The sequence below is a fragment of the Hetaerina americana genome, unplaced genomic scaffold, assembly GCF_022747635.1.
Source record: "Hetaerina americana unplaced genomic scaffold, ioHetAmer1.1.p SCAF_5, whole genome shotgun sequence".
Classification (NCBI taxonomy): Eukaryota; Metazoa; Arthropoda; class Insecta; order Odonata; family Calopterygidae; genus Hetaerina; species Hetaerina americana.
In genome coordinates, this window is record NW_027287095.1 from 66773182 (window position 1) to 66825778 (window position 52597).

The 52597-nt window shown below is 37.9% G+C and overlaps 2 protein-coding genes and 2 long non-coding RNA genes across 5 annotated transcripts; 1 reads left to right on the forward strand and 3 right to left on the reverse strand.

Annotated features, from left to right (window-relative positions):
• The first annotated feature begins 1205 nt into the window (after positions 1 to 1205).
• LOC139693598 (uncharacterized) lies at positions 1206 to 28788 on the forward strand. The gene is made up of 3 exons (XR_011702062.1): positions 1206 to 1303; positions 1374 to 1458; positions 28675 to 28788. It is a non-coding gene; the product is annotated as an uncharacterized lncRNA (long non-coding RNA).
• Positions 12388 to 40408, reverse strand: LOC139693597 (BTB/POZ domain-containing protein 1-like). 2 transcript variants are annotated; one of them, XM_071591820.1, is made up of 9 exons: positions 39682 to 40408; positions 39358 to 39505; positions 38877 to 39185; positions 36072 to 36187; positions 31415 to 31649; positions 29663 to 29872; positions 28596 to 28924; positions 13881 to 14115; positions 12388 to 13748 (listed from the first exon to the last, which is right to left on the reverse strand). In XM_071591820.1, exons 3-9 carry the CDS (start codon positions 39174 to 39176, stop codon positions 13590 to 13592), a joined length of 1584 nt encoding a protein of 527 aa, XP_071447921.1. In that variant the 5' UTR covers positions 39177 to 39185; positions 39358 to 39505; positions 39682 to 40408; the 3' UTR covers positions 12388 to 13589. The 2 variants fall into 2 exon arrangements, with proteins under 2 accessions (XP_071447921.1, XP_071447922.1); XM_071591821.1 differs by having other exon boundaries at positions 39281 to 39505.
• Positions 40409 to 44607: 4199 nt separating this feature from the next.
• On the reverse strand, positions 44608 to 46101 carry LOC139693895 (uncharacterized). The gene is made up of 2 exons (XR_011702077.1): positions 45843 to 46101; positions 44608 to 45687 (listed from the first exon to the last, which is right to left on the reverse strand). It is a non-coding gene; the product is annotated as an uncharacterized lncRNA (long non-coding RNA).
• Positions 46102 to 49391: 3290 nt separating this feature from the next.
• On the reverse strand, positions 49392 to 51763 carry Tcs1 (Threonyl-carbamoyl synthesis 1). Its single transcript, XM_071592216.1, has 2 exons — positions 51242 to 51763; positions 49392 to 50633 (listed from the first exon to the last, which is right to left on the reverse strand). The coding sequence occupies exons 1-2, from the start codon at positions 51449 to 51451 to the stop codon at positions 50106 to 50108; spliced, it is 738 nt and encodes a 245-aa protein (XP_071448317.1). The 5' UTR covers positions 51452 to 51763; the 3' UTR covers positions 49392 to 50105.
• Positions 51764 to 52597: the final 834 nt, after the last annotated feature.

Sequence of the window (52597 nt, forward strand, 5' to 3'; positions counted from 1 at the left end):
TGGAGGGGAATTGGAGGATATAAACAACATATGAGGATTAATTCTGAATACCAAGGCGGTTAGAATTATTGCGACGTAGGAGGTTATAATTATTGCGAGGTAGTGCGCCCCTTCCTTCACTTGTATGTTAAAGTTTTATTAAAATTCCAGAAATGTATATTTTGAAATTCTTGCTTGGAAATGAAACATTTTTCCTTCATGAAATGCACCTGGTTTGTTTCCAGTTGAGTCAAAAAGAGACTAATATATATGTCTTACAGTGGTACGATATATGATTATCTGCCCGTATTTGTACATGCCAATTGCCACTTCATGATTCGATGTGCTCTGAATCCCATAATTGCAATAAACAACAATTAAATTTACGATCAATTTTAAGGCTTGAATTCACAGTTTTATTCAAATTCTTAAACCGTCAGGTAACCCTAGCACATTCTCGCTCGATACAGAAGAGAAAAAAGTTTATCACTGCTTTATAATTAAAGGTCTCATGGGTATGAGGAGTGGTTATTAGGGATGCAACAGTAATGAATAGTGTTTGATAAGCAAACAGATGGAATAAAGCTGGGCTTAATTATGAATGGAAATACTTTTACAAGTCTTGCGCAAACAAAATATTTCTCAGAATTAAACATCAAGTCATATCAGGAAAACATTGACGATTATTCAAAGGTGACACATTTAAAGAACGTTTTTGGCATTTCTGTTGCTGCTCTGTCGTAGCAAATAGGAATTTTTAAAAGCTGGTTATACTCAAATAAAACTTAATTAACTCATTATTTATTTATTTTTAATATAAATACCAATGAATTTCAGGCCGGCCGCTGAATCCGTCGCAATTTCCCATTTTTACTCTTAACCATACCCGCCGTTTCATGATCTCTCGCCGTCTCAGTTTATTTACCTAATTGTCAGCCCCTTCCTGCACTTTCTCCGAGCACGCTTCAGTGTGAGCCCTCAACTCACTCAGAATGGTGACCTCAGTTGCCGGGGTGGATCTATTAGAAATTTTGAAAGGTGTTAAATTGTCACCTGTGAATCCTTAGGAACATCGGAACGATCGAATCCAACCCGACCCTCAAGAAAGACTCCCTTACCCGAGAGAATGGATTGGGGAGGGGCGGGGACGTAGGCCCGTATCGCCCGCCACCTCTCGCCTGACGAGTGAAACACTCACTCAGTCGGTTAATGTGATTCAGGTGAGATGGTGAGAGCAGGAGGGCTGGATTCACCTTACGAAACACGTGAAAGATAGGTGCAGGTGTCTTCAATAGTCCGAGACCTGGACCTAGAACGACTGGGGGTAAAATTTGAGCGATGTGTAGGAGAGCTGAAATCTTATTCTCTCTGATTTTGGTTCTTCCTTTTCACAGGTTTTACTCGAAAGAGACGAACATAACTTCACAAGTGATTTGAAGTTCGGAGGAATTGGTTTGGAGATGACTCCATGGGACATCCGTGAGTAAATTGTACTCTTTACTAATTGTCCGACTGTATCATAAGTTATTATCCAAAATTTTGCCCTTGGATCTGAGTAGAGGCGGACTCAGCCATACATGCTGTTATATTTCCCAATACTCAAACTAGCAATTTCACCTCGTCGATTCCTCTCTCCCCCTTCCCTCTCGCAAGGTAAAGTGCTGGTCACTTGTTTGCAAGTAAATCTTGTCATTCAGCAATTGTAATTGTAGCAGATTTATCCCTCGAGATGCATTTATCCTACAATCCCAGAATACTTTGAAGCTGATCTATCAATCAGAGAGATTGTTGGCAATATTTGTAAGTGCTCTCTAAAATTCTAATTATTTTGTGTGTGGTATGGGTTAAACTCAAATAATGTTAGTATGATCTAATCTGAGTTGAAGAATGCCCAAAGAATTATCAGGCTAACACGTATTAGGCTCTCCATATTGACAATTTAAGAGTAGAATTTTACTTTTATCTATCAAATGAGAGAAAGTAGAATTTTGTAAAGAACCAAAAAAACGGCAATATGCTGTATTTCGAATATATCTCCCTTAAATGATCAGAAACCTAGCCCTTATTCCGGATCCCGTTCAACCCCATGCTTTGAAAGTGCTACCTTTACTCTCGGTGGTGTGAAGAATCGGACGGCAGATCAGTTTAAAAAGGTGTAGATATGTGGAAGTAGTCCTGCTCGCAATGCTCTCCTCTTCCCCGTCGCCATCCAGTTAGGGCATGGTAGAAGAAAGGCCGAATCAGAGGGGGGGGGGCGCTTTCATTACCTCGCCGTCCCTCGTCCCCTTGCCACAAGCAACCTGACATGCCTTTCGGTTCCCTCTCGTCCCCTCTTAATCCTCTCTTTGGAATACCTGTTCAAACTACGATTTTGCTAAGAGGTGCAATTTAGGTCCAATTTATGTCTTTGCTGAAGTTAAATTGAGATTGCGCCCTTTCACCCGAGTTTACCTGTTTCCACGTGAATACCGCCGCAGTAGGGCATGAGCAAACCCCATTCTGGCAGTTGCGGGGAATGATTTGTACTAATCCAAATATTAAATGTGCCCTGCAAATCGTTCGGCTGACTTGGTCGACGGCTAGCCGTTCGGTCAAAACACGCCACCGACCCATCCTCAAAATGCCGAGGAGGAGAGAGAATGGCAAGCGCTCCCGGCAAGAGATTCGAACGACAGTCCAATGGGTCCGGCTTTGCAATTCGATGTTACCTAGTTAAAACTCGACTGTGGCGTATCAGACTGGCCGTGTACAGTCGAAAGCCACCGACATTAGATGCATCACAGTAGGAGAGGGGAGAGGTCTGTTGGTTGTCACCTACTACACATCACATTTTTCAGGGGGAAATATTACTTTGTGCAATATATCGTAAGAGAAAAAGGGATTATCCATCAAATTGACTTGCGATATTTACTCTCAGGGAATCGAATGCAATCCTTCCTGTAGGACTCAAACATCAAATTTTCAATTTTATATGTTAGCTTCCCATCTAATATCAATAGGAGTATGTTAAACCCTAAAAAAGAGGTTCTCCCTTATAGAAAAAGGTACATGAAACACCCTGCTAAAATACCGTATAGCCATTAATTCAAGATTGCCCTAAAACTTGTAACTGAGAATCAGTTAGTTGAAATTACATTAAAGCATGAAAGATATGCCGGTGGAAACTAGCTTTACTTCATGCTAGACAGTCAGATTTTGAGTACTTTCTTGATCAGCCATCACCAGTCGTGGAAGTTGAGAGAAAATAGTTAATGATTGAGAAAGTAACTAAAATCTTTGCAATTCTCCTTATGTCATGACTTGGAGCAGTGTAAGGGCAAAGGGATTGACTTGTCCATTCATATTTGCCCAACACAGACGTCTTCAATTGGTACTTGGTCAAAATTTGTGACTGGAGTAATAGCATCACAGCCCACTATAAATATCTTAGATTTTTTAGAAGTAATTTACTGATGAAGGTAGGTATTGGAAGGACATAACTACGAAATAAATATTTTGTGACTCCTAACAAAACACAATCCAACAACCTACTCTACGTCAAGTCTCTCTTCATCTCTGAGCACCTACTTCTTTCTTCCATTCATCCTGTCAAACATCCAAATCCTGTTCCTGCCCTTTCCTCGTTTGTCTAACATTCTCCCCTCTGCTACAGTCTTCAACATCCCACTGCTGACCAATATGCCCATCATCCATTTCTTCTGCCTCCTTAGGATTTCTCCCAACAAACCCTTCTCCTCACCCACCATACCTAGTACTTCCTCATTTGTTTGTCTTTTGGTCCATATCACCTTCTCCATCCTTCTCCACACTCACATTTCAAAAGCCTCCAATCTACTTCTATCATCCTGCTTCAGTGACCACATTTCCACGCCGTACATAACTTTTCAAGTACAAGTCTTTTCTTAACATCCTTACAGAGGGTCCCTGTCATTAACTTCCTCCTCCTTGTGAAAGCCTCTTTACTTAGTGCAATTCTTCTCCTTATGTCCTTACTACTTTGACTGTGTTGGTTCAAAACACTTCTTAGATACATGATCTGTTCTTAGACAACTGTTCTGCCTGCTCTAGATTTTGTCCTCCTATATCAATGTTTAGCTTTGCCTTTTTCTTTCTGGAAAATTGCATAACCTTTGTTTTATTAATATTGATTCTCATCCCATATCTACCACATTGAACTTCCAATTCACTCAGGAATGCTTGCAACCCCTTGGCTGACAGACAAACTTAGAGCTTAGTCATCAGCAAATCTAACTGATTTTACGAATTCCCCTCCTACTTTTATTCCTACCTCGTTCTTCCCATGCCTCTTTAATCATTTCCTCCACGTACAATTTGAACAGCACTGGTGATAACGGACAACCCTGCCTTACACCTCTTCCTAACACTGCCCATCTGGATCCTCCGTTTCCCACTTACACCAGTGCAGTCTGAGACATTTACAAGTTGCAGATTAGCTTCCTGTCCTTCCAATCTATTCCTATTTTCTGCAATATACTCAATAGTTTTTCCCAATTCACTCTATGGAGCACCTTTTTGAAATCAACAAAACTGGCAAAACGTCCTGATTGTATTCTATATTCCTCTCGATTAGAGATCTCATTACTGCAGTGGTATCGCGAGGGCCTCTCCCCTTCCTAAACACAAACTGGTCATCCCCTAAGTTATCATTTTCCCTAATTTCTATCCTTTTGTTGATGATCCTGAGAACAACTTTCTGCATGGCATATCAAACTTTTGTTCTGTAGTATTCACATGATGCAGCCTTCACCTTTTTTGGAATAGAACTAACACTGATATCACAAATTCTTACAGCCAGATTCCATCCTCAATGATACTACGAATCAGTCCACATAGCCTCTTCCTCCCACCTTTTCCCTTAAAATTTCAGTAGTTCCACAGGAACGTTATCTACCCTAATGGCCTTATTTAGTTTCATCTCCCTTAATGCCCATTCTATCTCATCGTTGAGTATGTCTGGACCTAAGCTATCTTCCTCTACTTCATGTTCCTTTTCAATGTCTAACCTTGTTGGCTAAGTTCTTTACTATACAGTTCTTCTATATATTCCTTCCATCTCTTTTGGATCATTTCTGTGTCAACTATTATCTTACTCGATTTATCTGTAATTGTTTGCACAGATCGTCACTTCTTTCTTCCCAGTACTGATTTAACCTTGCGGTATAGTATCCCAATTTCACCTTTCCCCTGCAAAATTTCCAAAGCCTCGCACTGCATCTTCCACCATGCTTCTTTTTCTTTATTTGTTGCCCATCTCTATTTATTATTTAACTCTTTGTACTTCATTTTGCTTAACTCTGTGTTTTCATTCCTTCATCTTCTTCTCTCATTTATCTTTGTAATCATCTCATCCGTGATCCACGGTTTCCTTGTCCTTTTTCCACTTACGGTTCCTATAGAGTCTTTTGCGGCTTTTGATATCCCTCTCTTGATATAATCCCATTTTTCTTCGATAGTACTCAGCTCTTGACCATCCTCCAGGGATTTCTCTACGGCCTCCTAGTACTCCTTCATTGTCAATGCATTTAATGCTTCTACATCCCATTTCCTAACCTGCTGCCCCTGCCTTATCTTTTTTTAATGGATGCTACATTTCATAACAACTAAATTGTGGTCAGAGCCTGCATCCGCTCCTGGGAAGCTGTGCGAATTTATCACATTGTTCCTAAACCTGTGCCTAACCAGAATATAATCTAGCTGATACCTTTCTGAGTCACCTGGCATTCTTCATGTATACCTGCGTCTTTTGTGGTGCCTAAACCAAGTGTTGGTGATGAATAGCCCCTGTCTCCTGCAGAACTCAACTTCTTTCTCCCCGCAGTCATTCCTCGTGCCTAAACCGTAGTCCCCGACCTCGTCACCATCTCTTCCTTCACCTACCGTTGCATTCCAATCCTCCATCACTATCAAATGTTTCCCTACAGGAACTCATGTAATTATGTCCTCTAATTGATCGTATATCCTATCAACTTCTTCCTCCTTATGGTTGCTTGGTGGCATGTGTACCTGAACAATGACCAAGTTTGTCCGTTTTCCTTTTATCTCTACTAGCAATATTCTATCTGTTGCTTGTTCTATGTTGACTATGCTTCTTCCTACCTCTTTTTTCAATATTATGGCAACCCCTCGTTGGCTCTCGTCCCCGCCGCTGTATATCATTCTATGATTATCACTCCAGTTATCCCCTCTATTCTTCCATCTCTCCTCGCATATACCTAAAATAACTATATTTCCTCTTTCCATCTTTTGCTTAATATTCTCTAATTTTCATGTCCTCAACATTGTCCTAACATTCCATGTTCCTATAAAACTAAATTGGTCTTCTTCTCCTGCATCTTCTGTCTTGCTGCTGCCAGTTTTCCCTTACAAGGGTTTTGTGGGATGACAACCACAAAAGCCTTGCTTCCCCTGCTGCCGGGCACGACACACTGCCGATTGGGCCAAATCCCGCAGTTGCCAGGACTCATATTCTCAATAGTGTCCATTATTTTTAATCTTAGGAATGATAATTGAGGTGGTTTCCCGTTGCCTTCCTCAATAGTATTTTTAACATGATACCATCACTCAATGGCCGCCCCACTCGGGTCGGATGCCTTTGCAGCTGCCTTACTAAGGAACAGAGTAGGCATGGACTACCTTTCGTCTGGCTCCTAACCTTTGACCTATCTGGCATGGGTGACCTTACCAGGAGCGATTATGATTACTACCGCCAGCACAGCTCTAGGGGCCATTGGAACGTACAAACCTTTCCACCACGTCAAGGTTTTTCAAGGGTTTTCATCTGGTTTTACTTCATTTCTAGAATAAGCTTTTTCTTCTACTTCACATGTTTACACATTTCATGGTATTGCTCATGATTGTGTGGTTTTGTTTTTATCAGTACTTAATGAGAGTTCAAATAACGAATGGCCAATTTCAACTTTCTTATTACTTCCCCTACCCTTTGGCGAAGGTCCTTAAGACGAGAATTCCCTCCTCCCCACATCTAACATAATTTTCTGTGATATAAGTAGGTAAAATCAATAATACCATACATCCAGCAGGGTCCTTTTTCTAAAAAAGAATCTTGTTTAGATTTTTCTCATGCATTTTTCAGTGTAATCACTTGTAGTTCACTTAATTACACATTTGTATTTAAAAGAGTGCTCTAAGATGAATAATGAGTAAGTTTTTTTAATTGTGTAAGAATTCTCTACACAATGAAATGATGCTAACTTGTCATAAGTATGATGACAGTTAATTATTTTGTCTAGTAAATCTTATAAAATTACCATTAAGGCATTTTTGGTTCTTACAATTATTCTGAAGCTAGTTTCAATAGTGAACATGCACATTACTCTTTTGGTTATTAAGGATGAAAAGTTTTCTGCAAAAAAAATTGAAGTGGTAAAATTAATATAATAATAGGGCTTAGATGGGCTTCCTCGTACATCTCCTTCCCCTGCATAAAGAAACAATGAAATATTATTACCATTCTCACCCCAAAAAGACATGATTTAAGGGAAACCCCAGATTACCCTAGGTGCAAGCTGCTCATATACATTTTCTCCTGTTTTGAACTAATATTTTATGTTTTTAGTAATTTAATTTTTATCACATTTTGAAACTCTTTGCACTTGTCAACAATGTGATAGTTATAGCTTGTAGGAGGTTCATCATTTGACATTCCTTTGAAAATAATTATGTCATTGGGTAGAATAGATTCCCTATATTGTTTTTGGGTTTTTCAGATAATATGGATAATGTATTGCATTAATTGGCCAGTCAATCTCTGATTTCATTTCTATTTAATAAGGTTGCCAGCCCTGTTGAATCTTACACCATTAATTATTATTTAAAAAAATACCTATGCAGGTAGTGTTGGGTGGTACATAAATTCCTAGCATCACAATTAAGCTTGAAGCAATAGCATGAATATCAATTTAAAAAATCTGAACTAAGCGGCCTCTAAGATAATCATAGCAAATATGAAACCAATACCATCACTCATGACCCAGCATCACATCATACAAACTACAAATTGTCCAATTACACACTCTCACTCTCTTAATTCGTACTGTCCACATCACTTGCCAGTCGTTATCTCTCACAGTGATTGTAAAGTTTATTACCTAATCCTTTGTCCCCACTTCATATGGGTTCCATAATGTGGGATGAGTATTCCGGGATTGACTACTTCCTTTTAAATTTCTCATTAACCAAGAAGTACATTAAATGCTTGGCAGGTCAAACTGTTAACTCCAACACCCCACCCAAGTCCACTAGCTAGTTAAATGCTTAAATATTTCAGTTACTGTCACTTGATATTCTATTTTCAAAAAGAGTGTAAATATTCTGATGTACATTCTTTTTATTTGAAAAAGTTGTGTACATAATCATAATCACTTGCATGCCCATATTTAGTGATCTAATTATACTGAATTTCCTTAGGAGCAAGAAGGAGCCATTAATTAAAGATTCAGGTTATAGCTTTATGCAGTTGGGTCAACTTCCTTTTCAGTTTGCCATAACAGGAATTGGAAATATGAGATTATTGCTGGAAATTTTTGGTAAACAGTGTTTATAAATGACTAACGCATTGAGTACCACCTTGATGAATAGAATGGTTTCAGGCGTCACTTAGTGGAAGAGATTCATTTCAGAAAATATATACTTGGTTATTCGACATATTTTTTATTAAACACAACCCGGGTTTCGACTTTCAAAGTCATCATCAGATAGAGTACAGAAAGACACAGAGCTTTATATAGTAGACAGAAAAGAGGAGGGGGAAGGTGTTTGAGAAGTGGGAGGAGGGGAAAGAGAAGGGAAACTGTTGTGTATGTTTTGGGGGAGGGAAGGAAGGCGGTTGGGTATGGCGTCCGGGTGGGAGAAGGCGGTTTGGTAGGGTGTCAGGGGGGGAGAAGGGCTGTGGAACAGAGGGAGGTCCAGGAGGGGGGAACGGGAGGAATAAGTTAGGTCCTTAACTAACATGCCCTTATGATGGCTGTCCTTTGAAATTTCCAACCGTTCCAAGGCATCTAATCTTAAGCCTTTTTTCTCTAAATGTAGAATTTTAGGGACAAAGCCATTGGAGTGGTTGTTTTCTATAAGGTGCTGGGCAAAATTGGAAGAAATATTTCCATTTTTAAATCAGGCGTAATGTTCCTATACACGATCACTGAATTTCCTCCCAGTTTGCCCAATGTAGAAAGCAGAGCACTCACAGCTCAATTGATAAACTCCACTCCTTTCCACTATGGGAATTTGGTCTTTGCAGTTTGATAAAAGGTTCCATAAGTTGGCTCTGTTACAGAAGGCTGGTTTAATATTGTTTTCTGGATGTTTTTACAGGATAAATTCCTTAGAAAGAGAATTCTTTTCCACTTCGAGATGTCTTTTATGGGGGTTGATTTGACCGCTCTTTTCTCTAATTTTCTTCGATAAATTTTTTCAACTAATTGGGAGCAAAAGCCATTGTTTTCAGCTATCATTTTTATTTTAAGTTTTTTTTGGGTATTTTGTGGAAATAAAGGAATGCTATTAAAACGGTGGACCATGGAGTTGAACGCCGCTAATTTTTGTGGGAAATGATGTCTAGACATGGAGTGAATGGTGTGATCCGTACAAGTATCTTTCCGAAAAATGGAGAAGTCCAGTTGCCGGTTATTTTTAGTTTTATATAAAAAGTTAATTGATTCAAGATTTTTGATTGAGTTGAGTTCTTTCTCCATAGTGAACTTTAACTACTGTTTTTGTCCAAGGAATTAAGACTTATCAAGAAGTTATCGAGTTGTCTTTGTAAACCAGCCTATACACAAAATATATCGTCTACGTAATGGTGCCAACAGATTATGTTTTTCACCAAGTTGTTGGAAGAGGAGAACAGAACACTTTCCACCTGGTCTATGTAGATGTCCGCTAGTATAGGTGATACAGGGGATCCCTTGGCCAGACCATGGGTTTGTAAGAAGTACTTCTTACAACGGGAGACTTCTGTTTTAAAAATGGAAATATTTCTTCCAATTTTGCCCAGCACCTTATAGAAAACAACCACTCCAATGACTCTGTCCCTAAAATTCTACATTTAGAGAAAAAAGGCTTAAGATTAGATGCCTTGGAACGGTTGGAAAGGACAGTCATCATAAGGGTATGTTAGTTAATGACCTAACTTATTCCTCCTGTTCCCCCCTTCCCTTCTGTTCTCCCCCAAAACATGCACAACAGTTTCCCTTCTCTTTCCCCTCCTCCCACTTCTCAAACACCTTCCCCCTCCTCTTTCCTGTCTACTATATAAAGCTCTGTGTCTTTCTGTACTCTATCTGATGATGACTTTGTAAGTCGAAACCCAGGTCATGTTCAACTAATTGGGAGCAAAAGCCATTGTTTTCAGCTATCATTTTTATTTTAAGTTTTTTTTGGGTATTTTGTGGAAATAAAGGAATGCTATTAAAACGGTGGACCATGGAGTTGAACGCCGCTAATTTTTGTGGGAAATGATGTCTAGACATGGAGTGAATGGTGTGATCCGTACAAGTATCTTTCCGAAAAATGGAGAAGTCCAGTTGCCGGTTATTTTTAGTTTTATATAAAAAGTTAATTGATTCAAGATTTTTGATTGAGTTGAGTTCTTTCTCCATAGTGAACTTTAACTACTGTTTTTGTCCAAGGAATTAAGACTTATCAAGAAGTTATCGAGTTGTCTTTGTAAACCAGCCTATACACAAAATATATCGTCTACGTAATGGTGCCAACAGATTATGTTTTTCACCAAGTTGTTGGAAGAGGAGAACAGAACACTTTCCACCTGGTCTATGTAGATGTCCGCTAGTATAGGTGATACAGGGGATCCCTTGGCCAGACCATGGGTTTGTAAGAAGTACTTCTTACAACGGGAGACTTCTGTTTTAAAAATGGAAATATTTCTTCCAATTTTGCCCAGCACCTTATAGAAAACAACCACTCCAATGACTCTGTCCCTAAAATTCTACATTTAGAGAAAAAAGGCTTAAGATTAGATGCCTTGGAACGGTTGGAAAGGACAGTCATCATAAGGGTATGTTAGTTAATGACCTAACTTATTCCTCCTGTTCCCCCCTTCCCTTCTGTTCTCCCCCAAAACATGCACAACAGTTTCCCTTCTCTTTCCCCTCCTCCCACTTCTCAAACACCTTCCCCCTCCTCTTTCCTGTCTACTATATAAAGCTCTGTGTCTTTCTGTACTCTATCTGATGATGACTTTGTAAGTCGAAACCCAGGTCATGTTTCATAAAAAATATATGTGGAATTACCAAGTATTTATTTTCGGAGAGAAGAGTACCTCCTTTTAAACACTTATGTTAAGATTTGTTGAAAAGTATTCAAAGCTACTGTGAGCATGAGCAAGTGATTTTGATAGTTATTAGAATCAATTCAAAATTACATTTTCATTTTGAAAACTGGACTTGACATATTGTGCAAGAAAATGCAATAATTTGGAAACATCTGAAAGTTTAAGGAGGAGGGATGCAATTGGGAAATGGTTTAATGTGAAAGGATGTGAGTAAGTTGAAGCCTGAGTGAATTATGGAGACAATGAAAAAGATGAATTGATTTGCGTTGTGTGGTATGTTAGTAGTGTGGGATTCTTGGGAATTAGAGAGATCGATTTGATGATGGCAAAAGTTTAAAATTTTCATAAGTTTCTAAAACGTTTTCTCTACCATCCCTCTTTAAAGGATCATTCATTGTTTCCCACAACTGTTGAAGTTGCAAAGCTGATATCTAGATCCATAGTAAAAAGACTTAGTACTTTTCCACAGATTTTTATTATAAGGTACAATGCATTTCACCGACTTGCGGCATCATCAGGTATGAATTTACTTAACAACAGTGCGAGAATATATATGCTCAGGACAGAGTGGGGACAGGAAGGGGAAGGAGGTCCTGAGAGGGGAGGGGGTAGTCAGGTGCGTTGAGGGGTTGGTTTGACCAATTCCAGGCTAGTTTCTCAGAAAGAAGTGGGGAGGGGACGGGAACATTGCTTGTTACAAAGTGTCAAGATCGGGTTTGCTAGGTGCCTCCTTATCTCCATTTGCTCGAGAGTGTTCATTTTTAATCCTTTTGGGAGTATATGTAATATTGCTGGGACAAAATCACTGCTGTGGTCAAATTCTAGTAGGTGCTTAGCAAAGAGAGTTGGTATTCTTATTTTTGTGACAACTTGCATGCTCCTTGACTCGTAGCTTGACATTCCTCCCTGTCTGTCCGACATATGTCATATTTTTGTTGACCAAGCGACATTAGATTTTCGTCTAATAATACTTATCTCTGCCTCTGGTAATATTTCAGTGTTGTTGTCAAATGTTGAGGGAATTAAAATTTTAAACTCTAAACTTTATGACAAATAAATAAAAATTCATTTTTTTTTATTTGTATGTCAAAGGTTATTTTGGTGGATTTATTTTTCTAATAACATATAATTTCTTGGCTCAATACAACATACATCAATAACACCAAGTCCTCTAACTGTATAGTCAGTGATACAAAACTGTCCAAATCTTGATAAGATAACAAAAACAAAAGTTACAAAAACTTTGTTCCATGCCACACTAACTTACTGCGCATATGGAGTTGCAAAGAAACTCCTAATGCAAGGTTAATATCATGTATTATAACCCAAGTAATGTGCAGCACATTACACCAATCCGTGTCAATGTTTTAGAAGCAGAAAATTATGCTATTCTCCTAGAGGACACACTTTCTCCATTGCAATTTTATTGACACAATTCTCCTGTCAATTATTGGCTGCTACATATTACTATTGCATAGGAACCATTAGTATTCTGAGAAAAATTATACAGGGAACATTCTAAAAGAAATGCAATCGGTTTTGCTGGTTGACAGCCGCCCAGAGCATTGTTTGTCGTAAACCTCTTCCCGACCCTCCTTAAAGGGGTACCCTTGAAACTTGTGAGTAGGACAGAGCAGAGTCCCTGTAAGCTTCACAAATCATTTTATCATCATAAGCCTCAAGAGATTTTTTCAGTTTGGTACAAAACTTAATCGCATAGCATTCCTCGATCATCAATTCCATTTTTTTTTGTGATTTGGTTGGCAGAGGTTTACAATAAATAATGTCCTGCTACTTCCACAGCTTGGAGAGCCCCGAGACTGGTTTCGCGGCAAAGCTTAGCATTCCTCCCACCTACTCCCATGTGGTTCAATCCCACTCTGACTAATAGGAGTGGCACAGGAAATTCAATTGTATTTATTTCAGAATGCACCCTATAAGTTGAGACCTGATGATATTCATATCAGTGCAATGATTGTGCAATTTTAATGAAAGATATGTATTTGAAATTTTGGAACTTGTACTAATGAAGAGTAATGCGATTTAAGATGGGTGGACAATGGAAACAAAGATGAAATTTCAAGAAGATAGGGACCAAATTAGTCAGAAATACAATGAAAATAAGGGGCATACTTATAAAGAAAAACTTAAGGAGACAAGCTTTAAATACATCCTTTCGATGAAATCTTATGAAAAATGTAAGAATGACATAAGTCAATACCTCAATCAAGGATTGACATGAAATGGAAATATAACATAAAAACAATGACTGCACAAAGCATTAAATATAGAAAATAATTTCAGGAATTTGACCATCTTCAACTGATGTCCCATTATTATTTCCAGCAGCATAGGAAAAATGGAATGTTACTTTTCCACCACTTGGGCAATCTAATGTAACCTTTCCCAATCCTTTTGTTCCATAATGTGAGTCAGGGCCCTATAAATGAGAACAGCGTTTATAGTACCATTTTAATCCTGTAATTATTTAAATTATTATTGAAAAATATAATAAGTAATATTCATTCTCTCATTATGTCATCTTAAAAACTATATAGGAATTATGTCATACCAGTAACGTGGCTGAAGCAGTGTAACTGGTATTTGGGGTAATTTCCACAGGTTCTTTAAACATTACCCTGAAGGTATAGCTAGATCCATCAGAACTAAAGCTTGTGTTATTTGAGCCATATACCTCTCCAGATGCAGAGTGAATCACTTGTATGTCAACATCAAATTCACTGGGGCCATGAATGGATCCATAAAGTCCAAAGCCAACAATAAATATCCTCCTATCCACAACAAATCTGCAAATAAATAAAATTAAATTAAATGTCATTTGCATGCAAGAATAATGCAAAAATTGAACTTAAAATTAAACCACTTAGCTTTTCCACATAGAGAACTTTTTATTTATGACCTAGGTTTCGTTATGATATAACATCATCAGGTAAAAATACAAGTCAAACATAGTATATATATTCAAGAAGTTCTCTTGGGTTTCCCACCAGGTCAGGTTGCAGTACACCGACGTTTTGAAGGTTGACTCTGCCATCGTCTTCAGGGTTAAGTGTCACCCTGTACCACCTGACCCAGTGGGAAACCCGAGAAAACTGCTTGAATACCATACACCGGGTAAACCTGAGATCTTTCACAGTATATATAGCTCTGGATGGAGGGGAAGAGGAGGGAGGGAGGGAGGAAAACAAGGATTGGTTGGGGTAGGAAGAGGGGGCAGAGGAGGAGGAATGGTGACATTGATAAATTAGCAGGCTGGGAGAAGGAATTAATACATTGTTGAAAAAAGTTTTGCTTGGCGTTGATTAGTAGGCAGAGGAGTGGGGGAATGGCTTTGGGAACGGCACTGGGTAATTAGGTGATTAAGTAGCAGGCTGGGAGGGGTTACTGCATTGTTGAAAAGGCTTTGCTTGGTGTCAATTTAGTTGGCAGATGGGTGGGGAAAATACAATAATGGGAAACGCGAAGGGTAAAGAAATTCGTTGGTCAAAACATCTCCTCCGTAATCCATGTGCTGAAGTATTTCTAATTGTTCCAGCACATCGAGATGGTGACCTTTCTTCTCAAAGTGCAGGATTTTGGGGATGAAATCGTTGCTGTGACCACAGTCTCTCAGATGTTTGGCGAAGAGTGACGTGGAGATGTTTTTTCTAAAGCATGCTCGGTGCTCCTTTATTCTAGTCTCAAATCTCCTTCCCGTCTGGCCTATGTTTATCCGGTTGCAGTCTTTGCAGAGGCGTTTGTACTCCTCTGCAAAGACTGTATTCGGGGAGATGTTTTGACGACCGAATTTCTTCACCCTGCGAATTTTCCATTATTGTATTTTCCTTGCCCATCTGCCAACTAGACTGACACCATGGAAAACCTTTTCAACAATGTAGTAACCCCTCCCAGCCTGCTACTTAATCACCTAATTACCCAGTACCGTTCTCATTACCAATTCCCACACTCCTTGGCCAACCCCCCTCTTCCTACCCCAACCAATCCCTTTTTTCCTCCCTCCCTCTTCCCCTCCACCCAGAGCAATATTATTTATTATTATTAGGTAATCTACCGGTTAAGGTGGGTTTTTTAATTAAATAATTTGTGGCCCCTAGCAAAACACAACCACCTACTCTACATCAGGTCCATCTTCAGCTCTGAGTACTTTCTTCCTCCTTTCATCCCATCCAACATCCCTATCCTATTCCTTCCCTTTCCTCGTTTGCCTAACATTCTCCCCTCTATTACAGTCTTCAACATCCCGCTGCCAATCAATATCCCCTTCAGCCACTTTTCCTGTCTCCATAGGATTACTTCCTACAAACCCCTCTCCTCGCCCACCATACCAAGTACTTCCTCGTTTGTTTTCTTCTCTGTCCATTTCACCTTCTCCATTGTTCTCCACACCCATATTTCAAAAGCCTCCAGTCTATGTCTATCCTCCTGCTTCAATGGCCACGTTTCCGCGCGGTACATAGCTACGCTCCATATCAAAGTTTTTACGAGTCTTTTCTTAACATCCTAACTCAACGTCCCCGCCATCAACTCCGTCCTCCTTGTGAAAGCCTCTTTGCCTAGCGCAATTCTTCTCCTTACGTCCCTACTACTTATACCGTGTTGGTCCAAAACACTACCGAGATATGTAAACTGTTCTACCTGCTCTAGTTTTTGCCCTCCTATTCTAATGTTAAGCTTAGCCTTTTTCTTTCTAGAAAATCTTATAACCTTTGTTTTATTAATATTGATTCTCATCCCATACCTGTCGCACTGAATTTCCAATTCACTCAGCAATGCTTGCAGCCCCTTGGGTGACTGACAAACTAAAGCTTGGTCATCAGCAAACCAAACTGATTTTACGAATTCCCTGCCCACTTTCATTCCTACCTCCAGTTCTTCCCATGCCTCTTTAATCACTTCCTCTGCATACAGGTTGAACTGCAACGGTGATAATGGGCAATCCTGCCTTACACCTCTTCCTAACACTGCCCAACCGGACTCCCCGTCCCCAACTGGCACCTGAGCAGTCTGAGACATGTACAGGTTGCATGAATGGAATGTTATCCACCCCCACGGCCTTATGTAGTTCATCTCCCTTAATGCCCTTTCTATCTCACTGTCTAGTATGCCTGGACCTAAGCTATCTTCCTCTACGTCATGTTCCTTTTCTATGTCTAACTTTGTTGGTCTAAGCTCTTTACTATACAGTTCTTCTATATATTCCTTCTATCTCTCTTGGATCTTTCCTGCGTCAACTATTACCTAACCCGCCTTATCTCTAACTGCTATCGTTGATCTCCCTTTCTTACTTGCCGATAAAGATTCAACTTTGCTGTACAGCGCACCGATTTTCCCCTTCCTCTGCAGACTTTCCATATCCTTGTACTGCGTCTTCCACCATGCTTCTTTTGCTTCATTTGTTGCCCGCCTCAATTAATTGTTCAATTATTTGTACTTCATTTTGCCTAATTCTGTATTGACATTCTTCCATTTTCTCTGCTCATCCATCTTTGTAATCATCTCATCCGTGATCCATGGTTTCCTAGTCCTTTTAGCGTTAACGGTTCCAATAGTGTCTTTTGCGGCTTTAGACAACCCTTTCTTGATACATTCCCATTTTTCTTCAATAGTACTTAGCTCTTTACCCTCCTCCATGATTTCCTCTACCGCCTGTTTGTATTTTTGTATTCCTTCCTTTTCAAACCATTTAATGCTTCTACATTCCATTTTCTAACTCGCCGCCCCTGCCTTATCTTTTTGAAACAGACGCTACATTTCATAACAACTAAATTGTGGTCAGAGTCCACACCGCTGCCAGGAAGCTGTGTGAATTTATCGCACTGTTCCTAAACCTGTGTCTAACCAGGATATAATCTAGCTGATACCTTTCTGAGTCACCTGGCATTTTCCATGTATACCTGCGTCTTTTGTGGTGTCTAAAGCAAGTGTTGGTGATGACTAATCCCTGTCTCCTGCAAAATTCAACTGCTTTCTCTCCACGGTCATTCCTCATGCCTAATCCGTAGTCCCTGACCTCGTCACAATCTCTTCCTTCGCCTACCGTCGCATTCCAATCCTCCATCACTATCAAATGTTTCCCTGCAGGAACACACGCGATTATGTCCTCTAACTGTTCGTATATCCTATCGACCTCTTCTTCCTTATGGTTGCTCGGTGGCATGTATACCTGAATAACAACCTAGTTTGTCGGCTCTGCTTTTATCTCTATTAGTATTATTCTATCCGTTACCTGCTGTATGTCGACTACGCTTCTTCCTACCTCTTTATTTAATACTATGGCAACCCCTCGTTGGCTCTCGTCCCCGCCGCTGTCTATTATTCTATAATTATCACTCCAGTAATCCCTGCTATCTTTCCACATATCCTCGCATAGACCTAAAATATCTATATTTCCCCTTTCCATCTCTCGCTTAACCATCTCCAATTTCCCTGTCCTCATCATTGTCCAAACATTCCAAATTCCTATTCTAACTAATGTGGTCTTCTTCTCCTGTGTCTTCTGTCCTGCTGCTGCTGGTTTTCCTTTGCAAGGGTTTTGTGGGATGACAACCGCAGAAGCCTTGCCTCCCCCGCTGCCGGGCACGACACACAGCCAATTGGGCCGAGCCCCGTAGTTGCCAGGACTCAAAATCTCTGTATAGTCCAACATGTTAATCTTGGGAATGATAATTGAGGTGGTTTCCCGTTGCCTTCCTCAATAGTGTTTTTAACGTGACACCATCACTTACTGGCCACCCCACTGGGGTCAGATGCCATTGCAGCCACCTCACTGAGGAACAGAAGCTGTGTGGACTACCTTTCGTCTGGCTCCTAACCTTCGACCTATCTGCCATGGGTGACCCTACCAGGAGCAATAATTATTACTCCCGCCAGCACAGCTCTAGGGGTCATCAGAACGCACAAGCCCTTCCACCATGTCAACATTGTAGTCCGGGGAGGGCCAGAGCTATATATACTGTGCTTGACTTGTATTTTTACCTGATGTTTTACCATAATGAAACCTAGGTCTTATGTCCTAAAAATTGCTTAATTTATGAGAAATTACAAATTACATGTATGGATTAAAAATATTAAGAACCATATTTTCCTGACATGACTACACGTCACAGTATGGGGCCTCCATGGTTGGGAGGTCTGACCTTCAACACCTAAGGGCTAATCGCCTGTCAGTGAGCCTTAAGGCTAGATAGTGGTTTTAATGGATCCTTATCGAATGATTACATGCAAGTGCAATGATTATGTGCAAGGGCAAAATGTAGTGAACGATTGAACAGCAGTACACCATTAAATTTTGCATTGGAATGGGAAAATCGCATACAGAAATGTTTGGCATGATACACAAAGTATTCAAGGATGAAAGCAGCAGTTGTTAAGGGGAAAAAGCTCTTCAAAGATGACCCAAAGTGTGTGGAGGGAGAGCCCCACGCTAGACGACCATCAACATCAAGAACCGACGGCAATGTGAAATGTGTGAGTAAAGTGCTAAATTCAGACCATCGGCCAAGTGTGTCCATGATTGCAGATTGTATTGGCATTGAAAGATGACAGTGCACACTATTATCACTAAAAGTTTGACGATGTGAAAGATCTACCCTAATATTATCTCAAAGGTTGGCCAAAAGCAGGGTGGAGTGTCTGCTTGCAAAGTCCATTTTCCCTGACTAAGACCATTCCCAACAATGACGTTTCCCTAAAACCCTTACAGTCCTGACTTGGCACCAGCAGACAATTTCCTATTCCCAAATGTGAAGTCCTCCTTCAAAGGACACAACCATAGGACCCTAAGTGCTGTCAAAGAAACTGACATGAGTACCCTTTAGACCTTCTGGAATCTGCCTACCAGAGAACCTTCAAGTCATGGACAAGCCACTAGCAAAAGTGTGTTAACTCTCAAGGGATGTACTTTGAAGAATTTAAAGGCATTGTAAAATATCTAAAATAAATCTATTTTTCCAAAACTTTTCCTGATAATCATTAAACAAACCCTGTATGTCAGTATGCTAAAATGTCAGAATTTCAATTTAAACCGAACCTCAATTTTGTTGTTATAGGCTGAAAATCATTTCATATCTCATTTCTGAAAATTACATCTCATATGTAAAGAATATAAAATATATAAATAGAAAGAAAATGTTGATTATCAGAATATCTATGTAACAATAATGAATTGGTGTCATCACATTTGTATGGAAATGAGCAGGATTCTGTGTGTAACAAAAGAAGTTGACGATGTGAGATAAAATAGAGATAAAAGCTAGGACCAATAACTATAAGGATGAATAATTATGCTCTAAAATTCTACTATACCAAAACTGAAGTAGACCAATGAGGAATTAATCCTTTTGAGCAGTCAGAAATGGAATGTTAAAGCTCAATGACCAGCCAATTTCAATTGAAACAACTAGCATACAAGACAAACTTAAAATGACTTTTTCATATTAATTTAAATTTTTTGGCAAAATATATGATAATTTGTTAAGAGCTATGATATTAGTTTACTTACAAGGATCAACTGAAGTTCTCTAAATCAGGGAGACTAGGATAAACAATTTTTGGTAAACAAAACACTAGGCTTTCATCGTACAATAAATAAGTTTGACTTCTTTTAGTACTCATTCTTGAGCTGCAATATAAAATCAATTTTGTCATATATTTGATATTTTTCACTCTTGAAAATATCATCTGCCATTCATCTTAGAATAGACTGCAATCCAATATAATCACAGGAACTGTCCACATACACAGAACCTTAGCTACTGATGACTGCATAATGTATGGGATCACTTGAGTGGAATAAGAGACTTATCCAGGCCCTGTACATGTCACAGACTGCTAAGGTGTGAATGACAGATGTAGAGTTCGGATGGGTAGTATTATGAAGAGAAGTAACACAGGGATGTCCATTACCTGTGCATTTTGCCATGCATGTGTAAGAAGAAATGGTAAAAGAGGCATGGGAAGAACTGGAGGTAGGAATGAAAATCAGTGTGGAATTTATGAATTCAGTTAGGTTTGTAGATCATCACGCTTTAGTTAGCCAGTCCGCAAAGGGATTGCAAGCATTGCTGGGCACATTAAAAAGCCAGTGTGATAGGTATGAGATGAGAATATACATATGTAAGCAAAACAAAGGTTATACATTTTCTGAGAAATATAAAGGCTAAGTTAACTATTAAAGCAGGGGTTCCTGATATGAAACAGCTTACCTATCTTGTAAGTGCTCAAGACAAAATGGTCAAAGCAGTGGGGACACAACAAGAAGAATTGCATTAGGCAAAGAAGCTTTCATGATGAGGCGAGAATTGATGACAGGGATGTTGAGCAAGAAGGTTAAGAAACAGCTCGTAAAAACTTAATTTGGAGTACAGTTTTGTACTGCACAGAAAAATGGTCATTGAAGTAACATGATAGGAATAGATTGGAGACTTTTGAAATGTGGGTGTCAAGAAGGATGGAAAAGGTGAAATGGGCAGAATGCAGAGTATTTTTTTGGCAATGGGATGTTGAAGACTGTGAAAGAAAACGTTAATTAAATGAGGAAGTATAAGGAATAAGAAAGGCATGTTGGATGGAATGGAGGAACGAAGTACGCAGAATTGAAGAGGGACTTACAGTAGTTTCTGATATCAGATTGTATTTCTTTTTAAGGAGTGGCAAGCAAATGTATTGTTTTACAATTGTATTGGCTGTGTCCATCCAAAACCTACCTTAACTGGTAGAATACCAATAATAAAATAATGGTATACATGCCAGTGATTGATTTCTGTGAGCTCGAAAGGACAAGGAAAATTGAATTTTTATTAAGTTTGGGGTACTATGGAGACTTTAAGAATGTATTTTCAGCTTATCTTGCTTCTTCCATTGGTGAATGCTTCAATCAACATTTACTGTTATGACATCTTGGCAGATCATATAAGTAGCTGAGGTTCTAGGCATGGGAGGCTGGAGACACTTCCAGTTTTATTCTGGTGAAGGCTGGAGTTAATTGGTTAAAAAATTGCAGAAATCGATCCAACATATGACAGAATATGATTGAAAGGGGGAGGATAAACTTAAAAATAGAATTCAGGAAGTTTAGGAATTCTTGTTTTCGAAATAACAAGTCTAAAAAAATTGAAGCAAATCAAAAAATAAATGTTACACATTTAAATGTGGGATCACACTCTTTAAAACTTGTATCAAAACATTTATAAGGTGAACTAGCAATTATAGCCTGAATGAGAGGTTGATGCTACATGGACATCATTGCTTCCTGATACATAATGTGGGCTATCTCCAGTTCTCTATCACATTTACTGACCACTGCAATATTTCAGTTTTCAATTACTTTTAAAACATACAAAGTTGGCATAGCAGATGCAGATTTATCATCCAGGTGCTACATGTATTTAATTAAGGCAATAAATAATGTTCGGGAAAATACTGCTGATAGGAAAAATAAATATCTGTTCAATTCATGTGAAATAGATGAAAAGAAACTAAGATCGCTAAATAATTAATGAATGTCATGAATATGCCATATGGGCGGTAAGAAAATGGATGATGCTTAGAATTTGAGGGTTAATATCACAAAACTGAATAATGAGTATTATGAGGATGGAAATTAAAATAAAATGTATATCATCAGAGACCATCCCCGGACTACAACCTTGACATGATGGAAGGGCTTGTGTGTTCCGATAAGCCCTAGACCTGTGCTGGCGGGAGTAATAATTATTGCTCCTGGTAGGGTCACCCATGGCAGATAGGTTGAAGGTTAGGAGCCAGACGAAAGGTAGTCCACGCAGCGTCTGTTCCTCAGTGAGGCGGCTGCAATGGCGTCTGACCCCAGTGGGGTGGCCAGTAAGTGATGGTGTCACGTTAAAAACACTATTGAGGAAGGCAATGGGAAACCACCTCAATTATCACTCCCAAGAAAAATATGATGGACTATACAGAGATTTTGAGTCCTGGCAACTACGGGGCTCGGCCCAATTGGCCGTGTGTCGTGCCCGGCAGCGGGGGAGGCAAGACTTCCGCGGTCGTCATCCCATGAAACCCTTGCAAGGGAAAACCAGCAGCAGCAGGACAGAAGATGCAGAAGAAGAAGACCACATTAGTTAGAATAGGAACGTGGAATGTTAGGACAATGATGAGGACAGGGAAATTGGAGAATGTTAAGCGAGAGATGGAAAGGGGAAAAATAGATATTTTAGGTCTATGCGAGGTGAGATGGAAAGATAGTGGGGATTACTGGAGTGATAATTATAGAATAATATACAGCGGCGGGGACGAGAGCCAACGAGGGGTTGCCATAGTATTAAATAAAGAGGTAGGAAGAAGCGTAGTCGACATAGAGCAGGTAACGGATAGAATAATACTAATAGAGATAAAAGCAGAGCCGACAAACTAGGTTGTTATTCAGGTATACATGCCACCGAGCAACCATAAGGAAGAAGAGGTCGATAGGATATACGAACAGTTAGAGGACATAATCGCGTGTGTTCCTGCAGGGAAACATTTGATAGTGATGGAGGATTGGAATGCGACGGTAGGCGAAGGAAGAGATGGTGACGAGGTTGGGGACTACGGATTAGGCATGAGGAATGACCGTGGAGAGAAAGCAGTTGAGTTTTGCAGGAGACAGGGATTAGTCATCACCAACACTTGGTTTAGACACCACAAAAGACGCAGGGATACATGGAAAATGCCAGGTGACTCAGAAAGGTATCAGCTAGATTATATCCTGGTTAGACACAGGTTTAGGAACAGTGTGATAAATCCCCACAGCTTCCCGGGAGTGGATGCGGACTCTGACCACAATTTAGTTGTTATGAAATGTAGCGTCTGTTTCAAAAAGATAAGGCAGGGGCGGCGAGTTAGAAAATGGAATGTAGAAGCATTAAATGGTTTGAAAAGGAAGGAATACAAAAATACAAACAGGCGGTAGAGGAAATCATGGAGGAGGGTAAAGAGCTAAGTACTATTGAAGAAAAATGGGAATGTATCAAGAAAGGGTTGTCTAAAGCCGCAAAAGACACTATTGAAACCGTTAACGCTAAAAGGACTAGGAAACCATGGATCATGGATGAGATGATTACAAAGATGGATGAGCAGAGAAAATGGAAGAATGTCAATACAGAATTAGGCAAAATGAAGTACAAATAATTGAACAATTAATTGAGGCGGGCAACAAATGAAGCAAAAGAAGCATGGTGGAAGACGCAGTACAAGGATATGGAAAGTCTGCAGAGGAAGGGGAAAATCGGTGCGCTGTACAGCAAAGTTGAATCTTTATCGGCAAGTAAGAAAGGGAGATCAACGATAGCAGTTAGAGATAAGGCGGGTTAGGTAATAGTTGACGCAGGAAAGATCCAAGAGAGATAGAAGGAATATATAGAAGAACTGTATAGTAAAGAGCTTAGACCAACAAAGTTAGACATAGAAAAGGAACATGACGTAGAGGAAGATAGCTTAGGTCCAGGCATACTAAACAATGAGATAGAAAGGGCATTAAGGGAGATGAAACTAAATAAGGCTGTTGGGGTGGATAACATTCCCGTGGAACTTTTAAAATGCTTAGGAAAATGTGGGAGGAAGAGGCTATATGGGCTGATCCGTAGTATTTATGAGGAGGGAATCTGGCCGGAAGACTTCGTGAGATCTGTTTTAGTTCCTATTCCGAAAAATGTAAAGGCCACGTCATGTGGGCATTACAATATTCTTCAATTGAATAATAATTATCAAAAATTATCATTACCGGTAATGTACTTGCTAAGGAAGGTTTTGGATAGACACAAACTAATTTAACAAAACACAACCCAACATGCAACACTACTACAAGCTCTTCTGTTCAATGAGTGAAATCAATGATCCACATATGATGGAGTCAAAAAATGTAGTGCTGACTAATAGAGGTAAAAATAATGTTCAATATTGAACATTATGAGGACTACAGGACAATTAGTTTGATATCCCACGCAGCTAAAGTTGTTCTTAGGATCATAAACAAAAGGATAGAGAGTAGGGCAAATGATTACTTAGGGGATGATCAGTTTGGGTTTAGGAAGGGGAGAGGTACGCGTGATGCCATTGCAGTAATGAGATTATTAATCGAGAGGAATATAGAATACAATCAGGAGATATTTGCCTGTTTTGTAGATTTCGAAAAAGCGTTTGACAGAGTGAATTGGGAAAACTAATGAGTATTCTGCAGAAAATAGGAATAGATTGGAGGGAAAGGAGGCTAATCCGCAACCTGTACATGTCTCAGACTGCTCAGGTGCGAGTGGGGAACGGAGGGTCCGGTTGGGCAATGTTAGAAAGAGGTGTAAGGCAGGGTTGTCCATTATCACCGTTGCTGTTCAACCTGTATGTAGAGGAAATGATTAAAGAGACATGGGAAGAACTGGAGGTAGGAATGAAAGTGGGTGGGGAATCCGTAAAATCAGTTACGTTTGCTGATGACCAAGCTTTAGTTTGTCAGTCAGCCAAGGGGCTGCAAGCATTGCTGAGTGAATTGGAAATTCAGTGCGACAGGTATGGGATGAGAATCAATATTAATAAAACAAAGGTTATGCGATTTTCTCGAAAGAAAAAGGCTAAGCTTAACATTAAAATAGGAGGGCAAAAACTAGAGCAGGTAGAACAGTTTATGTATCTCGGTAGTGTTTTGGACCAACACGGTCCAAGTAGCAGGGACGTAAGGAGAAGAATTGCGCTAGGCAAAGAGGCTTTCACAAGGAGGAGGGAGTTGATGACGGGGACGTTGAGTAAGGATGTTAAGAAAAGACTCGTAAAAACTTTGATATGGAGCGTAGCTATGTACGGTGCGGAAACGTGGTCATTGAAGCAGGAGGATAGACATAGACTGGAGGCTTTTGAAATGTGGGTGTGGAGAAGAATAGAGAAGGTGAAATGGACAGAGAAGAAAACAAACGAGGAAGTACTTGGTATGGTGGGCGAAGAGAGGGGTTTGTTGGGAGAAATCCTATGGAGGCAGGAAAAGTGACTGAGGGGGGTATTGACCGGCAGCGGGATGTTGAAGACTGTAATTGAGGGGAGAATGTTAGGCAAACGAGGAAAGGGAAGGAACAGGATAGGGATGTTGGACGGGATGAAAGGAGGAAGAAACTAATCAGAGCTGAAGAGGGACCTGATGTAGAGTAGGATGTTGCGTTTTGCTAGGGGCCACAAATTATTTAATTAGTAATTACATCCATCCAAAAACCTACCTTAACCGGTAGATTACCTAATAATAATAATAATTATCAGAGAAGGTTCGTGGTTAACTATCAAGCAAAGAAATATCAGAATTATTAAATACATAGAGCAAGAAGGAGAACGAAATGCATCTCACTTAGTGTTTACAAGAATCAGATTGTTTACATGTGCAAATGCACCAGGGCTAGCAAGGATCAAGTTAAGGTCTTTCAGAGTACATTTGAAAAACAAGCCAAATTTGATAAGCTACACTCTATCAAAACAAATCGGACTGAGTACACCAATCCAAAAATATTGTACATTAAATCTACACTGGAAATGGTTGAGGGACTGAAATAGACTGATGCAAAAATAAAATGCCCTTAAGTAGCATCATTATTTCTAAATATTATACTGGAAAAATACAAAATAAAATTCTTTTTGAGGTCCTTAGATACTAGGCCTGATTAGGAACTAATACTTGATCATATAAAAGGAAAGCTTCTGGATGAATATAGTCACAAAACAGGAGTTGAGATTTATGAAAAATTACTTAAGTACACAATCAGCTTTAAATATTAACAAAAACTATAATCAGCAAGAATATGGATGTTTACTGATAGCATGTATTTAATCCCTTGAGTTTTTTGTATGAAAGAAACCCAGGCACTTAAAGGAAGGTTGGTTTTGATTAAAAAGGCATGATTTAAAAGCCAAAGTTGAGAGAATACAGCAAGGAGCGAATGAACTAGAAGCTTCTCAAAATGAAAATTTTTGCTAATTTATAAATAGCTTAGCTCCCGTTTGAGAATATGGTATATTGGTTCCAAGGCTTGAGTCGTGTAGTGAATAATGCAAATTCCTCCATGAATTTGAATGAAACAAAAATTAAAGAATGAGTATCACCAATGGTCAACTAACATAGTCAAAGGGAGCAGAAGGCTATACCATGTACTTTCCAGGATTTGTTAGTAGGAGAGGGTTAGTTTACAAGATTCCTTTTGAGGATACTAAGAAAATCCTAAGAAAGGATGTTTTATGTCATACCTTGAATTCAGTGGGATTAACTGTGAATGAAGAATTTTACCAAAGAAGGTGATGTTATGATGTTTAAGGACAGTGTTTATCATTGCTTTACGAAATATGGACACTAGCCTACGTAAAATGAAAAGGAATTAAGTAGCAGAGTTTGTCATCATTATCCCATTGCTGAGAAGTAATTGGTGAATATAGAACTGGCTGAGTGAATGAATATTTTCGAAAGTAATGAAATTTTGATATGAAGAAGTTGCACCAAAGGGAAGCCTAACCAGAAAACCAATTTTGGGTTAAGTGAGCTCTTTGGGAGAGAATCCTTTGGATCCCATCCATGCAAATGGATGTGGACCATTCAGTAAAATGGAACCAGGGAACACGTTGTTTCTTAAGGTCATAGATGAAATTCCACTATATACACTTGTTTCCTTTCAACATAACAAGGATGAAATCAAATTAAGACTGAAAGAGGATGTACAGAATATTTCCAATGAAATTTGACAGAAAACTCATGATGATTCAATTGACCAATGGGAGAGAATATAAAAGGGGAACCCAGAATGCTGAAATTGGCAAGGAAAATCATTTTCATCCTAGATGAGAATGCAATTTCAGAATTCATAAATAAAACTCGACAGAGTTTACTGCCTAACTGCTAACATACTTGTATTTCAATGAAATATTGGATCGAAGGAAAGTAAAACTATAGGATTAGCTACCAGGCAAGGTAACATACACATTGATAATGGAATTTAAAGATGCTACATTTGGTAAATACAAGGGTGCTTCAATCCGTACATATCTTTCTCTGATCTAAGTTAGAAGACCATCTGAACTCTTTAAATCTTCCCATTATAAGAGGGTAGTTTGAAAGGTTCTTGGAATCATAACCAGCACCAGTGCAACAAGTTTCCCACATAGTAATAGTTAATCCCTTAAGAGCAAACACACAACGAATCAGTGCTCTGGGAAGAGATCTGTGGTGCGGATGCCTCTCTCAGTTGTTGTTCCCGTGTGATTTGTAAAGATGGAAAAAACTGAGATTTGAGCAGTGATAAAATACTTTGTAAAGAAAGGTACGAAAGCAACGGAAATTCATGCACACTTTCAGAACACACTGGGGGACTCGGCTCCTTCATATTCAACCGTTGACAAACAAGTTTAAGTTTGATCTAGCCAGCTTAGATGAGGATCCTAGCGGCAGTTAACCAAAATTTGCACTACCCCAGAAATTATTGTACATTAGTGTACAGGGACACTAGATTGAGAAATAAAAATTATTTCACTGAGGTACGTCATTTATTTCTATTCCATTCCGAGAACTTTTCAAATTACCCTCGTACATGATTTTCACCATAATAAGAGGACCATTTATCATAATAATCCATCAGATTTGAAGCCCCTTATCCAAGTGAGGATCCCTGCACACAAAATCACTTTAAAAGTGCAGATTCTGTGATGCCCAGCATTTCTGAACTCTTTACAACCATGGTCCGAAGGAAAGGGTTTTAAGTCCAATTGAAACCAATGAGTCACCAAAAACATGAATCCCAGCGTTATGAATGAGTAGGCTAAGAAAGTGGAAAGTATGTATGCTAGACTATAAAATGTAGAAATAATTTAATGATTCCCATGTTAAAGCATAGGTGTAACTACTAACATAACATTGAAAAAAAATCTACGGGAGTATTTTATAAACCTACATTTACTTTAATGTCATTTATCCACCTAAACGTTTGCTTTGCAATTAAATCATTGGGCAATTAATTGTACCTTGGGCACTATATTGAGATTTTTATTTTATGACCACCTCATTATATCAGGATTTCACTCCATATACGCAGTGAAATCCTGATACATGCATACATGGGCTTAATATAACTATAAACTCTGATAAAATGCTATTCCTGTACTGAGTTGATGATTATAATTGTACCCATGCAATATGGCACCATAAAAATCTGCTTGTCATCTCTTATTAATTAATCCATGGTTGATGGAATTTTACATAAATTTGGGACACATAAGTATCACTGTATTTTTAAATATTTACCTGATTCTATCACTTGTGCCTGAATATCCCCATCTGCTCTCGATTTGCTGGAAACGATTCACGCATTGCTCTTTTCCAGTCATGCAGCATCGTGGTGAATCAACAAAGGAAACTTGAGGTTTTGGATTCACTGTGAAGTACAAGAAGAGTGACACCACCTCCCGGTCAGTTAGAAGTCCTGACTGAGCTGCACCAACTGCAAATTCCTCCACTGTCATGAGTGGAAAGCGTACAAGTCCCAGAACACGACCCAACACATTTCTGCGATTTCCCGGAGTTGGAGGCAGCTGCTGTCTTCGGCACTCTGCCTCTGACCATCTTACAACAGCCTAAGAAGTAGAGACTTTCTCATTAGACTCAAAAAAGGATATTATCAACACATTTATTTCCTGTTTCAGAGTAAATGTGAGTGTGTTCATGAGTGTAGACATTTCCTCTATACACGACTGTTTCTGTCTAGTTCATTCAATTTACAAGACATTTTTCAGTTATGTCCACAAAGCTCTGAAGGCCTAAAATTAAATCTTTTAAAGTAAAAATAAATCAGTGGACTGCAGATCAAGTTTATCATTCTTTCGCCATCCCAACAACAAAATAATAGCTCTTATTAGAATTCTCTAAACTTAACTGTAATCATTTTGTGGGTATGGAATACTTAATTTAATGATTTATACATTTGAGAAGAAACATTGGACGAAGAAGATGAATTATAGCATTTGATGATTTTTTTGCAAAATATTTCTCTGGAAATAGTGGTACAGATACAGAAACACCGAAAAGCTTGTGATAACATTCATGCAGTAAATTATGAAATGCAAAAACTGTCATGGATTTTCTCAATTTATAAATGCAAACTAACAATGAAAAATCACAGAAAGCTGTTCCTTATTAATTACTATGCAAGACATAAATTGCAAATCAAATCAGAGCATGGTTAATGTCAGCATTGCACTTTAACTTCACAGGAAATGCTTAGTTATCTTGGGAGCAAAAAGGATTCAAAGTGCATATTCTTTACTGATGATGGAACTACTGCTCATAACATTAACAAACTGGATCATAAATACCTGAAAAACCTTGGCTTCACGAATTCGTAATGTATCCCTTTCAAGAACAGCAGCAAGTGTGTCTAAATCTACATCTGCAAATCCATCGGCAGCAAAAGCTTCAGCAGTTGACTGGTCAATTGATTCCAGGCACAGGGCAGCCAACTGAGGCTCATCAAAAAGCCTAGCTTGAGTCAGCAGCAAAAATGCATTTTCCGAGCATAGATTTCCCTGATAATTTTAAAATAAAGTGTGCTTTAACATTTACACATTTTCATAAAGGTGCTGCAATAAATGTTTAAAAATATTATTATTCAAATAGTATTTGAATGGAAATATCGTTGAAAAATTGTTATTATACAGTAAACTATCAATTATCCATGCTAATGGCTGCATGATGAATCACAAAATATAATAAAAAATACAGATATTGGAAATATGCAGAAAATATGATCATGAAATAAATGGAGACGGTTTCATTTCTTGAGATTAAATTTTGGTACGGTAAGTACAATTTTTTTTCCGTTTTACAACCATTTTTATAAGAGGTAAATTATATTTTTATAAGTGCACAGAACGATCATCAAGTGAATAGTAGAATGTATTTTCCCCAGAAAGCTAAACCAATCACATAGCCAGGAAGACAAATGACTGGACAAAACTGAAAAGGATCACATATACTGATTCATATTTTTCACATTATTTACCAATTGAAATAATGCAGTGTAGATAGTTAATGACTTATCTGTTGCAGATTAAAACTATATACTTGCCCACCTTAAAGGTGAATATGGAATTCCCAGGATAACGAATGCAAGGGAACCGATAATGGGAAAGCATGGATAGTTCAAAAATGTTTATAACAACACATTAAATACCATTAGAACTTTTTGTTTTAAGAAATTAAAAACATTTAAGAAAGCCCAAGTGTTACAACCGTGTATTTTTGAAAAAGTAATTCAAAATTTCGAAGTATTTTATTATCTTCCTTATTAATTAATTTATTTTTTTAAATTTTGAGGAGCTGTGAAAAGAGAATAGCATGGATTATCTGCAAAATGTATAATCTGCACATGGGTAATCGAGAGTTTACTTTAGTATTTAAAATAAACCCACACCAAAATCCTAAGCCATCATGATAAATTTAACAGCCATCAGTGTTTCAGTGAAAACATCTAGGAAAAGAATGAATCATATATTTAGTTTAGCGAGAATATACTTGTGATTAGGGAATTTGATTTTTAAAGAAAAATGTGCTAAGAAATATCATGACTATTGTTAACTTTGAGGCCTATTCAATAGAGGGTAATCATAAAAATTTTTATTCACATGAAATATCATGCATGATTTTAACTTTATGCTATCTTGTACCCATGATGTGTAATTTATTTGTAGTATAATGCTCATTGATTTGAATCTCTGCTGTTGCATCAGTGATAGCTGTTGCAAGTTAAAACATGCATATGCAAGGCATTTAATGATAAAATGAAAATTCTGTTGAAATACACAATTCTCATAGCTAATTCATTTGAATTTTTAATTTGATTGTAAGTTTTAATTTCAATTTAAATCTTTTTAGGGAATTTTTTTGTTTTAAAAATATGTAGTAATTTTTACTTGATCTTTTGACAGTTTAATATTATCTCTTTTTTACTACCTCTTTAGGCACTTTAAGGATAGCCATAAGGCAATGTTCATCTGAAAAGTCAGGGCTCAAAATCCTTACTGTATGATATACATACAAATGTAGCTGGAATAAAACTAATTATGTACCTTAAGAAATTCTACACAGTGTTTTTCTAGAGCAGGCACAACATACTTCTTTGCTGTGTATAAAGTGGTCATGACAGTTTCTGGTTCAATGCAAACTTCATCTGAATAGAGGAATCGCAGCAAAGCCAAAAATGCAGCAGGTTCCACATCTGGTAGATCTATGGTTTCAGATTGTGTGGCTAGAGTACCATTAAACATGGCATCAAAAACACCGCTTCCGACAGTCAAAACGAACCTAATAAGAGGTTAAGCATTATCTACCATTACAATTGAATATTTATCATTTTAAAACACACAATACCTTAGAGACTAGGCTAAAATTAATTTTTAAAATTATATTACAAAGTCCAGGAACCTGAAAACAACAAAGTAAAGCCATAAGCCTCCATGAACACTTAAAGAGGAGTAGCGTTTTCAAGAAATTTTTCAAGGTATACTGGTCAATGAACTTGGATAAAGTTTAAGAGATTGTTGGTTTTCATATGCAGTGAAGACCATAAAAACAATTTGAAAAGAACAAAATGTCGCAGAAACACGAAAACTACATATTCTTTTTACCACAATTAGTACTATTCAGTACTACTTTGGACTATATAAAACTATTCCGAGTTAAAATGCTGCTAATTAAATGAATACTTTTTTCTAAATCCACTCATTAAGCTTATATAGAGCATCACATTTCAAAGAAACCATGTTAAGGCAAACCTACTCAAGGAACTTCCCTATGAACTGCAGCACTTGCTATTATCCCATTGTAAAACTGGGTAAAACTTTAATACGGAACCTGACTTATTGGTCATTCATATGTGCAGTGAATTTAAGAAAAAGGAGTACTTTGCAACACTGGACTGGAATAAAATATTTTTAATAACTCCCTCTGACCATGCCTATACACCTTTTTCAAATTCAACTGTCACAAAATCATGAGGTTTTGGTCATTGAACCTTTATTGATGAAGAAAGAACAACAAATCTACCAACATTAATTGCTTACCGAGTCACTCTCATACAAAAGCATGCATATTGTTTGCAAACATATACGAGGGTCATCCGGAAAGTAGTACCCGTTCGTGCCGCATGAAGTGCTGACGACGCGAGTAGCCGCTGGACGAGGTCAGATAGCTTCAGTGGCTTGTCTGCCTTCTCTGAGCCAAGTTGCGTGACGCTAGCATTGCCTGTGTTGTTTCTGTGATTGTTTACAATGTTTAAAAAAATTGAGAACGCCGCCAGTTGTGAAGTGAGGGCAGTGATTAAATTCCTCAATGCAAGAAACGTTCGCCCATGTGATATTCATCGCCAATTAAAGGAGGTGTATGGAGACAATGTAATGGACGAGTCGTCTGTTCGGCGGTGGTGTCGCAACTTCAACATGGGGAGGGGGAACACACACGACGATGAGCGTTCGGGGAGACCGTCTGTCATTACAGACCAACTGGTGAGCTCAGTTGACGAATTCGTGAGGAACGATCGGCGCGTCACAATTGATGACATCTGTGAGCATTTTCCCAATGTTTCTCGAACAATTGTTCATGAAATTGTTAAACACCATCTGCATTATGCAAAAATTTGTGCAAGATGGGTCCCTCGCGTATCTCAATGAGCTGGCGGCGAAGGACTATGCAGCAGGAATACAGAAACTTGTCACACGTTATGACAAATGCCTTAATTTGCTTGGAGATTATGTTGAGAAGTAGTTTAAAGTATCCTCTTTCAAATAAAATTTTTTATGTTTGTTAATATTTACTTTTGTGTCTTTATTTCACGAACGGGTACTACTTTCCGGATGACCCTAGTATATTTTGGAGTAGGGATGGTGTACTTCCCTCCTCAAGGTTCCCTCCACCTCATGTATTATAGTTATGGACAAAGAACATCCTGTATTTGATGACATATACATACATGCACCTTTTTTTCCTAAATTATGGCATAGAAATTCATCCATGCTTTATAGGAGAAGGTTAAAAACTCCATGGGTTAATGTTCAATTTTTTTTTTAAAGGTAATCTACCGGTTAAGGTAGGTTTTTGGATGTACACAACTACCAAACAAACATTTTATTACTCCCAACAAAACACAAAATCCATCATCCTACTCTACATCAGGTCCCTCTTCAACTCTGAGTACTTTCTTCCTCCCTACATCCCGTCCAACATCCCTATCCTGTTCCTTCCCTTTCCTCGTTTGCCTAACATTCTCCCCACTATTACCGTCTTCAACATCCCACTGCCGGTCAATACCCCCTTCATCCACTTTTCCTGCCTCCATAGGATTTCTGCCAACAAACCCCTCTCTTCGCCCACCATACCAAGTACTTCCTCATTTGTTTTCTTCTCCATTCTTCTCCACACCCACATTTCAAAAGCCTCCCGTCTACGTCTATCCTCCTGCTTCAAGGACCACTCTTCCGCTCCGTACATAGCTACGCTCCATACCAAAGTTTTTACGAGTCTTTTCTTAACATCCTTACTCAACGTCCCCGTCATCAACTCCCTCCTCCTGGTGAAAGCCTCTTTGCCTAGCGCAATTCTTCTCCTTACGTCCCTGCTACTTTGACCGTGTTGGTCCAAAACACTACCGAGATACATAAACTGTTCTACCTGCTCTAGTTTTTGCCCTCCTATTTTAATGTTAAGCTTAGTCTTTTTCTTTCTAGAAAATCGCATAACCTTTGTTTTATTAATATTGATTCTCATCCCATACCTGTCGCACTGAATTTCCAATTCACTCAGCAATGCTTGCAGCCCCTTGGCTGACTGACAAACTAAAGCTTGGTCATCAGCAAACGTAACTGATTTTACGGATTCCCCACCCACTTTCATTCCTACCTCCAGTTCTTCCCATGTCTCTTTAATCATTTCCTCTACATACAGGTTGAACAGCAACGGTGATAATGGACAACCCTGCCTTACACCTCTTTCTAACATTGCCCAACCGGACCCTCCGTTCCCCACTCGCACCTGAGCAGTCTGAGACATGTACAGGTTGCGGATTAGCCTCCTTTCCCTCCAATCTATTCCTATTTTCTGCAGAATACTCATTAGTTTTCCCAATTCACTCTGTCAAACGCTTTTTCGAAATCTACAAAACAGGCAAATATCTCCTGATTGTATTCTATATTCCTCTCGATTAATAATCTCATTACTGCAATGGCATCACGCGTACCTCTCCCCTTCCTAAACCCAAACTGATCATCCCCTAAGTAATCATTTGCCCTACTCTCTATCCTTTTGTTTATGATCCTAAGAACAACTTTAGCTGCGTGGGATATCAAACTAATTGTCCTGTAGTCCTCATAATGTTCAATATTGAACATTATTTTTACCTCTATTAGTCAGCACTACATTTTTTGACTCCATCATATGTGGATCATTGATTTCACTCATTGAACAGAAGAGCTTGTAGTAGTGTTGCATGTTGGGTTGTGTTTTGTTAAATTAGTTTGTGTCTATCCAAAACCTTCCTTAGCAAGTACATTACCGATAATGATAATTTTTGATTATTATTATTCAATTGAAGAATATTGTAATGCAGATTGTTATTATTAAGCACATCACTATTAAGCGCAGTGAATATTGTGTTGCTCGGTCATGCAAAGTCGAAAGAGGTATGAGTGAGATACCAAAAGAAACTTATTTGCTTTTTGCAGCTGATTTCATCACATCAGATGATCATAATAGAACAGTGTGCGGTATTCTTACTGAGACTGCCATTTATTTGGCTTTTCTGAAAAGTAAGAACTAAAAGGAATGTTAACTGAAGTTGGTGTGGTGTTGTGCTTTTGTATGGACTGTTAACTCTTTTTCTTGTGTGCCCTACTGAAATGAAGGTGCATTAAATATGCCATCAAATACGGCAGGTCTTAGAAGGGGCAAGAACATGGATTTTCTTCTTATGGAGCCATGTCTTATCTCCCACCAAGAAATGACCTGTGGTTGAATTAGCAAATGAATCATCCTCTTACCACTAAAATCAAACTGTAAAACATGCATAGAATGGTTTGAGACATCACTTTGTGAAAGCAATTCATATTGGGAAAAAAATACTTTGTTCTTCCACACTTATTTTACTATTCATGACCTAGGTTTCGACTTGCTAAGTCATCATCACCTGATGATGACTCTGTAGGTTGAAACCTAGATCATGAATAATAAAATATACGTGGAAGAACAAAGTATTTTCTTTTCAATGTAAAACATGCACCGTTTTACCAGTGGAATCCAAATTTCCTGTGGATTCTAAAAAATTTCAGAAAACATTCCCAGCTTTTACATGTTTCCCAGGCCAATAGCCACTCCAACATTACAAGCATTAACCAAGTGCCACTGCAGTTTAGTCACATTATAGAAGTAGATTGCACATGTACACCATAACTCAATGACATTTTACAAAATTATCAACAAATACATCTATGATGAACATCAAACAAATTTTTTACATTTTTTTTAAGACTATGCCTGATATCTCACCAGAATTTTCTAGAAATGTAACAACTTCCACTACTCCTGTATCCTGGTTACTCTACTGAGGCAACAATAAATCTCATCAAATGGCCAGTTAACACTCAACATACGATGAAATTTCATTACGGAGTAAAGACTGCAGTCAGGCAAGTGGCACAGTGAGTAACTGGAACAACAAAATATTGTCTATTTGGTCACCTGTGAGCAGGTATCCTCTGCTGCTGACTGTCTCTTCCAACGATAAAGTGAACATCACTTAATATTTCATTGTTGAACAGAAAGGAAAACCTTTCCTTCACAGTTGTCTTTGTAGCCTAAATGAAGGGATTAAAAAAGAAAAAAACTGAACGACCCATTATGTACATACTGACATAGTAAAAAGACACCATCACCAACCAAACCACAGTAACTTGATTTGATAGGTGACAGAAGGAGCTCATTTAATACTAAAACCAATGAAATATGAAATATGGGCCTCTGAGGCATCAAGCAATTTGTATATGTGTACAGCTAACATAACTCCTACTAATCATGATGACATTAAAATTAATAAAACACTCTCTCTCGCATATTTATTATAACGATAAAAGATTTTAATATCAACAGTAAGTTGATTTTTATCAAAGTAATCAATGAGAAGTTTGATTCTAATAGGCGACGGTAGGGCACATGCTAAACTAAACCTTATGGGGCATGTGGAAAGATACACGAGAGTATAGGGATAAGTTCCTTTCCTTTGCTGTTATTTGGTTTCTCGCCAAGTTCATGCAACCAGAAAATTGCCCAGCTTGAGCTGCAGATGGTACAACAATAGGGGTTTGAGCCAATGGACTTAAAAGAGCAGGGCACTACCCGTTGGGCATCCATGACATCAAAGTTTCAAATATTGAACAGTTTCAATGATTACTTAAGGTTGAACACCATTTAAGTTTATTTCTCCATAGGTAAACATAACACCATTATTCATTTGGTGTTAATGGGATTTCAGGGGCATTTAAGTAAAAACGTTTTTTAGATAGTTTTATGGCTTTTCAGCTACCTTCTTAAGTCTATTGCAAATGAATACCCAAAATAAATCTATTTGGTGCACAAGTCTGAACTTTAACATAATTATGCTCCATATTAAAATTTTAACGAGCCTTTTCTTAACATCTATATTCAACATCTTTGTCATCAATTCTCTCTTCCTTGTGAAATCTTCTTGGCCTAACACAACCCTTCTCCTTATGTCCCTACTACTTGGACCATTTTGGTCTAAAACATTTCCAAGATAGGTAAGCTGTTTCACCTACTTTAGCTGATGAACTCCTATTTTAATATTTAAATTAGCCTTACTCTCTCTCTCGAAAATTGCATAACCTTATGTCCACACACATTCTCATCCCTCACCTATTGCACTGGCTTTTCTACGCACTCAGCAATGCTCACCAACCTGAACGGCAAACTAAAGCTTGATCATCCACAAACCTAAATGATTTAATGAATTCCCCACCAATTTTTCTTCCTAGCTCTAAGTTTTCCCGTGCTTTATTCACTATTTCTTCAATTTCTAGCAATGGGAACTTGGGACACACCATCTACAGGAAGTCCACCTATACAGACCGGTACCTAAATGCCGACTCGCATCACCATCCATCTCAAAAGGCCACTTTGATGTCCACTCTCAAGCACCAGGGTACACCTCATCTGACACTGACTTCTTGGAGACAGAATTGAAACACCTGACGAATGCAGTACACAGGAATGGATACATGATGGTAAAAAGGACCGCGAAAGTGGAAAAGAAATTACATCAGCTGACCACCCATGACGACGGAGAGGAAGAAGCACCACAACAGAGGGCACAAGTTACCATTCCATATGTTGCAGGGACCTACGAAAGAATTGCCAGGATCCTCAACAAACACAACGTGGTGACACGGTTAAACACCATGATAAAAATAAACAGCCTCTTGCATGAACTAAAAGACAACATCCCTAAGGAGTTATCAGAAGGCATATACACAGTGCCATGCCCCAGCGGAAGATCTAATACCAGGGAAACTTGCAGATAACTCACAGCAAGTAATCCTTGCTGTGAGTTATCTGCAGGTTACACTGCAAGAACATTGCAGAGTAACGGAAAAGAAAACATTTAACTTATCCGCCATCCAGCCAGGACACATCATTGATTTTGAGGGAGCAAAATTAATAGCGAAGGACAAGCAGCTTCCCCCAGCAAAAAATCCGTGAGGCACGGCAGTGAGAAGTCTTACCTTCCCAATTGCCAGGCATGCCACATGGCCGATGGGGTCGGGTCCCATTGTTCGCAGGACTCATTTTCACTGTCATGCTTTCAAAATGACCCAGAAACTGATATGAAAATGACTACTACTTGCACAGCAAATATTTCTGGAGTTTTCATTCTATGAGACTTAGTGTGAGGCTTAAATGATACATTAAATGTACTACATAACTGCAACTTTTTTAGGGCTATGCTGATTTATCAGAAATTCACACGCACCTATATCAGGATTTTTCCAACCAAAGAATTTTAAAGATTTACTTATATTTCAATCATAAGGGATAACACCACAGTGCATTAAATACGTTTACATATGGATGGTCTAATTTGAAGAAAAATTAACTCAACAAACTGACACGTATTTGTAGGAAAATTGTGGTAGGCGTCAGCTAATAGCCATGTACTAATATATTGTAGATACCCTAAATTTGTTTGATACGGTTCCATGGAATGCTGCAAGTGAAATTTTGTATTATCATCACTAGTAAATCGACAATGTAATAACGTAAAAGAGTACTTCCAGTTCGCCTGGCCCTAAGCACGCAAATTAAATAATTAATGAACACATTATACTGCGAGCAGATACTGAGAACCATAGTTTAGCTTGGGTTTCGGTTATTTCATGCCTCGTTAAACTTGGAAGTCTAATAATTACGGTGATTGATAGAACCGGATTCAATTATATGTACTAAAATCACGTTAGTTACATGGGCAATTACCTGCCAGTGATAAGCAGAATGGGATGATACTGTGGGTCTAGGTCCATCTGAAGGCATGGAAAACTGATGTCTTGGTACAATTCTTCTGTTTTCTGCTTTCCCTTCTAATGCTTCTTTCCATTCAATCGAATTTTCAGACGAACCACCGCTGACATGATTGCTGGGTACTTTAGATGGCAACATATTCTGCGGTGCTCCCGCACTTGCAAGCTTACCAATGCATCCTTCAGTTATTCTCATGCTGCTAAACGAATTTACGGTAGATGAGAACGTATCGCTCTCTGATGGCACGGAAGCCATCACTCAGAACTGAAATTTATTAAATCCAAGGATTACAAATAATATGCAATTTTTTCTTGGAGACGATATCATTTTGCGGCTCCGTATTCCAATAAACATAGTACCTTTTTACTGATAATTTTAGCTTCAATAGAAACAAAATAAAACGCTTGATTTAACTCGAAACAGGATTTAAGCTTACATCAATCAAAGTCTCCCTTAGCTTAAATATTCATATTCCCAGGCGGTAGGGCAAAACGTCAATTTAAAGCGAGCTTCCAACTATATGTTGTATCACCATGCATTCTTCTGTCGGTGTTGAGTTAATGTCTTGTTACGCTGTTAACATACTATAAAAATTAATAAAATAATAGTTATTCACATGATATTCCTTAATTTGTTAAATTTTAATTTAAAAATTTTATACCACTAAATATTATTCTTTTCAAAAGAGAAATACTAATATGGATAGCCTCCATCAAGGAATTTACATGATAAAGAAACAACGAAAATGCGTAAATTTTACCTGAGAAAATTACACCAACATGACCCCGTCGGAGAACACACAATTTTCACATGACATGACTGCAAAAATCCTTTTTCTAATTAATTGAGTGGAGCTTTACAGAATCCAGTTTCCACCGACCCTAATAACTTCCCTTGATATCGAACTCGAAATATCGACTTCAGGAGTACCAACGAACCAATGTTCCCTGAAACATATATGTATTAGTTTTGAGATATGTTAAACAAAGTTCGAAAACATGAACAAAATTCTGAAAGTACGGATTAATCATCAATTAAATATCATTTGATCCATCTGCGACCGAAATGCAAGTCACGAAAATCGACACACATATTTTCAGAAATGCCATTATTCCCGCTGAAAATTTACTCATTCAAAACATTGTTTTGAGGAGAGTTTTAAATATCATGATGGGCATAGTTTGAATACGTTTACACATCCTTTGAGAGAGCTTCGTTGTATGCTCGTCCATAATTAATCTTCCTTCCATTGTGAGGCGGGTTGCGGGCGTTATTCGAGGGCGCTGGAGACAATCTAACAGCCGTTGAAAGAAATAGATTTAGCTTAGTTCCATAAGTTATTCCGCATATAAAAAATATTGGGTATGGAGCTGTTTCGGCTTATTTCCAACACTGCAGGTAATGCGTATCTTCTGAATGTGCTTTCCCTTCCTTTGGCGCTTTGCCGGTTGAATACCTGATTGAGACATTTTGAATACTAGGCAGAAATATTTTCTCCATATTTCTGACCGACTAAAACTTTGTGCAAGCTTAAAATTTTCAATTGCAACATACTACCTAAATGCACTTATTTCTGCGACCTTACGTGGAATTCCTTTGCTATGGCCTTTCAAGAGCTGGATGATGGTGTACACACCCACCACCATTTCTCCTATTCTGTTAGAAGGGTAAATTGATCAATTTCTACACTTCAGTCATTACCAGTCAAATAACTGGTGAGGCGAAATGGAAAGCTAATGCTGCCTGATCTACTAATGAGAGGATGTTACATAGATGCTCTTGCTCCCCGGATTTCAGCCCATGTGATTTTTTCTTTGGCAATATCTCAAATCCGAGGTTTGCAAAGCTCAACCAAGGACCTTGGAGGCTCTTAAGGAGGCAATTACAGATGCCATCGTTGGATTAACAAAAGATATACCGAGAAGAGTTTTTAAAACTTTTCTGAATGACTCAGCATGTGCATTGCTGACCAAGGTTGCCTCCTGGATAGTTTAATTTTTAAAACCTAATTAAAAAAATGGCATTAAATGTAGTTTTCAAAAATAAAAACTTTTTTCATTATCTTAGTTGATTTTTTTACAATTCATCGGCCAAATCAGGGAGTCCATTCAGACTCACCATGCAAAAGAAATAAAAAAAGAAAATATTGAAATGTAATGAAATAATTGACTTTGTAATTCCACACACTTTATTTTAAAAAACACGACCCAGGTTTTGACATTGAACATCATCATCACCACCTGATAATGACGTTCAACGTCGAAACCTGGGTCGTGTTTTTTAAAATAAAGTGTGTGGAATTACAAAGTCAATTATTTCATTACATTTCAATATGTTATGCAAATTCCATAAAGTTACACCTGAGACAACAATTTTTTTAAAAAAAGAAAAGTTTTATTTGGAGCATAATTTTGTCATCATCATCAGCAGTATTTCAATCCTGGGATTGGTTTACTGCAGCCCTCCATTCTGCTCTATTTAATGTCAATGCCCTCAATCCCTGATACCTTCTCTGTTTTACGTCCTTCTTAATTAGTCCTATGTACATGTCCCTTGGTCCTCCTCATAGAATATTCCCTTCTTTTATATTCCTGATCAATCCATTGTGCCTCAATGTGTGTCCAATCCTCTTCTGCTCTTCTCTGTATATACTTCCTTGCTCCTTACTTCGTCTGTCCATTTAATCTTCATCATTCTCCTCCAGCACCACATTCCAAAGGCTCTATTCTTCACTGGTCCACTTTTCCAAAGTTCCAAGTCTTGGAACCATGGGGGGCCATGCTCTACAGGAAAGTCTTGACAAATTGTTTTCTTCTTTCCAGGCTTAGGTTCTTTGAACATAGTAATTGCCTCTTCTTCATGAATGCATTCTTAGCTTGATGTTGGTCGAACTTCTTCCATCCCATATTAAGCTTCTGCCCAGGTAGATGATGGATTCCACTTGCTCTAGTTTCATCCCTTGGATGATGATGTCTGCATTCAGCTTCTCTTTTCCGCAGGAAAGGTTTCAGTTTTCTTCTTGCTGATGTTCATATTATATTCCCCCAGAACTTGATCTGTAGCACTTACTTATTACTCCATCGACTGTCAGTGCTGGTATTATCATTACTTCCTTCTACTTCCCTTTTGATGGCCATGTTGAACTTTTCTCTTTCACTCTTTTCTTCCAGTATCTTTGTGTTCCATCTCGTGTTGTGTCTCTTTCTTCATCTTCTTGTATCACAGTATGGTACCCATAATCACCAGGTTGTGGTCGCTATTTATATCTGAGCCGGGGTAACTCTTACACCTCTTAACTTTCCTTATATCTCTTCCTGACAAGGATGTAGTCAATTTGATATTGTGCTTAGTCTCCAGGCATCTTCCATGTGTATCTTCTTCTCGGATGTATTTACCACTATCATGTTTTTCTCCTGCAGTGTTTTTTTTCCCAATTCAAAGTATCCCACGCTACTTCCCTCTCGCCGACCATAGCTTTCCAATCTCCCATTACTATGAGGTTTCCTTTCCTTTTACTGTTATTAGAACCTCTTCCAGTTGTTCGTATACTTCTTCTAGTTCCTCTTCTGAATGGCTGGATGTTGGCATATACACCTGCACCTTCACTGTCTTTGAGATCTCCCTGTAACCTTATCGTCGGAATCCTCTTACTGTATTGCCAGCATTATTTGACTCTTTTTGCCCACTCTTTCTTGAATATGATGCCCAATCCTGCGATTTTCCATTTGCCTCCTGAGTATATCACCCTGCATCCGTTGCTCCAGAAATCGTCAGCCCTGGACCACTTATTCTCGCTCACTTGCAGGATGTCGATTCCCACTCTGTCCATCTCCACCTTGGCATTTTCCAACTTCCCGCACACTCCCAGTGATCTCATGTTCCATATCCCTATCCTGCATTTATCCACCCTGACTGAAGTTCCCCTCCCAGTAGTCCCCACCTGGAGATCCTTTTGGGGGACTAGTTTACCTCCAGAATATTTTACCGGGAGGAAAGCTATCATGCCACATTTGAACGCAAAGCTGCATAATTTTTGTATAGAGTGCAAATTGTTCATTGAGGCAAGATGAAAGGCAAAGATTGGAAGCTTTTGAGATTTTGGTGTAAAGAAGAATGGAACCAGTAAAATTACAAAAAGGAAAAAAAGCACATACTAGGCATCGTGGAGTAGGAGAAAGTCATTGGGGGAAATCCAAAGGAGAGAGTAAAAGTGGATGCATTATTTACTGGCATTGGAATGCTAAAGATAGTGAAAAAGAGTACGATTCTAGGAAGATAAGGTGGGGATAGGAAAAGAACTAGCATGTGGACAGAAAGAAGGGGGGGGGGGGTAAATAGCATGTGGAATTGATGAACGGTTTATTGTAACACTCATTTCAGAGAATCTCTTTATTTATTGTAGTGTTAGGTAGGACTTACAAATATAGTGGAGCTTAGGCATTGGATTCATCAATACTTATCTTTACTGGTAGGCTATTCTAATTCAATGCTGAATGGAAAAATGGCATCACTGATGCCAGACTTGATAACCAATTATGCTACCTATAGCCAAAGATGTATACTTTTGGACAATTATTTCCATCCCTCAGTGTCCATCTCTCGGAGCTACAAGTCGATTTATTAGTTCTCCAAATCCTAAATGGAATAAAACATTTCGAATTCACAAGCTGTTTAATGTATACAAGTAAAAATTACGGCACCCTTTATTACCAACAGTACACCCTGTGAGTGGAAATGACAAGGACTTGTAATCAGATTTGCAGCTTTGAGAAACATCCCATCAGTGATTTTTTAAATGATTACTGTCACTAGAAATTGCATCATGCAAGTTAACTGGCAACCTTTAGCATATATAAGCGGGTAACCAGTAAAGGGTTTTCTCCAGTAGAATTCTGGTAATGCAGGCCTGTAACTTGACAGAAATAACTCTAGCTGCCAGCGGGAAGGAAGTCCAATGTGGCTCCAAGGAAGATTATGTAAAGACGTCGAAAACCTTCATGGGGTTGTAGACCTTTGCGTCAACCCACGTTTTTTTGTGGGGTATACATTTTATTCTATTAAAATTTTCTATGCCGACAAGTTTTGGTTTTTTAGAATATGACATTTACACACGTAAACTCGTATCACTAATACGGAGAGGCACGATATATCAAATCCATTTAATGTGCAAGTTTCTTCCTTCTCTCAACTTATTCCCCAATATTCATTGCTTCTGAATGTTACAAGAGGGTTAGAAGCTACGACTTCCTTCTACAAGCATTGCTCACTAATTCCCTTGGTTCCCAGTATTTAAATACAATATTGTACTCGTGAATAAAACCAGCACCCCATATTTCTGTGTCGGTGAATCACACTAGGGTTCTGAACAAGTACGGGGCCAAAACATTACCTTCAGGAAATATTTAAGTTTTTATTAAAAAATTCTATGCATATAGTATGCTCGGACTTCTCAAGCATGTCACTATTGATGAAATATGCCTAAATCTTACCATGCTTAAAATTAAGAGCAACTTCAGGTAGCAACCTATAGAGAGCCGATCGCAAAGTTTAGAACTATTAACACCTCATTACATTCAGTTCAGTAAACAGTCAGGTTATGAGTCATGTTTACTTGCATCGTGATTGGAAGTTTGCCATAGACATACATGAATGCAAAATATACGCATTTTGAAAGTATAAACAAATGGAATGTTCAAGTTTTATTTTAAAGTGATTTTACATACACTTTGAATCACATATTATTGACGGAATTGTACTTAAGATGAAGGAACATAAGACAGAATCACCTCTAATTACATCACAGATGATTACGTTGAGACATTAGATCCAAACAAAACTGCTAAAACACAATCAAGAAGTGGATCTGACAGTCAATTTAGACTGGACAGTATATGCTAAATAACACACAGTGTTACATTTAATAATAGGAGCCAATAATACCACTTACTAGCTAAGCAATAATAATTACCAAATGGAAATTTTAGTTAATTGTACTCACATAGCTGAGGCATATATATTATATATATGTACGAAGATCTATAATTTACGTCATCACAAGCTGTCAATGATTAAATTTCAAATATTTACACCCTTGGTTCCAAGGAGCCTGTTTCTTTCGGCCTTCAGCGCCTCCCGCCACAAAACGAACTGATACAGCCCATCACGCTTCAGTTGTTTCCTTTTATTTTGAAGCAGTTTAAGAATTCTTACATCCACTCTCGTTGAAACCGGAGCCAAGCTATTATTCCATCGCTTGTGCGATGGATAACGAAACCTGGAACGCTGCACACCGCCAAAGAATGACATTCGTCTTCTGCGTCGTCTCATTTGTTTCACCCATAAACGCGAACGCCGATTTATCGTTGATATTTTATGGGGAGACGTCTGAGAAAAACAGCCGTGACTCTTAGGTTTTGGGCTTGTGACACGATGGAATGTGTTATCGGTAGATTCAACTTCCACCTCAAATTCTGGCTCGGGAGCAAGAGATGTGGGTACCTCAATCTCGGTTGAATAAAAATCACATTCGCTTTGACTGACTGAAGCTTCGTCGGTGGTGGGCGGACATTCGGGCACATTTCCTTGGGGTTTTGGATCATGATCACTGAAAACTTGGGCCGCTTTACTCGACGGGCCCCGGGGCGCTACTTGCAGAGTCGATACTCCGTAAGCCATGATGTACTTCAACGTTTTGAAGGCAAGGTTAAGATTGTATTTTAATATCCTCATTGTTGTGGGTCAGCTGCAACTTCATATAATCATTTTCCTGAGAATTAAGACGGTCAATGAATTAAGTGAAGTGCGCGACTTTGGGGTTATTTCAGCAAGATTACTTTCATTACTTAGGTCTTTCGAGAAGCAGGCACTTAACATGAACAATATTTCCGCGATATCATGCATTCTTTAACAGGTCTTACCTACCGTAATATTAACTTATACTTGGCGTAATTTGATTTGCTTAGCGTAGTGCTTCTGCAGCACGTGAGGTTCGGTTCCAATTACTATACAAAACCTTTATTCGCATAATATTAATACTACCAACAACGCATATGGTGTGACTAGACACGCCTTTCACGAAACTCCTGCAGTTCCCAAGACTTCATTAAAGGAATAATCAAGTTTTTAACAGCTCGATACCAATGACGTTGGCTCACTGGTAATGCGTTCTTTTCCTCCCACACGTTTGTCATTTATCCACTGCAGTCTTTATGAGATCATAGATGTGACGTTTGCGCCTTCGACGGAAGTTTGAAACAAATGAAAATTTTACTTGACTAGTAGTCACAATGCCCGTAAGATGGCAATGCTCATTTATAGGCCTTTACCATTCCTCATTGGTAAGTAAAAGGCACCTGACTAAGTGCCGGTAGGAAAATGAAATACTTTAGCTAATGAAATAAATCGCCACTGAAGTGAACTGCCAGAAAGGTAATGGTTGAATCACCAGCGCTTTATTTCTTTTAACATTTTCTGTTATCTTTGTTCTTCCAACATTCACGGGGATATCATTAGTACATACATTTCGGGATCTTAGTACAATTACTATATACCAGAATTTAAGGTAATTAAGAGCGAATAAAAATTTGGTAGCCACACGATATATGGATTAATTATCGAGAAGTCTGTTTTTGTTATCTTCAGCGCAAAGGTTTCCTTTATAGTAAAATCGAAAGTGACCAATAAATCACCTTTAAGGGAGTTTGTTGCGTGGCAACCTTCTCTGTGTATGAGGAATGAAAAAATTAATAAAAAAATCAATAATTCACCAACAAAGGTTTTTCCAACTAAGCTATTATTTAATTTTATAAGTATCTATCAAGAAATGAAGGTGGAGCAAACTACGAGTACGATACCACCCGAAAATCCAATAAAAATACCATGCAATCATATTATTTCAATCAGTCGTAAATCAAAATGAAGTACATTTTGGATACTCAACCCTTTTACGTCTCCCTTGAAACTGTTTCCATAGAGGTAATGATGAACTATTAAAATATCCATAAAATGACAAATTATTTACTCTAACACAATTGTGTCAGTCTTCTATGCTTAGTGTAACATTATAAGCTGTCGGAGTAGAAGGTGGTTGTGGTTCCTCGAATAATATTGAATATTATTAAATCAAGGTCTATTTTCTTGATTTATTTTAACCTCCATTAAGATTTACTGACCGTAATGTTTGAGCAATGTTTTTAATTATTCATTATGTGTGAAAATTTCAAAACTGATTTTCAAATCTTATGAATTGTTGTACAATGAATATAGTTGAAGTTTCACTAACAAGAGAGTAGTGTGCTTAGGTGAATTTGAAAAAGTGATTGTGAAATCTTATATAGCTGGCTGTTAGGTGTGTATTTAAATTAGACTGAATTCACATAAGATATTAGCCACTTAAATTTATCTTTGGTGTTATTTTTCAGAGTAGTAATTTTTTATTATTCGTTGCTTTCTCTCTGAAGTTTCAGCCCCTTCTTTCTCCTTGTCATTCATACTTTTCCTTTCATCAAGAGAGTTGAAAGTGGTGCTTGCACCAATATGTAATTGTGATGACAATTAAATTTTAGTTAGCAAAATTAGTGACATATTAAGAAATTAAGTTAAAACGTGTTAAGAGTTATTTATAGTTTAATAGAATTTTGGTTTTTATTGAGAATTTTTGTGTATTATTTTTCAATTTATTTGCATATTATCAAGTGATTAAGGTCTCTTAAACACCTTGGTGCTGAATACTAGCTCAATATATCTTTAAGCTGAAAATATTTCCAGAGAATTCCTCACATGATAATGTTTATTCTGCTCTGCTAGTCATAATATTCAAATGTTAATTATCTTCTGTGGTTCGTGGCATACTTTCAAGCATGCAATAGTGCTGGGAGATATGCCCTGTAAAATCCTGTCCCTTATTTTTTCCGATTCTTAAAAACCACTTCCCCCACATTAGGTATCCAATTTTATTATGTTATTTGGCATATAGTGTGTAATTGGTAAATTAAGACAATTTATATGCTTATTAATTGAGTTCTCCCTTATTTTATTTTGATACATTTATAATCAATAATTTGTCATTTTACTGTAACTTGAATGCATTTTATAAAATGTTTCAAAAAGGTCATGCACTAAATAAGGATATATGAATGATTTTTACGTTTCACGTGAAAGATGAGAAATTTGAAGCTATTGCTGTCTCCAAGGCTTTGCAGCTATGATGAAGAAGTCATAGAGAGTAGTATGTGGACAAAGGTTGCATGCATTCTTAGAATACTAGTGTGGTTCTTTTGTGGTTTATGGTGATGGTGCCTTGGATTAAAGGGTAACTTTGCATAGACATTTTTATATTTGCCTTTTGGACCCTTGGTGCGATTTTTTTATTGCTTTCTTTTAATTGCATCATTATGAATATGTGGAAGGTAATGTTTAAAAGTAGCTGGAAATATTTTCTCACTATAGCACACATTTAGGGACCTCCTTGAAAGTATTTCATTTTTCTGTCACAGCTTTTTAGTCTCTCTGAGACCCTGTGATAAATTAGATAATATAGGATTAGATAGTAATCAAACTACTAATACTCAGGAAACCTGATTCCGGTGATGGAGGAATTGGAAACATCCAGTTAACCACTTATTTTATTATTTGTTCTTTATAACGTGATCATCTCATTGAATTCTTAATTCCTATGTACATGTGTTCAAATTGACACAATCACTCTATTATCATTTCTTCTGAATTTTATGAGAAAGTTACTTGTAGTGAATTATCCTCTTAACATTAAATCATCTTCCATATCATGTTCAAGGAGATGTCACAAAGGAAGCATACAAGCATTTGAAGTCATCAAAATTATCACACCAAGTAAAGCAATTGATAAATCGTACCATTACTAAACCAAAAACTTCCCGTCGGTATCCCGTAGGTATCCCGTCGTAATCGTACCATTAGTATTTTCTTTACAGGATTATACCAAGTTTTTTCTTCCGTTGGTTGAGAATAATAAAAATCCACCAGAAACATTTAGGAAAACCCTTGTACTTGCATAATAATCCTCGTGACCCCTTACCTGCTCATACTTTCACTTTCGAAGTTTGCTGGTATTGCTTAACATGTAAGTTTATATATATAAAATATATATATATATTGCAAATTTTATATTAACACAGAGACAAGGCATGAATGCTGACATCTTAAAACATTTCTATCCTATCTTTAATAATACTAATATTTTTATTGGCCATGCATATCATGTGAGTATAGGGTTTCCCAAACTCTAAGAAAAGTAAAAAAGATGGGTACATTTTGACACTATGAACATGCTTAAGAAAAAACATAAACATTGAAGTATGTAATAGGAACATAACACGGTACATTTGTATTTCATTGAAAAATTCATTCAATGAATGATAACACTTCATTAGGAGGTTCCTAAGTTTCAATGTGAAACTACATTAGTTATTACTTATTTTAATGAGTGTTGTAACGCGTTATCAATTCTGACTCCTATTGCCATTGGATTTTCATATGAAATGCTAATTTATGGCAACTAGTGTTCTCTTAAGTTCTACGAGAGGCTACTGAGTTTTAAGAAATATTACATAATTTGAGGCTGACCTAATCCTGTATAGTGTACAATTTTACTGGTAACAAAGAGTTAAACATGTTTTAAAATAAAAAGCCAGATGGGTAATATTAAGGTACATCTTTTTATATGTCCACCACCTTCATCTAAAAAACTAAACTTCAAGTTGATAACTGTAGTTCATCACATAATGCCAGGTTTTGATTAAATGACTGGATTAAAGCTTGAAAACTGTCTAACAATTTTATTTAGACACAAGCTGTAAAGTAATATAACATATGTAATTTGATGGAAATGACTTTTAATTAATTGTGTGGGCACGAGTCAGTACATAAAATCATCATAAGAATTTCATTACAAGATAATTTACACACCAGTCATAAAGACTTTCCATTACCAAACTAGTAAATAGTACAGAAGATAAACTTCAATTGTAACTTCCAAAACAAATTTATCGGGCTTAATCGTTAAGTGGTAGCATATCTGACAACAAACTATTGTTTTCCAATTTGAACTCTAAAGAACAGTGTGCCACTAATAAAATATTTAATATCTCCATCAAATATGTTATACACAATTAATCACATTGAGAGTTCTAAAAGCACCTGTAGTCATCATGAGCTGTATTCAAGGATTCCAAAAGATTTCAAAATTGAGATTGTATCTTGTAATGCACAACCAGGCCTGATAATCTTGAAGTGTCCAGGAGTAACCAAGTCCACCACTGTCGAGCCTTGCCTGGCAGATGAGTCTGTTCCTCCCAAATGACCACCATCAAACACTGTTCCCAAACTGTCCCACAGGTCAGAAAATTCTGTTATACACAGGGATGACAGCTCAGAACTCTTGTTGGCACTAGTAAGTGCTAATGGGGACCCCAATTTTTGGGCCACCGCCCGTATAAATGGATGATCTGGCACTCGAATACCAACAGATGATATCCCTGGATTGAGATCACTGTTTAGGAGGGTTTTCCTCTCCAAAACTAAAGTAACAGGGCCAGGAAGAAGAGCTCGGAGAAGGTCATTGGAAACATTTGCACTCAAATTACACCACTCCCCAACATCTTCCGGATCACCTACACATATAGCTAACGGTTTAGTGACAGCACGACCTTTAATTTCATAGAGCTTCTTGATTGCCTGTGAAGGTGCAGATTTAAAAATTAAACAACACTATTTTTTCAATCTAAACCATACAAAATCAATGCACATTTTCAGTTCTTTGTATTTTTGTATTTTTACAATGCAAGTAGGTTCAGTGAAATAAAAAATAAAAGTTATTACAATGGACAGCAATATCATTAGCAAAGGATGCATTAAAGCAAGGGGAGAATGGAATTCGATTAAAGGAATATTCTCTTTTAGATTACTCAAAATATCCTATGAATTAGGATTGCGGTCTGCTCTATTTACTTCATGGAAAAACTAATACTAAACTTATGCATTAGAAGTATAAAAAGAGATCCAGAATGAAAGTACGCTGATGATAAAAGTTAGATGTGAAGAAGAAACACTGAAGCTATGATTGGGGGAAGGATTCAAAACAAATTGCTAGTTATACGTGGAAAACACCAATACGACTTTTTGGGGTGTATTTAGAACTAATGTAACATTAGAAGAGGAAAGTAATACTTTGTGGACTAAAAAATAGTAACCGACAGAATTTGAATCAAGTAGTAGCCTTTGAAATAAATAGTTATATGATTGGAATTATTTGGGGTTGATGGATGACTACATTATGTTCTTACCCTCGTGTTCTGTGCATCTGCTGCGATTCCATAAACGGTATCAGTTGGGAGGGATACGATGTCACCTTCTCGGAGTAGTTTGACAGCTAACCCTAAAGACTCTTTGGAAAGACTAGAAGCTATATTTACAATAGGAGGCATCAGGAAGCTTTTTCTTTCTCTGACATGACTAAATATATTGGAAACTGTTTTTCCTATTTTCGCAGACATCAATAAAATTAAAAGACCTAGGAAGATGCCACGCTAGTCACTAACACTGCTGCAAAACTAAAGAAGGTTTACGTATAATTAAATATAGTCACAGAATGTCTTTAGCCTTTCGCATTTAGAACACGATGATTAACATTTCTTAAATTAAAGAACTCGCTGATATACTGCGAGCACTCGTAATATAAGTTTGATGGGATTCCTCCTTAATACATGACAGATGGTCTCTCTACAGGACATATATAATATCCATAGCACTGATTCGTCAAGGTATTCAACTTCAACTAGGCGGTTCAATTTTAAGCAGAAAATCAGTCACATTACATGCGGACGAACGTGACTCATTTGTCTCAACTTCATACGAACCCTGTAAAAGTTAAGCTCTATCTAATGAACGAAGTCATTTACAAATCTACCACTAGGATCCGCTAACTTATTGAAGTCCGATAGCTGGTGCCATTTGTCCATTAATAATACGTAAAACATAGATATACCAAATACTTTTAGTGTATGGTGTGCTCCAACAGGATGCAGTATGGAACAAATAAATTTTTCTTCCATGATGATAATGTACCAATCGCGAATAGATGCCTAGCTGCTACTAATTTAGTTGTGAACATTTAATAAATGTAAAAGGATTCTAGCCAGGCCTGCAACTCATGGAAGAAACCGCAGAGAACTACACTTCACATGCAAGGGCTCGTAAAAAAACACTCAAAATAATTGCGGCAACCTGTCATTTCCTCCCTTACTCTAACTCTGTGATCTTGTTTCTTCCCCATTCATTACTTTCCTTCTTCAAAGATCATCCTTCTTCGCTGCCTTCAGATTTTGCTGAGTTCCTGAATTGCATTCTTCCTCAAAGTGACATTTTTAATATTTAATTAAACCACCTGTATCATCATAATCACTACTATCACCAAGTATAATGTTGTGTATTCCACTGCATGAGATTCACACGCGAAACTAATATAAATGTATAATTGGTCTTTTTTTCTTCCCTCCATTTCCAGTGAGTAGTTACTTTTCCTCAGAAATGAATATATACACTTAACATTATGGACGAACGATATAAAATCGGATTTTCTTTATTCTCTCCATATAACTAAAAACATAAGTTATTTGCATGAGATCCAGAAAGAAATGTGT

Excerpts from the sequence above, each read along its gene's own strand:
- LOC139693597 (XM_071591820.1), bottom strand. The coding sequence starts at position 39,176 with ATGGCTTCCGTGCCATCAGAGAGCGATACGTTCTCATCTACCGTAAAT. Across the intron at positions 29,873-31,414 it reads ACTGTGTAGAATTTCTTAAG|GGAAATCTATGCTCGGAAAA; the intron begins GTACATAATTAG and ends TAAAATTATCAG. Across the intron at positions 13,749-13,880 it reads CTGCTTCAGCCACGTTACTG|GGCCCTGACTCACATTATGG; the intron begins GTATGACATAAT and ends TCTCATTTATAG.
- Tcs1 (XM_071592216.1), bottom strand. The coding sequence starts at position 51,451 with ATGTCTGCGAAAATAGGAAAAACAGTTTCCAATATATTTAGTCATGTC. Across the intron at positions 50,634-51,241 it reads CAGATGCACAGAACACGAGG|GCAATCAAGAAGCTCTATGA; the intron begins GTAAGAACATAA and ends GCACCTTCACAG.